The 72,089-nt window shown below is 46.5% G+C and overlaps 1 long non-coding RNA gene across 1 annotated transcript; it reads right to left on the bottom strand.

The window, feature by feature from the left end:
* Window positions 1-45,441: 45,441 nt before the first annotated feature.
* Window positions 45,442-47,351, bottom strand: LOC139275830 (uncharacterized). Its single transcript, XR_011595764.1, has 3 exons — window positions 47,247-47,351; window positions 46,561-46,703; window positions 45,442-45,929 (listed from the first exon to the last, which is right to left on the bottom strand). It is a non-coding gene; the product is annotated as an uncharacterized lncRNA (long non-coding RNA).
* Window positions 47,352-72,089: the final 24,738 nt, after the last annotated feature.

Genomic DNA, 72,089 nt, shown 5'->3' with positions numbered 1-72,089 from the left:
AGGGCTGGTCTGAGTGCCTTGTTGCACCACAGTCTCTCAAACATCTTTTTACTCATGACGGATTGGCTAGTGCCAGTGTCCAGTTCCACAACTGCGGGTAAGCCATTCAATTTTACGTTAAGCATTATAGGTGGACATTTCATCGTAAATGTGTGCTCCCCGTGTACTTCAGCATCTGCCTCCATTCTCTGAGGCTCGAAATTGCTTTTGTCTACCATGGACCGATCTTCCTCTGCCACGAGGTGGTTAGCAGATTTTGCAGAGCTTGCAGCTCGTCTGCAAGTTCGTTGGAGATGCCCCATTGTTCCACAACTCTTGCAAACATACCCTTTGAAGCAGCATGAATAGGCTGAATGGAAGCCTCCACAATGCCAACAAGGTGTGAATTGCCTTGCAGTCATCCTTTGTTGCAGATTCTGAGTCATTTGGGTCACCTGACGTATGCTGGCAGTTGCAGACTCGTGGTTTCTGCCCTGCACATTTCTGCTCGCAAACAGAGTTCCAGTTAATTTATCAACATTGTTAGCACTTGTGTGCTGAGAGATTTGTTTGGTGTTATCACTAGTGGACATAAACGCCTGTGCTATTGCAATGGCCTTACTGAGGGTCGGTGTCTCTACAGTCAAAAGTTTTCATAGGATGGTCTCGTGGCCAATGCCCAGTACAAAAAAGTCTCTGAGCATTTGCTCCAGGTAGCCATCAAACTCACATTGTCCTGCAAGTCGCCTTAGCTCGGTGACGTAGCTCACCACTTCCTGACCTTCAGATCGCTGGTACGTATAGAACCGATACCTCGCCATCAGCACGCTCTCCCTCGGGTTAAGATGCTCCCGAACCAGTGTACACAGCTCCTCATATGACTTATCTGTGGGTTTCACCGAAGCCAGAAGATTCTTCATGAGACTGTAGGTTGGTGCCCCGCAGACTGTGAGGAGGACCGCTCTCCTTTATGCAGCGCTTCCTTCTTCGTCCAGCTCGTTGGCTACTAAATACTGGTCTAACTGTTCGACATAGGCTTCCCAGTCCTCACCGTCTGAGAACTTCTCCAGGATGCCCAGAGTTTGCTTCATCTTTGCGTTGGATTCGTGTACTCATTGCCAGTTGTTGTGTTCCTAACACAGATGAGACTGCACACAGGGAGGTTAAAGTAACCTCAGTCTTTATTAAGACACTCTAGAGTGAATAAGAGGCCTTAGGGGCCGGCTTATGTGCAGTACTCCTAAGGGATGCTGGGATCCCTTGGGACTTCAGGGGATGCGCTCCCTGGTGGCGGAACATGGGAGTGCATGCTTACAGATACACAACAGAAATATCCTGGAAATTGTCTGAAGCAAAAAATAGAACTAGCTGAATGCTTATTCAAGTGGTATTTTTATATTATTATGTCTCTTGCAGTGAGTCACATGTTGCAAAGATGACCAATTTTCTGAATGCAAACTCCTAGCATGATGACCTGCCCACCACAAGCACATATCAGGAAATCATGGGCACCCTCTGCACAAATTTCCAACCATTAAAATTAATTATCAATGAAAAAATGTAGGGACTACACCCATGATTTTCCATTGGCCTATTTTCAGGCCCAGAATTTGGGCAGCAGAGAGAACAGGCATCCAGACCGAAGGCCTGAAGTTGGTGGGAAATTGGGCCTTGGCCATCATTTCAATAATTTAGGTGCGTTGCCCGCGTCCGTTTCAACCATCTCCAAAAAATAATCTTGGATCGCTTGTCTTGTCAACAGAAGCCCTCAGGTAGATGCTGGAAGGAGGCAGCAGGGGTGGGGGGGGGGGCATGGAAACAATGAGAGAAGGGCTGATAACAATCTGTAGGAGTTCTCTGGATCAAGGAGGAGCATTTTTGCTCCGCATGAATTGAAAAAAAATGTTTACTTACCTTATTGATGGCAGCTACTCGCTAGGGGGCATCCACATCTGGAAAGCCTGAGCAGAGCAGGCCATGCAGATCCTCATCATCATCATAGGCAGTATCTCAAAATCGAGGAAGACTTGCTTCCACTCTAAAAGTGAGTTCTTAGGTGATTGAACAGTCCAATACGGGAAGTACAGTCTCTGTCACAGGTGGGACAGACAGTCATTGAAGGAAAGGGTGGGTGGTTTGCCGTATGTTCCTTCTGCTGCCTGCGCTTGCTTTCTGCATGCTCTCGACGACGAGACTCGAGGTGCTCAGCACCCTCCCGGATGCTCTTCCTCCACTTAGGGTGGTCTTTGCCCAGGGACTCCCAGATGACAGTGGGGATGTTGTATTTTATCAAGGAGGCTTTGAGGATGTCCTTGAACCATTTCCTTTGCCCGCCTGGGGCTCGCTTGCTGTTTATGAGTTCGGAGTAGAGCGCTTGCTTTGGGAGTCTTGTGTCAGGCATGTGAACAATGTGGCCTTCCCAACGGTGCTGGTCGAGTGTGGTCAGTGCTTCAATGCTGGGGATATTGGCCTGATCGAGGACACTAACGTTGGTGCGTCTGTCTTCCCAGGGGATTTGCAGGATCTTGCGGAGACATCGTTGGTTCTAATGATCTTAATCAGCAGCTCTGCATCAGAAGAATGCACTTCACCAAAGTGGTGATAGCGGAGCTACTATATGAAGACTTGCAGCCAGGATTATCTGACCCGGCAGCTCTGCAGGTGGCTGTGAAAGTGACGACACGCAATGTTTAAGACACAAACTCAGTGAGATCTGTGCAATATCACGCAGGATGCTGTCCAGCTTTGCATTCGTCGGTGTAAATAATACATTTTTTCAGGAGATCTTGGGAATTCATCCAGTTTGGCATGACAGCAAAGCCCGCAACATGTTCGGACCATGGTGTTGCTGGGTTCAGGAGGAGCTTTGCAATATGTTCTAGAGCATGTAACCCTCATAGTTATAGCTTGCAGGAAAAATGCAGGGAACAGCGCCAGCCCTTATACGTGGCCTTTTTTGACCTTACAAAGGTCTTGACACAGTCAACCGCAAGGGTCTATGGAGCATCCTCCTCCATTTCGGATGCCCCCAAAAGTTCGTCACCATCCTCTGCCTGCTCCACAACAACATGCAAGCCGTGATCCTTACCAACGGATCCATCACAGACCCAATCCACGTCCAGATCAGGGTCAAACAGGGCTGCGTCATCGCCCCAACCCTCTTCTCAATCGTCCTCGCTGCCATGTTCCACCTCACAGTCAACAAGTTCCCCGCTGGAGTGGAACTAAACTACAGAACCAGTGGGAACCTGTTCAACCTTCGCTGCCTCCAGGCCAGGTCCAAGACCACCCCAACCTCTGTCGTCGAGCTACAGTATGCGGATGATGCCTGCAATTGCATAATACAGAGGCTGAACTCCAGGACATAGTCGACGTATTTACTGAGGTGTACGAAAGCATGGGCCTTACATAAGAACGTAAGAACATAATAGGAACAGGAATAGGCCTTACGGCCCCTCGAGCCCGCTCCACCTTTCAATAAGATCATGGCTGATCTGATCATGGAATCAGCTCTACTTGCCTGCCCACTTCCCATAACCCCTTATCCCCTTATCATTTAAAAAACTGTCGATATCTGTCTTAAATTTATTCAATGTCCCAGCTTCCACAGCTCTCTGAGACAGCGAATTCCACAGATTTACAATCCTCTGAGAGAAGAAATTTCTCCTCATCTCTGTTTTAAATGGGTGGCCCCTTATTCTAAGATCATGCCCTCGAGTTCTAGTCTCCCCCATCTGCATCCACCTTGTCAAGCCCCCTCATAATTTTATACGTTTCGATAAGATCATCTCTCATTCTTCTGAATTCCAATGAGAAGAGGCCCAACCTACTCAACCTTTCCTCATAAGTCAACCACCTCATCTCTGGAATCAACCTAGTGAACCTTCTCTGAACTGTCTCCAAAGCAAGTATATCCTTTCGTAAATATGGAAACCAAAACTGCACGTAGTATTCCAGGTGTGGCCTCACCAAAACCTTAGCAAGACTTCCCTGCTTTTATACTCCATCCCCTTTGCAATAAAGGCCAAGATACCATTGGCCTTCCTGATCACCCTAAACATCCATAAGACAAAGGTCCTCCACCAGCCTGTCCTCACCGCGTATGCCGTGAGATGCTCCGCACCAGCAAGGTCTGGCTCATTAGATCAGGACATCCTAATACCGTGACCAGCAAAAGAAAGCTTCAGGAAGATAGGTAAGTCAATTAAGCTTCATGAAAATTAAAAAGTTCCCCAACCACTTTGACCATGTTCATGTCTGGATATTGTTATTTTCCATTGCAAATAAGCACCTGGAGTTCAACCTTGCCAGCGAGAGTTTTCCAATTATCCCTTTGCTGAGTCCCTTTGGAGTCCTTAGTACCTGTGAACAAACAAATCAATAAACTTTCCATCATTATATGAGCTTCAATAACCTTTGAATTGTAGGATCCCAAGTGAATATACTGTGCAAAACCTCAACATACACACTGGATTAATTTGTTGTTTAAATTTATCCTTTATTTCCCCTGTTGCCAATATAAAAAAGCAAAGTGCTACAGATACAGATGACCATCAACAGGTCTGTGAAGGTGGATGCTGGGGGAATGGGGCGTTCTTCAGAATGCGGTGAACTGGTACATGGTGATGAACCATCTGTGTAACAGAATAAAGATGTGGCAAGGGTAGTTCTGTTTAGGAGTGAATTCCCTAAACTAGTTACCAAGCACAGTACTGAATTCCTATGAGAAATCTATTGAAAGCCACAAGGTAAGATGATGTGTCGTAATACTAATTTTTATAACATGGACTACAGCTTAAATAACATAGCCTGAAAGTATCAAAATCATTGGGTTGACTCATTCCTCTTTCTCTGCCAAAATCTGGTCAACTCCATGATCATGTGCTGAGTGCTCCCGATGGCCAAGTGGGTAATGATGTCTCCAGTGTTGCATTAAGTCATTTGGAGCATGTTGTGTTCACAATCTGGGCTGGGTTAGCTGATCCCATCTGGGGTCCTACTTGGGTTGCTATAATTGGCCATACCCTATTTGGGTTAGGGAGAGAAAGAAATATCAGCTAGAGTTTCCCTTTCTGATTGCTATATATTGATGCCACCTGGAAAGTGTGCATGTATCGACATCAGGCAAGGACAGGCTTGGCTGTGATGTCCCCAGTGAGTAAATACAAGGAAGATCACGAAGAGCTTTAATGCGATGATACAGACTTGCTTGACCATGGTTTGGACGTGGATTGAGTCTGTGATGGATCCGTTGGTCAGGATCACGGCTTGCATGTCATTGTGGAGCAGACGGAGGATGGTGGCAAACTTTTGAGGGCAGCCGAAACAGAGGAGGCTGCTCCATAATTCCTCACGATTGTCAAAGGCCTTTGTGAGGTCAAAGAAGGCTATGTACAAGGGTTGGTGCTGTTCCCTGCATTTCTCTTGTAGTTGTCGTGCGGTGAAGATCATGTCCATTGTACCCCTTAGTGGATGGAATCCACAATTGCGCAGAACTACTACTAACACCGCCTCTGCAAGATCCTGCAAATCCATTGGCAGGATAAATGCAGCAACGTCAGTGTTCTTGCTCAGGCCAACATCCCCAGCATCGAAGCATTGACCACGCTCAATCAGCTCCGTTGGGCGGGCCACATCGTCCGCATGCCTGGCACAAGACATCCAAAGCAAGCGCTGTACTCAGAGCTTCCAGAGCTTCGACACAGCAAGCGAGCCCCAGGTGGGCATAGGAAATGCTTCAAGGACACCCCAAAGCCTCCTTGATAAAGTGCAACATCGCCAGCGACACCTGGGAATCCCTGGCTCACAATCATCCAAAGTGGAAGAAGAGCATCCGGGAAGGCGCTGAACACCTCGAGTCTCGTCGCTGAGAGCAAGCAGAAACCAAGTGTAGGCAGCAGAAGGAGCGTACGATAAACCAGACTCCCCACCCACCCTTTCCTTCAACCATTGTCTGCCCCACCTGTGACAGAGACTGTAGGTCCAGCATTGGACTGTTCAGTCACCTGAGAGCTAACTTTTAGAGTGGAAGCAAGTCTTCCCCGACTCCGAGGGACTGCCTATGATGATGATGGTTAAATACCCTGCTGAGACTAACGGTCTGGGATCTCCTGTGAAGAATGGCCACTTGGGTGAGGTGCTGAAGGACTTCCTACATCCGTAGAAATGTATTCCAAAGATAGGTTTGTGGCTTTAGGAAATGAGGGGGAATCTTTTTTTTAAAAGCACATGTTTAATCCCAAATGTATTCCTATAGTTTAACCATGGAGCTATTGGCAGCTAAGCACACAAAAGTTAGGAGTGTGAATAATTTTGACACTTAAATGCATCATATAAGGAAGAGGCAAAGAACTTGCATTTATATGGTGCCTTTCATGACTTCAAGATGTACTAAAATGCTGCACAACCGATGACATAATTTCAATGTAGTCACTGTTATAATGTAGGAAAATATTTTATCAGGACTTAACATGGCGGTTTCTGTTTGCTGTACAACTTTTCTAACATTTCAGTGGACCACGTGTATGATTTCCAGGTTCTGAATATAGTCTGTAAATGATCTCTTTCTTATTCAAACTCCCTTAATTAGCATATGATTTCATGGCCTAAATGTTGATGCCAATGTCTGGAATAATGCCACTGGGAACAAGAGGTTACATCAGCTATTCTATTATTTGGCACTGAAATATGCCATATTATGAAAGCAATGTTAGTTGTCAGGCATGCTGGCACTAATTGGTTGGACTTTCTCCTCTGTCAGCTGATAATTTTAGTGAGAGCTTGTGCTGAAAATTCCCTTTTACTTGGTTAGCGGGAACCATATGTTAGCAATGGTCATTATGGAGAACAGCTCAAGGAGGGTAATCCCCTTCATCCTACTCTTTTTCAACAAGCATGAAGGTTGTGGTCCCATAACCCCTATGTTCTTGTAAATATGATTTGCCTCACTATTCTGACAATATTTGTGAGTAGGCCCGATAATTTTGTGCTGTAGACAGTTTTAAGGCTTTGTCACATTTCCAATTTGATGCATTGTTAGCCCATGTTTATACTATCCTTTACCTCCATTGTCCTGCAAGCGACAGAAAATCTTTATTTTCTAAATTAGCCTCCAACAGGCCTTTGGAAGAGCAGAGGCAAAGGGCAAGATAGACAATTGTTCTTCATCAGTTTTAAAATATTTTTTATTTTTTTTAATATCTCCCACTGGGTCTTGCAGATGGCTATGCATTTTATAGTCCTTTCAACTGCAGGAGACCCACGTGTTCGCAGTCTGCCATATTTGCAGCATAAAAGCACCTTTGACTCAATTAAACTAGTCAAAGAATATAAAGCAGACATGAATATCCATGCTCATATCTTGAATTACTCTAATGTAATGAATAGGTTTTTTTGAAATTGCTGCACTGAATGATAACTTCCTGCTTTCAATGGTGGCGCAGAGAGCATGAAAGGACCTTGTGATTTCAGGCTAGAAATCTGGGGCCCCGATTTCCTTCACCCACTATTGGTGGTCCAACGTTCAAAATATCAAATCTCCAGCAATAGATTGAAAGAAGACAATACACTAAACAGGGTATTTATTTTCAGCAACAATGCTCTTGAAGATACTTCTTGAATGGTTTCCACAGCTTGGTCTGGTTTTGCATCCAGTCCCATCACAATGCTATGCCGGTGTGGCCTCCGACCAAATCACTTCCTAGGTGGTTTGATGAAACACTCACCAGAATTTTGACACCCATCCCTAATGGAGAGATTTTGAGTTGGCAAAAAAGGTGGGGTGGGGTGTATAGATCACTTTATCCTCCTACACAGCATTCTTTTTTGTTTGTTTCTGTCTGAAAAATATCATAATTAAATCATAGGAATGCCAAAGAACATAATTTGGCCTTCTGGAAAGATTATAGCTAAAAAAAATTGTATTTATATAATCAACAAATCACATTATCAAAACGTCTCAAAGTACTTTGCACGGTGACGTGCAGTGTCCGTTATTGTGTAGTGAATAAGTTCCCTTTTCTTTACTGGGACGTGCACTAAGTATTGGTGCCAATATTTTCTTTGCTGCAGTCCACAGTCCTGGCTAGGTGTGTGCAAAGCTTTGCCATGAAACCCTTCTCGGTCTTTTGGCTAAGATCATGCGTAACTGACCTGACAGGGGAGTAACCATGACTCCAACGTGGTTCTCCCTGGATCAGGAAGGTGGTTCTCCTATGCTTTTTGGAAATAGGAGGTGGGTGGGGTGGTTTGACCCATCCACCTCCACGGAGGTGTGTGGGGGGCCTGACCCATCCACCTCCATGGCACGAACCTGGTATTGTAGTACTTCCAGGAACGGTGCAGTGGCTCTAGGCCTTTTGGCTAAGAGCATTGGCGCAGAGTGATCCTTGATGTGTGCAAGGTGACCTCTGGCGTTTGTGATTTGACAAAGAATTGGAAAGATTGGCAACGAATTAAAAAAAAATGAAACCCTTCGAGCTGGCTACACCTCTCCTCACATTCAAAAGCGTCTGCAGGATCTACCGCTTCAATCAGACCTTCAGCGACCTCCCTTAATTCCTCTCAGTGTCAATTACTCCCAAACTCGCCCCTCTCCCTTCATGAAGCACCTTGGGATGTTTTGCTCTATTAAATTAATTATACAAAAATAAGTGGCTGTTGCATTGTTTATGTTATGTCTCTATTTAGCAGTAAGAACCTTGCAATTCTAGTTGTCTAGCAACTCCCAAATAGGTGTTAATTCTTGTCGAGATAGGACACCACATTGTCAAGCTTGAGAAGTAATCATGGCCATTTTATGGATAGAAAATATTAATTAGTTATAATTTCTATGCAAGCAAAGTACAGGAATAAGAAATGTTTAAAGTATCATAAATCATTTAAAGTCTGCCATTCTTTCACGATTTTTTTTAGTAATTAAAATAGAGTAAGGAAAGACAGCAGTACTTAATCAACAGTTTGAAAATCATTCTGTCACACATTATTGTTTTTTTTCATTACCTACTTGTAAAAATATTGGTGTGATTACCACCAATCTATTCTGCCAGAAACTACAGTGCAGCCAAATAAGGAAGCAGTAGTGTTTTGTGGCCAGTTGCAAGACATTCTGAGCATTGCGTTAAATGCACCGAAGCAATCCTTTTCGAGACAGCTGACTTATTTGTGCAAGTAACTCAAATGACTGACAAACCGACAGGAGTTTCTTTGATGTCTGTATTGAAATTTTCTTTTTTGACTTTGGTTGCTAAGGAAGTGGGGTTGTTGAGGAAGTGGTATTTTATCACAAGGACATCACCGAACCAAAATAACTGAAATTTGCAAGCACCTTGTGATGAACATCCTCTCCTGCAATCATTTACGTTGTGTCATTTTACAGAATCTCAATGGCCAAAGATACGCTTCAGTATTAAGAAGATGCTCAGATTCTGACTTTAGCTTTGCCAGCCTGCAGCCAGAGCTGTACTTCATTGTGTATTTTTTTTCTGGTAGCTGCAAATGTGCTTAGAATTTTTCACCCCATCATTAAACTAATTCAATCACATGCTCTCTCTGGCTGGCTCAATGTGTGTATCCACTGTGATGTGTGGCACTTAACCACACAGGTCAGAAAGGCCCATGGTTCAATTCTTTCTCTGTCATGAGTTAGCTGCCCTCAACTGATGATGGTGAGGGGCATTATAATTGTCCTCTGTGTATCAGGGCTCTCACCCCTGTTTTTTTTTTCAAAGCATTAGAATTAAGGGACAGTCAGCATATTCAGCTTTCTGGTGCTTTGTAGATAATTAGCAATCTATCATGCTTTAAACACTGAATTCTGTAATACCAGTTACATTATTCTTCAACCTCATATCCAAGTGGATTTATTATGGTACATGGCCCTCCTGGAAATATTTACTTCCAAGGGCACCACCTTAGTGTCAAGCTACCCAAAGAGGTTATTGCTGCAGAATTTTCTAAAATAGAGTAAAAAAAACATCATGTCAGGCATCCATTGACCAGTCTGAAAGCCCACTTTCCATGTAAAAACACATAAGTCAGTTCTATTTCAAATGTTTATTTGCATATAAAAATAAAAACAATTCTTCTTAGGCAGTCCCTTGGAGTCGAGGATGACTTGCTTCCACAGGTGACTGAGGAGTCCAATGCAGGACCTACAGTCTCTGTCACAGGTGGGGCAGATGGTAGTTGAAGGGATGGGTGGGTGGGGAACTTGGGTTGTCGTGCGTCCTTCTGCTGTTTGCGCTTGGTTTCCGCTTGCACCCGGTGAAGAGACTCGAGGTGTTTGGCGCCTTCCCAGATGCTTCTCCTCTACTTTGGGCGGTCGTGGGCCAGGGATTCCCAGGTGTCGGTGGGGATGTTGCACTTTTTCAAGGAGGCTTTGAGGGTGTCCTTGTAGCATTTCCTCTGCCCACCTGGGGCTCGCTTGTTGTGTCAGAGCTCTGAGTATAGCGCTTGTTTTGGGAGTCTAGTATCGGGCATGTGGATGATGTGGCCTGTTCATCGGAGCTGATTGAGCGTGGTCAATGATTCGATGCTGGGGATGTTGGCCTGAGAGAGAACATTGATGTTGGTATGCCTATCCTGCCAATGGATCTGCAGGATCTTGTAGAGGCAGTGTTGGTGGTATTTCTCCAGTGCTTTGAGGTGCCTGCTGTACATAGTCCATGTCTCTGAAGCATATAGGTGGGTATCACTACTGCCCGGTAGACCATGAGCTTGGTGCCAGGTTTGAGGTCCTGGTCTTCAAACACTCTCTTCCTCATGTGACCGAAGGTTGCACTGGCACACTGACGCTGGTGTTGGACTTTGTCATCGACATCTGTCCTTGTTGCAGTAGGCTCCCGAGGTATGGAAAATAGTCCACGTTGTCCAAGGCCTCTTCATAGATTTTGATAATTGGGGGGCAGTGCTGTATGGCGGGGATAGGTTGGTACAGGACCTTTGTCTTACAGATGTTTAGTGTAAGGCCCATACTCTTGTACGCTTCGGTGAAGGTGTTGACCATGGTTTGGAGTTCGACCTCCGAGTGTGCGCAGATGCAAGCGCCATCTGCATACTGTAATTCAAAAACAGAGGATGGGACGACCTTGGATTTGGACTGAAGGCGACAGAGTTTGAACAATTTCCCGTTTGTTCTGTAGATTAGCTCCACTGCAGCGGGGAGCTTACTTAGGGTGAGATGGAGCATTGCAGCAAGGAAAATCGAGAAGAGTGTTGGTGCGGTGACACAGCTTTACTTGACCCCAGTCCGCATGTGAATTGGGTCTGTGGTGCATCCATTGGTCAGGATCACGGCTTGTATGTCGTCGTGGAGCAGGCGGAGTATGGTGCTAAAATTTTGAGGGCAGCCGAACTTGAGGAAGAGACTCCATAATCCCTCACGGTTGACAGTGTCGAAGGCTTTTGTGGAGGTCAAAGAAGGCCACGTACAGAGGTCGGTGCTGTTTCCTGCATTTCTCTTGAATTTGACATGCGGTGAAGGTCATGTCCATTGTGCCCCTTAGTGGGCGGAATCCGCATTGTGACTCTGGGAGGAGCTCTTCAGCCACTGGGAGGAGACAATTGAGGAGGATTCTTGCGATGACTTTCCCGGTGACAGACAGCAGGGAAACCCCTCTGTAATCGGCCTTGTCACCTTTCTTGAAGATGGTCACAATTACAGCATCTCTGAGACCCCCTGGCATGCTCTCCTCCTTCCAAATAAGAGAAATTAGTTGTTGGATTCGCGCCAATAGTGCTTCTCTGCCATGTTTTAGTGCTTTGATGGGGATTCCATCTACTCCCGATGCCTTGTTGATCTTGAGTTGTCGGATGACCTTTTCAACCTCATGCCGGGCAGGGCTTGTGCTGAGGTGGTGGCAGGTAACATGCAGTGGGATGGAGTGAAGGACATGCATTTCGAAGACAGAGTCTCGGTTAAGGAGATCTTTGAAGTGCTCCTTCCAGCGGGCACTGACTGCCGCTCTGTCCTTGATGAGTACCATTCCGTTTTTGACCCGCAGTGGGGGAGGACCTCAGGTGCTTGGGCCATACGTAGGTGGTCTTGCCTGTGCTAAAGAATCCACGCACGTCATGGTTGTCGGCTAGTTGCTGGATCTCCTGCGCTTACTCCAACCACCATCTGTTCTTTAGGTCGTGCTCCAAAAATAGTTCCCTGTGGTAAAAAAGCAATAAGAATTCATCGATACAGAGGGCAACGGCTGATTGCAGTATGGGCAGGTACAGCAGGAACGGCGAGGTCGGGGCGAAGGAGTGGCAAGAGTTCATCGACGGATGTGATCGGGGCCCAGGAGAGGCGAGAGTTCAGGGCGCAGGAGAGGCGAGAGTTCGGGGCCCAGAAGAGATGAGGGCCCAGGAGCAGCACGGGCCAGCCCACACTGCGATATGTGTGCGCATTAGGTCCATGCAGCAGAACAGGTCTCCAGTCGGCTTGGTTAATCCTTGTCACTGGACCAAGACCTAGCTCTGTCAAGCCAGTGTGGTGGCTGGGGTGCAACGGTCACCATACGTTTAAAAATAAAATCTACGCACAGGCATCTTCCACCCTTCAAGATGTAGTTCGGGACCTGGAATATCATTGAAACACCTGTGAACTCATCCCTTTTTGGCGTGGAAGCAAGTCATCCTCGTTTCGAGGGACTGCCTATGATGATCATGATGAGGTCGTGAGTTATGTTAGACCTTGGCCTTCAGATGTCTATAGAGTTGCTTTCTTACACTCGAGTTGTGTTGCTGTTTCCAGCTCAAGAATGCCTTACGCTTCTGGCTTATTAACTCCTGGATCTCCTGGTCGTTCTTGTCAAACCAGTCTTGATGTTTCCTGGTTGAGTTACCAAGTGTTTCTTCACAGGCGCTAATTGTGGAGGCCTTGAGGGCAAACCAGGCACTGTGGACACTCTGCTGCTTCGGTTCATTGGGAGTCAACAAATTGGTTGTGAGGCGTCACCAACGATGTCTCCGCAAGATCCTAAAAATCCCCTAGGAGGACAGACGCACAAACATTAGCGTCTTTGACCAGGCCAACATCCCCAGCATTGAAGCACTGACCACACTTGATCAGCTCCGCAAGGCAGGCCACATAGTCCGCATGCCAGACACGAGACTCTGAAAGCAAGCGCTCTACTCAAAACTCTTTCACGGCAAACGAGCCAAAGGTGGGCAGCAGAAACATTACAAGGACACCCTCAAAGCCTCCCTGATAAAGTGCAACATCCCCACTGACACCTGGTAGAGCCTGGCCAAAGACCGCCCTAAGTGGAGGAAGTGCATCCGAGAGGGAGTTGAGCACCTCGAGTCTCATCGCCGAAAGTGTGCAGAAATCAAGCGCTGGCAGTGGAAAGAGCGTGCGGAAAACCAGTCCTACCCACCCTTTCCCTCAACAACTATCTGTCCCACCTATGACAGAGAATGTGGTTCTCATATTGGACTGTACAGCCACCTAAGAACTCATGTTAAGAGCAGAAGCAAGTCTTCCTCGATACCAAGGGACTGCCTATGATGATGATGATGTGAGGTGCTTGCTGAATAGGACTTCCTTAGTTGGGTCGTTTGAGTGTTCTAACATTGATTTTCCTGCAACATTGTTTCTGTTGCCACCGCTGTTTTGGTGCTACATTGATGGAAATGGCAGAGCAGATTAGGTGGTGGTTCGTCCAGCAGTCATCAGCTCCTGTCATGGCGCCGGTGATGCGGACATCATTGCGCTCCCTTGCTCGGAAGATGACATAATCGAGCAAATGCCAGTGTTTGGAGCGAGGGTCTTGCCATGAGGCCATGGTGCTTTCTAGTTGATTAGAAATCTATCATGCTTTAAACACTGAACTCTGTAATACCAGTTATATTATTCTTCAACCTCATATCCTAGTGGATTTACAATGGTATATGGCCCTTCTGGAAATATTTACTTCTGAGGGCACCACATTGGCATAAAAATAAAACTGGGAAGGTGACTCAACTTTGGCTAACAAGGGAAATTAGGGATAGTGTTAAAACCAAGGAAGAGGCATATAAATTGGCCAGAAAAAGCAGCAAACCTGAGGACTGGGAGAAACTTAGAATTCGGCAGAGAAGGACAAAGGGTTTAATTAGGAGGGGGAAAATAGAGTATGAGAGTAAGCTTGCAGGGAACATAAAAACTGACTGCAAAAGCTTCTATAGATATGCGAAGAGAACAAGATTAGTGAAGCCAAATGTAGGTCCCTTGCAGTCAGAATCAGGTGAATTTATAATGGGGAACAAAAAATGGCAGACCAATTGAACAAATACTTTGGTTCTGTCATCACTAAGGAAATAACCTTCACAAATAACCTTCCAGAAATACTAGGGAACCGAGGGTCTAGCGAGAAGGAGGAACTGAAGGAAATCCTTATTAGTCAGGAAATTGTGTTAGGGAAATTGATGGGATTGAAGGCCAATAAATCCCCAGGGCCTGATAGTCTGCATCCCAGAGTAATTAAGGAAGTGGCCCTAGAAATAGTGGATGCATTGATGATCATTTTCCAACAATCTTATCGACTCTGGATCAGTTCCTATGGACTGGAGGGTAACACCACTTTTTAAAAAAGGAGGGAGAGAGAAAACAGGGAATTATAGACTGGTTAGCCTGACATCGATCATGGGGAAAATGTTGGAATCAATTATTAAAGATGGAATAGCAGCGCATTTGGAAAGCAGTGACAGGATCGGTCCAAGTCAGCATGGATTTATAAAAGGGAAATCATGCTTGACAAATCTTCTAGAATTTTATGAGGATGTAACTAGTAGAGTGGACAAGGGAGAACCAGTGGATGTGGTGTATTTGGACTTTCAAAAGGCTTTTGACAAGATCCCACACAAGAGATTAGTGTGCAAAATTAAAGCACATGGTATTGGGGGTAATGTATTGACGTGGATAGAGAACTGGTTGGCAGACAGGAAGCAAAGAGTAGGAATAAACGGGTCCTTTTCAGAATGGCAGGCAGTGACTAGTGGGGTACCGCAAGGTTCAGTGCTGGAACCCCAGCTATTTACAATATACATCAATGATTTAGATGAAGGAATTGAATGTAATATCTCCAAGTTTGCAGATGACACTAAGCTGGGTGGCAGTGTGAGCTGTGAGGAGGATGCTAAGAGGCTGCAGAATGACTTGGACAGGTTAGATGAGTGGGTAAATGCATGGCAGATGCAGTATAATGTAGATAAATGTGAGGTTATCACTTTGGTGGCAAAAACAGGAAGGCAGAATATTATCTGAATGGTGACAGATTAGGAAAAGGGGAGGTGCAATGAGACCTGGGTGTCATGGTACATCAGTCATTGAAGGTTGGCATGCAGGTACAGCAGGCGGTGAAGAAGGCAAATGGCGTGTTGGCATTCATAGCGAGAGGATTTGAGTATAGGAGCAGGGAGGTCTTACTGCAGTTGTACAGGCCCTTGTAGAGGCCACACCTTGAATATTGTGTACAGTTTTGGTCTTCTAATCTGAGGAAGGACATTCTTGCTATTAAGGAAGTGGAGCGAACGTTCACCAGACTGATTCCTGGGATGGCAGGCCTGACATATGAAGAAAGACTGAATCGACTAGGCTTATATTCACTGGAATTTAGAAGAATGAGAGGGGGTCTCATAGAAACATATAAAATTCTGGCGGGATTGGACAGGTTAGATCCTGGAAGAATGTTCCTGATGTTGGGGAAGTCCAGAATCAGAGGTCACAGTCTAAGGTTAAGGGGTAAGCCATTTAGGACCGAGATGACGAGAAACTTCTTCACTCAGAGAATTGTAAGTCTGTGGAATTCTCGACCACAGAAAGTTGCTGAGGCCAGTTTGCTAGATATATTCAAAAGGGAGTTAGATGTGGCACTTACGGCTAAAGAGATCAAGGGGTATGGAGAGAAAGCAGGAATGGGGTGCTGAAGTTGCATAATCAGCCATGGTCATTTTGAATGGTAGTGACCGGCCCGCTGCAACCCCGGGCCGCAGGGTCCTGCCCGTACCGATCGCGGGCCGAAAGGACTTCACACCTGCCCACACCTATCCCTGTGGTCGCACACCAGCTGTTCATTGTGCTGGCAGACTCGGGGCGGACGTCGAACCGGCCGATGGGACTCCTGGCTGGTGCTAAGCCGGCCGAAGAGACACCGAGGCCGGTGCTGAACCGGCAGCCGGCGTTCAACCCAACATTTTAAACCTCTAACCAACTTTTAATCAACTTTTAAAGTTTTAATCAACTTTTAAACTTTTTAAACAATTTGGGAGAACTTTTAAAACTTACATTTTGGACTTTTAATCAAAGTACTTTTAAGCACCTATTATTGATCGACATCTTTGTCTTTTTAACTTTTATTCGACTTTTAATTTTTCTTTTAAATAAAACCTTTTAATCAATCTTAACTTTTAAACAATTGGGGAAACTTTTATAACCTATTATTGATCTACATCTTAGACTTTTTAACAACTCTTAGCAACTTCTTAAACAAATTGGGAATTTTTCATCAACTTTTAACTTTTAAAATAACTTTGGAAGTGACCTTCCCAATGCCTGCCCTCCAGCCAAGCCTCGGGCCATTTACCATCAACGGTGCTACTCGGCGTCGAGCCTGCGGCCAACACTTTGCCATAGGCAATTAGGCTTATAGAGCTGTGCCTGGTCTCCAGTTGTCTTGGACCCCCTTGCCACTGGACCAAGATCTTGCTCAGCTAAGTCCGTGTGGTTGCCGGTGTGCAATGGCCATCCCATGTTAAAAGAACTCACGCACAGGCATCTTCTACTTCGTCAGTATGGAGTTCGGGACCTGGAACATCAGGACACTCATGGACAATCCCAACAGCAACAGGCCGGAACGCCGCACTGCCATAGTTGCCCGGGAACTCAGACGCTTTGACATTGACAATGCCGCCCTAAGCGAGACTCGGCGGGCAGGGGAAGGCCAGTTGAATGTTGGTGGAGGTTACACATGCTTCTGGAAAGGGAAACCAGAGACAGAACACCGCCTTCATGGAGTCGGCTTTGCTGTCAAGAATGAAATGGTCGACTGCCTCAGAGACTCCCCATGTGGGGTTAACGAATGCCTCATGACTCTTCGTCTTACCCTATCCCGGAACCAATGTGCCACAGTCATCAGTGCGTACATAAGAACATAAGAACATAAGAACATAAGAATTAGGCCCCTCGAGCCTGCTCCACCATTCAACATGATCATGGCTGATCTGGCCGTGGACTCAGCTCCACTTACCCACCCGCTCCCTGTAACCCTTAATTCCCTTATTGGTTAAAAATCTATCTATCTGTGACTTGAATACATTCAATGAGCTAGCCTCAACTGCTTCCTTAGGCAGAGAATTCCACAGATTCACAACCCTCTGGGAGAAGAAATTCCTTCTCAACTCGGTTTTAAATTGGCTCCCCCGTATTTTGAGGCTGTGCCCCCAAGTTCTAGTCTCCCCGACCAGTGGAAACAACCTCTCTGCCTCTATCTTGTCCATCCCTTTCATTATTTTAAATGTTTCTATAAGATCACCCCTCATCCTTCTGAACTCCAATGAATAAAGACCCAGTCTGCTCAATCTATTATTATAAGGTAACCCCCTCATCTCCGGAATCAGCCTAGTGAATCGTCTCTGTATCCCCTCCAAAGCTAGTATATCCTTCCTTAAGTAAGGTGACCAAAACTGCACGCAGTACTGCTGGTGCGACCTCACCAATACCCTGTACAGTTGCAGAAGGACCTCCCTGCTTTTGTACGCCATCCCTCTCGCAATGAAGGCCAACATTCCATTCGTCTTCCTGATTACCTGCTGCAGCTGCAAACTAACTTTTTAGGATTCATGCACAAGGAGGCCGGCGCCTCACAACTTGAGCCACCTCGGGGAAATCCCCTCCGTGCCTTTCAGTTCCGCGCGGAGGGGTTTCCTGTACGGGCTGCTCCTGCACACCCTCAACTTTGCCATCCTCGCCGGCCGTCCGGACACGCCATGGCGTACCATCTTGCCGTCCGGAGGAGGCAGGGGTCCCCGATGGAGGGCACTCTACGCAGGGGTCCTCCCACTATTCATCGGGGACTTGGCCTGGAGGGTGGTGCACGGAGCAGTGCCGTGCAACAAATTTTTAAGCCGGTTCACGGACTCCCAGGCCGCCTGCAATTTCTGCGGTCTGGAGGAGTCCGTGTTCCATGTTTTTATGGAGTGCACAAGGTTGCAGCCCCTGTTCCATTATTTGAAGGGGCTGCTCCTGAAATTCTGGCTGCACTTCAGTCCCACTCTCCTGATCTTTGGGCACCCTGTGCGGAGGGGAGCGGGTAGGTCCGAAGGCCTCCTCGTAGGACTGCTCCTGGGCACGGCCAAGGGTGCCATCAGCCGGTCCAGGCAGCGGGCGGTCGAGGGGGTCGTTCAACCTGACTGCCTGCCTCTCTTCCGCTCTTACATCCGGTCCAGGGTGTCCTTGGAGATGGAGCACGCGGTGTCCACCGGTACGCTCGCGGCCTTCCGCGAGAGGTGGGCACCGGAGGGACTGGAGTGCATCATCACGCCCGGCAACCAAATTTTAATTTGATTTTACGTTTTAAAGTTAATTTGTTTTAATTGCCGGTGCTTTTAGTGTCCCCTTCCCTTTTATAGGGGGCACTGGGGAAAAATTGTGATTTTAGTGCCCAAAAAAAAAAACAAAAAAAAAAAGAAAAAACAAAAAAAAAAACACAAAAAAGGGGGGAAAAAAATGGGCCTTGTAAATGTCTGGAGTGTCACCCAGGTCGGGTGGCACAGTTTAATGTTTATGTTTTCGCAGGTAGACTCTAAAAGAGTTTCATGCACAAGGAGGCCGGCGCCTCACAACTTGAGCCACCTCGGGGAAATCCCCTCCGTGCCTTTCAGTTCCGCGCGGAGGGGTTTCCTGTACGGGCTGCTCCTGCACACCCTCAACTTTGCCATCCTTGCCTGCCGTCCGGACACGCCATGGCGTACCATCTTGCCGTCCGGAGGAGGCGGGGGTCCCCGATGGAGGGCACTCTACGCAGGGGTCCTCCCACTATTCATCGGGGACTTGGCCTGGAGGGTGGTGCACGGAGCAGTGCCGTGCAATAAATTTTTAAGCCGGTTCACGGACTCCCAGGCCGCCTGCAATTTCTGCGGTCTGGAGGAGTCCGTGTTCCATGTTTTTATGGAGTGCACAAGGTTGCAGCCCCTGTTCCACTATTTGAAGGGGCTGCTCCTGAAATTCTGGCTGCACTTCAGTCCCACTCTCCTGATCTTTGGGCACCCTGTGCGGAGGGGAGCGGGTAGGTCCGAAGGCCTCCTCGTAGGACTGCTCCTGGGCACGGCCAAGGGTGCCATCAGCCGGTCCAGGCAGCGGGCGGTCGATGGGGTCGTTCAACCTGACTGCCTGCCTCTCTTCCGCTCTTACATCCGGTCCAGGGTGTCCTTGGAGATGGAGCACGCGGTGTCCACCGGTACGCTCGCGGCCTTCCGCGAGAGGTGGGCACCGGAGGGACTGGAGTGCATCATCACGCCCGGCAACCAAATTTTAATTTGATTTTACGTTTTTTAAGTTTAATTTGTTTTAATTGCCGGTGCTTTTAGTGTCCCCCTCTCCTTTTATAGGGGGCACTGGAAAAAGGAAAAATTTGATTTTAGTGCCCAAAAAAAAACCACAAAAAAAAAAAAAAAAAAAAAAAAAAAAGGGCCTTGTAAATGTCTTGTGAGTGTCATCCAGGTCGGGTGGCACGGATACATGTTTTATGTTTTGCAGGTTAACTCAAAAGAGTTTCATGCACAAGGAGGCCGGCGCCTCACAACTTGAGCCGCCTCGGGGAAATCCCCTCCGTGCCTTTCAGTTCCGCGCGGAGGGGTTTCCTGTACGGGCTGCTCCTGCACACCCTCAACTTTGCCATCCTCGCCGGCCGTCCGGACACGCCATGGCGTACCATCTTGCCGTCCGGAGGAGGCGGGAGTCCCCGATGGAGGGCACTCTACGCAGGGGTCCTCCCACTATTCATCGGGGACTTGGCCTGGAGGGTGGTGCACGGAGCAGTGCCGTGCAATAAATTTTTAAGCCGGTTCACGGACTCCCAGGCCGCCTGCAATTTCTGCGGTCTGGAGGAGTCCGTGTTCCATGTTTTTATTGAGTGCACGAAGTTGCAGCCCCTGTTCCATTATTTGAAGGTGCTGCTCCTGAAATTCTGGCTGCACTTCAGTCCCACACTCCTGATCTTTGGGCACCCTGTGCGGAGGGGAGCGGGTAGGTCCGAAGGCCTCCTCGTAGGACTGCTCCTGGGCACGGCCAAGGGTGCCATCAGCCGGTCCAGGCAGCGGGCGGTCGAGGGGGTCGTTCAACCTGACTGCCTGCCTCTCTTCCGCTCTTACATCCGGTCCAGGGTGTCCTTGGAGATGGAGCACGCGGTGTCCACCGGTACGCTCGCGGCCTTCCGCGAGAGGTGGGCACCGGAGGGACTGGAGTGCATCATCACGCCCGGCAACCAAATTTTAATTTGATTTTACGTTTTAAAGTTTAATTTGTTTTAATTGCCGGTGCTTTTAGTGTCCCCCTTCCCTTTTATAGGGGGCACTGGGGAAAATTGTGATTTTAGTGCCCCCAAAAAAAAACGAAAAAAAGAAAAACACAAAAAAAAACAAAAAAAAAAGGGGGGAAAAAAAAAAAAGGGCCTTGTAAATGTCTGGAGTGTCACCCAGGTCGGGTGGCACCGTTTAATGTTTTATGTTTTCGCAGGTAAACTCAAAAGAGTTTCATGCACAAGGAGGCCGGCGCCTCACAACTTGAGCCGCCTCGGGGAAATCCCCTCCGTGCCTTTCAGTTCCGCGCGGAGGGGTTTCCTGTACGGGCTGCTCCTGCACACTCTCAACTTTGCCATCCTTGCCGGCCGTCCGGACACGCCATGGCGTACCATCTTGCCGTCCGGAGGAGGCGGGGGTCCCCGATGGAGGGCACTCTACGCGGGGGTCCTCCCACTATTCATCGGGGACTTGGCCTGGAGGGTGGTGCACGGAGCAGTGCCGTGCAATAAATTTTTAAGCCGGTTCACGGACTCCCAGGCCGCCTGCAATTTCTGCGGTCTGGAGGAGTCCGTGTTCCATGTTTTTATTGAGTGCACGAGGTTGCAGCCCCTGTTCCATTATTTGAAGGGGCTGCTCCTGAAATTCTGGCTGCACTTCAGTCCCACTCTCCTGATCTTTGGGCACCCTGTGCGAAGGGGAGCGGGTAGGTCCGAAGGCCTCCTCGTAGGACTGCTCCTGGGCACGGCCAAGGGTGCCATCAGCCGGTCCAGGCAGCGGGCGGTCGAGGGGGTCGTTCAACCTGACTGCCTGCCTCTCTTCCGCTCTTACATCCGGTCCAGGGTGTCCTTGGAGATGGAGCACGCGGTGTCCACCGGTACGCTCGCGGCCTTCCGCGAGAGGTGGGCACCGGAGGGACTGGAGTGCATCATCACGCCCGGCAACCAAATTTTAATTTGATTTTATGTTTTAAAGTTTAATTTGTTTTCATTGCCGGTGCTTTTAGTGTCCCCCTCCCCTTTTATAGGGGGCACTGGAAAAATTTGATTTTAGCGCCCCAAAAAAAAACAGAAAAAAAAAGAAAAAAAAAAAAGGGGCCTTGAAAATGTCTGCTGTGTCACCCAGGCGGGTGGCATGGTTTTAATGTTTATGTTTATTTTCAGGTAAACTCAAAAGAGTTTCATGCACAAGGACCCCCAGGTCCCTCTGCACGGCAGCATGTTGTAATTTCTCCCCATTCAAACAATATTCCCTTTTACTGTTTTTTTCCCAAGGTGGATGACCTCACACTTATTCCATTGTATTCCATCTGCCAAACCTTAGCCCATTCGCTTCACCTTTCTAAATCTCTTTGCAACCACTACACTTGATGCAATGGATGAGGCTAAAGAGGGTTTTTATTCCAACCTCGAGACATCATTGTACCGTATCCCCACGATCGACAAATTGATCCTTCTGGGTGACTTTAATGCCAGGGTCGGCAAAGACACAGCCCTCTGGGGAGGCGTGATTGGCAGAGAGGGAGTAGGGAAAGCCAACTCCAGGGGTACCCTACTCCTGAGAAAATGTCTCGAACATGAACTCCTCATCACCAACACCCTGTTCCGCCAGAAGGACAAATACAAGGCATCGTGGCAACACCCTCGCTCGAAACACTGGCACCAGCTTGACTATGTCATCGTCCGAGCCAGGAATCACAAGGATGTGCGCATTACCCGCACCATAACAGGAACTGATGACTGTTGGATGGACCACCGGCTAATCTGATCCATTATCAACATTAACATTGCCCCAAAGCAGAAGGAACAGCAGAAGCAGTTCCACAAAAAAGTTAATGCCGGGGCACTTAATGACCCAGCTAAGAGAGCCCTATAAGCCAGCACCTCATAGCCAATCTGACCCTGAGATGGCCCTGAGATGCTGAATGCCCACAGCGCTTGGTCTGCCCTCCAGGCCTCTATAACTAGTGCCAGTGAAGAGACACTTGGTCACTCAACCAGAAAACATCAGGACTGGTTTGATGAAAATGATCAGGAGATCGAAGAACTAATAGATCGCAAACGCAAAGCATTTCTGAGCCTCAAGCAACAACCCAACTCGGGAGCTGCAAAACAACATTACAGACGGCTCAAGGCTCAGGTTCAACAAAAAACCCAGGACCTAAAGAACAGGTGGTGGATGGAGAAAGCACAAGAGATACAACAACTGGCCGACAGCCACGATATGCGAGGATACTTCACTGCAGTCAAAGCCACCTACGGCCCAAACTCCCAAGGCCCCACCCCACTCCTGGCCAAGAACGGGGAAACACTCATCAAGGACACCGAGGCTGTCAGGGCCCGATGGAAGGAGCACTTTGAAGATCTCCTCAATCGAGACTCTGCCTTTGACTCAAGTGATCTCGATTCCATCCCGCAGGATGCGACCCGCCACCAACTCAGTGAAACTCCAACGTTGCACGAGGTAGGCAAAGCCATAAAACAGGTCAAGAATAACAAGGTTACGGGTGCGGATGGAATCTCTACTGAGGCACAAAAGTATGGCGGAGAGGCGGTGTTGGCACGGATACATGACCTCATCTCTCTCATCTGGAGGGAGGAGAGCATGCTGGGAGATCTCAGAGAGGCAGTGATTGTGACCATGTTTTAAAAAGGGGACAAGTCCGACTGTGGCAACTACAGGGGAATCTCCCTGTTATCAGCCACTGGGAAAGTTGTCGCTAGAGTTCTCCTCAATCGTCTTCTTCCTGTGGCCAAGGAGCTCCTCCCGGAATCACAATGCAGATTTCGTCCCCTACGAAACACAACAGACATGATCTTTGCAGCGCGCCAGTTGCAGGAAAAATGCAGGGAGCAGCGTCACCCCTTATACATGGCCTTTTTTGATCTTACAAAGTCCTTTGACACTGTGAGGGTCGATGGAGCATTCTCCTCCATTTCGGATGTCCCCAAAAGTTTGTCAACATCCTTCGCCTGCTTCATGATGACATGCAGGCCATGATCCTTACCAACAGATCCATTACAGACCCAATTCACGTCCAGACCGGGGTCAAACAGGGCTGCGTCATCGCTCCAACCCTCTTCTCAATCTTCCTCGCCGCCATGCTCCACCTCACAATCAACAAGCTCCCCGCTGGAGTGGAATTAAACTACAGAACCAGTGGGAAGCTGTTTAACCTACACCGCCTCCAGGTCAGGTCCAAGATCACCCCAACTCCTGTCGTTGAGCTGTAGTATGCGGACGATGCCTGCGTCTGCGCACATTCAGAGGCTGAACTTCAGGATATAGTCAATGTATTCACTGAGGCATATGAAAGCATGGGCCTTACGCTTCACATCCGTAAGACAAAGGTCCTTCACCACCATCCTGTCATCGCCGCACAGCACTGCCCTCCAATCATCAAGATTCACGGCGCGGCCCTCAACAATGTGGACCATTTCCCACATCTCGGGAGCCTCTTACTAACAAAGGCAGACATTGATGCGGAGATTCAACATCGCCTCCAGTGTGCCAGTGCAGCCTTCGGCCGCCTGAGGAAAACAGTGTTTGAAGACCAGGCCCTCAATCTACCACCAAGCTCATGGTTTACAGGGCTGTAGTAATTCCCGCCATCCTGTATGGATCTGAGGCATGGATGATGTATAGAAGGCACCTCAAGTTGCTAGAGGTATATCACCAACGATGTCTCCGCAAGATCCTGCAAATCCCCTGGGAGGACAGGCACACCAACATCAATGTCCTCATCCAGGCTAACATCCCCAGTATTGAAGCACTGACCACACTCGATCAGCTTTGCTGGGCAGGCCACATAGTTCGCATGCCAGATACGAAACTCCCTAAGCAAATGCTTTATGCGAGCTCCTTCATGATAAATGAGCCAAAGGTGGGCAGCGGAAACGTTATAAGGACACCCTCAAAGCCTCCCTGGTAAAGTGCGACATCACCACTGACACCTGTGAGACCCTGGCCGAAGACCGCCCGAGGTGGAGAAAGTGCACCCTGGAGGACGTTGAGCTCTTCGAGTCTCAACGCAAAGAGCATGAAAAGATCATGCACAGGCAGCGGATGGAGCCCGCGGCAAACCAGCCCCACCTGCCCCTTCCCTCGACGAATGTCTGTCCCACTTGTAACAGGGTCTGTGGCTCACATTCAGCCATCAAAGAACTCACTTTGGGAGTGGAAGCAAGTTTTAAAAAAAATATTTTTTATTTCAAAATATACTTTATTCATATAAAAAATTTGCACAATACATTGGAAGACAGTTCAGTACATTTGGATGCGATCAGCAATTCCATGCAATACATTTGGATGCTGACGGTAGTTCCATTCAATTCATTTGCTTGCTTTACATTTCGAGGTACATTTCAGTACAATCCAGATGCATTGTAATACAGTCATCATATTACTTTACTAGTGGCACTATACAGTACACGAAATGGGTGAGGGTACAGTTACATTTCTTTGCAACATACATCACTAAACAGAACTTGCATTATACGTGGCACTGCATAGGTTTTTTCAGATCATGGTGCTCTATGTACACAAAAATTTTACAAGTCCAGCCCGAGGGGAGTTTTATACTGATTCCAGCCCCTGGGTTTACCGTGACGGAAGGGCTTTAAACTGTGGCTCTTCCCCACTGTGCCTTTGCGACGAATGCACCAATTTTTAGTGCGTCCCTCAGCACGTACTCCTGGATCTTGGATTGCGCCAGTCTGCAACACGCAGACGTGGACATCCCCTTGCTCTGGAAGACCAGCAAGTTTCGGCAAGACCAAAGTGCGTCTTTCACCGAGTTGATGGCCCTCCAGCAGCAGATGACGTCTGTCTCGGTGTGTGGCCCTGGGAACAGCCCGTAGAGCGCAGAGTCCTATGTTATGGAACTGCTTGGGATGAACCTCGACAGCAACCTCTGCATCGCCATCCAGACCTGCCTTGCAAAGGGGCAATCCCAAATGAGATGGATGACTGTCTCGCCCGCACCACAGCCAACTCGGGGGCAGAGTGCCGTGTCTCTGAAACCCCGGCTGTGCATGAAGGATCTGACGGGTAGGGCCCTCCTCACCATCAACCAAGCTACGTCTTGGTGCTTGTGTGAAAGCTCTGACAATGAGATGTTCTGTCAGACAAGTTCGACAGTCTGCTCGGGGAACCACCCGACAGGGTCCACCCTCTCCTTCTTTCGTAGGGTATCCAGGACCTTACATGCTGACCACTGCTTTATGGCCTTGTGGTCAAAGGGGTTTTGGAGTGGAAGCAAGTCTTCCTCGATTCCGAGGGACTGCCAATGATGATGAATGGTGGTGCAGGCTCGAAGGGCCGAATGGCCTACTCCTGCACCTGTTTTCTATGTTATATGTTTCTTAGTGTCAAGCTACCCAAGGAGGTTATTTCTGCAGAATATTCAAAAAAATAGAGTAAAAAAATGTCAGACGCGGAACACCAGGCACCAGTCTGAAAGTCCACTTTCCATGTAATTAACTTATGTCAGTTCGATTTCAAATGTTTATTTGCATATCAAAACAAAAACAGTTACTGTGCATACCAAGAGACCTCAACAAAATGGCACTCTACATACAGTTGATTTAATTGAACACAGGTCCTTGGTATCTTCCGATTCATTCACAGGCATTTGGTTATTAAGATTCCTGCTCCTCTTGGACATGCAAGCTCTTTAGTGCCACCAGACGTACAAAGCCAGCCAGATGGTCAGTAGTTCTTTTTTTTTTAAAGGGAGGGAGGGGGAGGGGAATGGAAGACAGAAAGGGGGGGAGGGGGGAAAGAAAATAAATGGAATGGGGTAGGAGCCAGCCAGTTCACTCAATCTGATCACACGGCATCCAGGTTTTTTTTTCTTACAAAGATATACAGCTAGAAGGCAATGCTTGTGGAATGTACAGTGCAAATCAGAAACCCAGTCTCATTGTGCTGCTGCTTCTGCCTCTTCTTTTGCCCCCTTTTTTTCTGCTTCAATTGCTAGAAACAAAAGAAGAGTTCCATGTGTTGCTAGAAACAAAAGAAGAATTCCGTGTTTTGGCAGATCTCCAGGCAGTGTAAGAAAAATTACGAATCTATTCTATAGTTGATACAATAAATGGTTGAACTTTCGCTGACAAATGCATATGATGTGATAGTTTAACATACATATGCCCTCCCTCTGTAGTCAGCTCGTGGGGGGGGGGGGTGGGGGGGGGTTCAAACAAGTGTCCAAATTGCAACTTATGAGCCACATCCCGCCAGCCCCCAAAAATGTGGCAATCCAGCCCAGGAAACTCTCCCCTCCCAATTTAAAATAAAATGGCTCATCCCATTAGGAGGGTTTTGTGAATTTAGAAAGTGCTGTGCTGCCACCTCATTCATGGGTTGAAAAAATAAGATCCACGATATGTTAAAACAAGATACATGCAGATTAGGAACATTACTTCAGATAGAAGTCCCACCCCCCAAAATAAAATGCACGCTGTTGCACGCATGTACAACACATGAAAATAAAATGCATAGACCGCCCCCCCTCCCCCCCCCCACGAGCTGACTACAGAGGGAGGGCATATGCATTTTAAACTATCACATCATATGCAATTGTCAGCAAAAGTTAAACCATTTATTGTATCGACTATAGAATAGATTCGTCATTTTTCTTACACTGACTGGAAATCTGCCAAAACACGGATCTATCCAGTATTCAATTGCTGCTTACTATTTACCATTAAACACCCGCACCCCAAACCCACCACTAGAGAGCATAGAAACATAGAAAATAGGTGCAGGAGTAGGCCATTCGGCCCTTCGAACCTGCACCGCCATTCAATAAGATCATGGCTGATCATTCACCTCAGTACCCCTTTGCTGCTTTCTCTCCATACCCCTTGATCCCCTTAGCCATAAGGGCCATATCTAATCCCCTCTTGAATATATCCAATGAACTGGCATCAACAACTCTCTGTGGCAGGGAATTTCATAGGTTAACAACTCTCTGAGTGAAGAAGTTTCTCCTCATCTCAGTCCTAAATGGCCTACCCTTTATCCTAAGCCCATGTCCCCTGGTTCTGGACCTCCCCAACATCGGGAACATTCTTCCCGCATCTAACCTGTCCAGTCCCATCAGAATCTTATACGTTTCTATGAGATTCCCTCTCATCCTTCTAAACTCCAGTGAATAAAGGCCCAGTTGATCCAGTCTCTCCTCATATGACAGTCCAGCCATCCCGGGAATCAGTCTGGTGAACCTTTGCTGCACTCCCTCAATAGCAAGAATGTCCTTCCTCAAATTAGGAGACCAAAATTGAACACAATATTCCAAGTGAGACCTCACTATGACCCTGTACAACTGCAGTAAGACCTCCCTGCTCTTATACTCAAATCCCCTAGCTATGAAGGCCAACATACATTTTGCCTTCTTCACTACCTGCTGTACCTGCATGCCCACTTTCAGTGACTGATGAACTATGACACCCAGGTCTCGTTGCACTTCCACTTTTCCTAATCTGCCGCCATTCAGATAATATTCTGCCTTCGTGTTTTTGCCCCCAAAATGCATAACCTCACATTTATCCACGTTATACTGCATTTGCCATGCATTTGCCCACTCACCTAACCTATCCAAGTCATCCTGCAGCCCCTTAGCGTCCTCCTCACAGCTCACACCGCCACCCAGTTTAGTGTCATCCGCAAACCTGGAGATATTACATTCAATTCCTTCATCTAAATCGTTAATGTATATTGTAAAGAGCTGAGGTCCCAGCACTGAGCCCTGCGGCACTCCACTAGTCACTGCCTACCATTCTGAAAAGGACCCGTTTTTCGCGACTCTCTGCTTCCTGTCTGCCAACCAGTTCTCTATCCACATCAGTACATTACCCCCAATACCATGTGCTTTGATTTTGCACACCAATCACTTGTGCGGGACCTTGTCAAAAGCCTTTTGAAAGTCCAAATACACCACATCCACTGGTTCTCCCTTGTCCACTCTGCTAGTTACATCCTCAAAAAATTCCAGAAGATTCGTCAAGCATGATTTCCCTTTCATAAATCCATGCTGACCTGGTCTGATCCTGTCACTGCTTTCCAAATGTGCTGCTACTTCATCCTTAATGATTGATTCCAACATTTTCCCCGCTACTGATGTCAGGCTAACCGGTTTATAATTACCCGTTTTCTCTCTCCCTCCTTTTTTAAAAAGTGATGTTACATTAGCTACCCTCCAGTCCATAGGAACTGATCTAGGGTCGATAGACTGTTGAAAAATGATTAACAATAGATCCACTATTTCTTGGGCCACTTCCTTAAGTACTCTGGGATGCAGACTATCAGGCCCTGGGGATTTATCGACCTTCAATCCCATCAATTTCCCTAACACAATTTCCCACCTAATAAGGATATCCTTCAATTCCTCCTTCTCACTAGACCCACTGTCCCCTAGTACATTCGGAAGGTTATTCATGTCTTCCTTCGTGAAGACTGAACCAAATTATTTGTTCAATTGGTCTGCCATTTCTTTGTTCCACATTATAAATTCACCTGAATCTGACTGCAAGGGACCTACATTTGTCTTCACTAATCTTTTTCTCTTCACATATTTATAGAAGCTTTTACAGTCAGTTTTTATGTTCCCTGCAAGCTTCCTCTCATACTCTATTTTCCCCCCTCTTAATTAAACCCTTTGTCCTCCTCTGTTGAATTCTAAATTTCTCCCAGTCCTCAGGTTTGTTGCTTTATCTAGCCAATTTATATGTCTCTTCCTTGGCTTTAACACTATCCTTAATTTCCCTTGTTAGCCATGGTTGAGCCACCTTCCTCGTTTTATTTTTACTCCAGACAGGGATGTACAATTGCTGAAGTTCATCCATGTGATCTTTAAATGTTTGCCATTGCTTATCCACCGTCAACCCCTTAAGTATCCTTTGCCAGTCTATTCTAGCCAATTCACGTCTCACACCATCGAAGTTACCTTTCCTTAAGTTCAGGACCCTAGTTTCCGATTTAACTATGTCTCTCTCCATCTTAATAACGAATTCTACTATATTATGGTCACTCTTCCCCAAGGGGTCTCGCACAACAAGATCGCTAATTAGTCCCTTCTCATTACACATCACCCAGTCTAGGATGGCCAGCTCTCCATATTGGACATATTGGTCTGGAAAACCATCCCTAATACACTCCAGGAAATCCTCCTCCACCGCATTGCTACCAGTTTGGTTCGCCCAATCAATATGTAGATTAAAGTCGCCCATGATAACTGCTGTACCTTTATTGCACACATCCCTTATTTCTTGTTTGATGCTGTCCCCAACCTCACTATGACAGTTTGGTGGTCTGTACACAACTCCCATTAATGTTTTCTGCCCTTTGGAATTCCGCAGCTCCACGCATACCGATTCCACATCATCCAGGCTAATGTCCCTCCTTACTATTGCATTAATTTCCTCTTTAACCAGCAACTCCACCCCGCCTCCTTTTCCTCTCTGCCTATCATTCCTAAATGTTGAATACACCTGGATGTTGAGTTCCCAGCCTTGGTCACCCTGGAGCCATATCTCCGTGATGCCAATTACATCATATCCATTAACTGCTGGCTGCGCAGTTAATTCGTCCACCTTATTCCGAATACTCCTCGTATTGAGGCACAGAGCCTTCAGGCTTGTCTTTTTAACACACTTTGCCCCTTTAGAATTTTTCTGTAATGTGGCCCTTTTTGTTTTTTGCCTTGGGTTTCTCTGCCCTCCATTTTTACTATTCTCCTTTCTATCTTTTGCTTCTGCTTCCATTTTATTTCCCTCCGTCTCCCTGCATAGGTTCCCATCCCCTTGCCATGTTAGTTTAACTCCTCCCCAACTGCACTAGCAAACACTCCCCCTAGGACATTGGTTCCGGTCCTGCCCAGGTGCAGACAGTCCGGTTTGTACTGGTCCCACCTCCCCTAGATCCGGTTCCAATGTCCCAGGAATTTGAATCCCTCCCTCTTGCACCATTCCTCAAGCCACATATTCATCTGAGCTATCCTGCGATTCCTACTCCTACTAGCACATGGCACTGGTAGAAATCCTGAGATTACTACCTTTGAGGTCCTACTTTTTAATTTATCTCCTAGCTCCCTAAATTCATCTCGTACGACCTCATCCCATTTTTTACCTATATCGTTGGTACGTAAATGCACCACGACAACTGGCTGTTCACCCTCCCTTTTCAGAATATCCTGCACCCGCTCCGAGACATCCTTGACCCTTGCAGCAGGGAGGCAACATACCATTCTGGAGTCTCGGTTGCGGCCGCAGAAATGCCTATCTATTCCCCTTACAATCGAATCCCCTATCACTATAGCTCTCCCACTCTTTTTCTTGCCCTCCTGTGCAGCAGAGCCACCCACGGTGCCATGAACTTGGCTGCTGCTGCTCCCCCCTGATGATTCATCCCCTCAACAGTACCCAAAGCGGTGTATCTGTTTTGCAGGGGGATGACTGCAGGGGACCCATGCACTATCTTCCTTGCACTGCTCTTCCTGAGGGTCACCCATTTACTATCTGGCTGTGTACCCTTTACCTGTGGTGAGACCAACTCGCTAAACATGCTATTCACGTCATTCTCAGCATCGTGGATGCTCCAGAGTGAATCCACCCGCAGCTCCAGTGCCGCAATGCCGTCTGTCAGGAGCGTCCTGCATACGTAGTCGTCAGGGACACCGGAAGCGTCTCTGACTTCTCACATAGTACAGGAGGAGCATAACACGTGTCTGAGTAAAATGAGCGAAATCAACATCGTACAATTACACCTACTTTCTGCATTGGGCAATTGGATCTTCTCCTCGGTCAATGTTTTTGTCAGACCTGACTTATCGAATTTAGTGATCGGCTCCTGGAGCTCTCCCTGCAGTGTTAGCTTGAATTCCTTGTCAGCCATCTTCAGCTCCAGCTTTCTACACCGGAGCACAAGCCATACTTCCTGTGGACACTCGGTCAATTCAAGCATCAACTAGCCAGTAGCTGCCCCCACACTCTTGTCACTACAACTGTGCTCAAAATTTTTCACCCCATCATTAAACTAATTTAATCACATGCATTCTCTGGCTGGCTCACTGCATGTTTCCACTGAGATACCACACAGGCCACAAAGGTCCAAGGTTCAATTCTTGCCCTGTGATTAGTTAGCTGCCCTCAACTGGTGATGGTGAGGGGCATTACAATTGTCCTCCATGTATCTGGGCTCTCACTTCTGGTCATTATCCAGGGTCTCCTGCAATAAAGTGTGTGTGTGTGCTTGTAGATGATGAGTGGAAAGGGGTATTGGGCTCAGCTATCCCAGGTTGAAACAGTCTGCTTAGTCCGAGCTCAAGCATAAAGAAGTCACTTGAGTGGAACTCCATACTAAGTCCTGTTCCTTGGAGAAGATAATGGCTACTGTAGTGCAGGAAGACGTCAGTCCAAAGCAAATGTCCAATCACAGTTCACCTAACTCTTAATTGACATTTAATTCCAAAATAATAAAACCAGAATGCCAATTGTGTTAGTATGGGGTTGGAAGACAAGATGCCAAATAAAGATTCCGTTCACATTTTTCCCAAGGATACAAGAAAGGGTGTAAAACCTAAACTATAAATGAAATTTTCATGCATTCAAAAGCTACCACGATTTAACAATGTAAAAGTAGACTATTGATTGTGTATTTTGTTGGTATGCAGTGCAGTTTACACAGTGAGCATGGGTTTCTGAGGAGTCATGAGCCAAGTATGCAGACATTGCCCTTGTTTCCAAGCTGCCAGCCTCTCATTTGATGTGTAAGTATAAAGTCCTGTCCCCTCATTACAGATTCACATGAGGCATGTAGTGAAGTCAAGGTCACTCTGGATCTGCACCTTTATTTCACAGCTCTGGAATGCTGCACTTGCCCGAGACCTGTGCTTATATACCGGTCTCTTGCAAGTGCACCCCCGGTGGTAAGGTATGCTGGTGGTTACAGGTCATATCTTATTACAGTCATGTATAGCATGTTGGGATACAGTTATATATAATAATGTAAGATACATGACATCACCCTCCCCCAGGGTCTTATTGTCTTTATAGGTTCAGTCTCTCAGGTGGTCTACGCTCTCGCGTGGAGCGTCTCAGTTGTGGTTCAGTTGTTTGCCTTGGTGTCTGTTTTTCTTTGGGTGTGGTTGCTGGTATCTCACCTGGGCTGTCTGTTTCGATTGGTGTGATTGTTGTTGACTCGCCTGGGCTGTCTGTTGGGATTGCCCTTTCCTCAGGTTGTTCCCTCTGTCTGTCCACCAGGTGTGGTGCGAGTTCCACATTGTAGTCTGCCTCTGGTTCCACAGTGCTATATCTGTTTTTGACTTGGTCTACATGCCTCCGACAGGTTTTGCCATTGTCTATTTGTACCACCAGTAGCCTGTTTCCTTCCTTGCCCGTTACTGTCCCTGAAAGACATTTGGGACCCCTGCCGTAGTTTAGTAAAAACACTTTGTCCCCTATCTTATTCCATCTCCCCCTCAAATTTCTGTCATGGTACTCCGTCAGCTTACGGCGCTTTGCCTCAACAATTTCGTGCATGTCTGGGAGGATTAACGAGAGCCTTGTTTTTAAAGTCCTTTTCATCAACAGTTGCGCGGGAGGGATCCCAGTCAGTGAGTGCGGACGAGATCTGTATGCCAACAGCAGTCGCGACAGGTGACCCTGCAGCGTGGGACCTTGGATTTTAAGCAGCCTTGTTTAGTGATTTGCACTGCTCTCTCCACCTGGCCGTTGGAGGCTGGCTTGAACGGTGTCGGCTTGACGTGATTTATGTCGTGGTCAATTATAAAGTCTTGGAATTCTGCGCTGGTGAAGCACGGACCATTGTCACTGACCAATATGTCAGGGATTCCGTGTGTTGCAAACATGGTTGCGAAGCTCTCCACAGTGGTGGAGGTTGTGCTCGAGTTTAAAATGGTACATTCGATCCACTTTGAAAATGCATCTACAACTACGAGGAACATTTTGCCCATGAATGGGCCCGCATAGTTTACATGCGGTTTGGTAGGCCAGGGCCAGGGGCTCAGTGGAGCCTCCCTGGGGGCATTGCTGAGTTGGGCACAAATGGTGCACCTTCGGACACAGAGCTCCAAGTCCGCGTCATTACCAGGCCACCAGACGTGGGATCTGACTATGGCCTTAGTGAGAACGATCCCCGGGTGCTCGCGGTGGAGCGCCCAGACAAATGCCTCTCTGCCTCGCAGAGGCATGACTATTCGGCTGCCCCACATCAGGCAGTCTGCTTGTAGTGATAGCTCATGCATGCGCCTGTGAAAGGGTTTTAATTCCTCGGGGCAGGCATCGCGAGCCTCTGCCCAGTCACCGGTTAGGACACATCTTTTTACTAAGGATAATGTGGGGTCGCTGGCCGTCCAGGCTCTGATTTGGCGAGCCATCATGGGCGAACCTATGGACTCAAAGGCAATGACTGCCATGACTATCTCACAGTCCTGTTCATCAGACCCTTCCGTGGTCGCCAGGGGTAGCCTGCTGAGCGCGTCGGCACAGTTGTCTGTGCCTGGTCTGTGCCTTATGGTATAGTCGTAGGACGCCAGCATGAGTGCCCACTGTTGAATTCGCACTGAGGCGTTGCCGTTTATTGCCTTGCTCTCGGATAGGAGGGAGGTGAGGGGCTTGTGGTCAGTTTCTAATGCGAACTTGGCCCTGAAAAGGTATTGGTGCATCTTTTTGACACCGTACACGCACGCGAGCGTCTCTTTCTCTACCATTCCATACCCGCGCTCCGCCCGCGATAGTGACCTGGAGGCATAAGCTATGGGTTGTAATTTGCCCGCACTATTGACATGTTGCAAAACGCACCCGACCCCATACGTTGACGCATCGCATGTGAGAACTAGCTTTCTACCTGTGTCAAAGAAAGTCAAAACACTGTTGAAACACAGAAGGTTGTGTGTCTTATTGAAGACGCGTTCCTGGGCGTCCCCCCCAAAACCAATCGCACCCCTTCCTGAGTTGCACATGGAGAGGCTCCAGCAGCGTGCTTAAGTTCTGCATAAAGTTCCCAAAGTAATTGAGTAGCCTGAGAAAGGCGCGCAGTTCTGAGACATTCCGGGGCCTGGGTGCCAGGCGAATTGCTTCTGTTTTGGATTCTGTTGGGCGGATTCCATCAGCGGCAATCCTTCTGCCCAAAAATTCAACCTCGGGTGCGAGAAACAGGCACTTGGATTTCTTGACTCGTTGGCCTACCCATTCCAACCGCTTTAGTACTTCCTCCAAATTACGGAGATGAGAGTCGGTGTCCCTGCCCGTGATAAGTATGTCGTCTTGAAATACAACCGTCCCCGGGATGGACTTGAGCAGACTCTCCATGTTGCGCTGGAATATGGCAGCTGCCAACCTGATGCCGAATGGGCATCGATTGTACATGAAAAAGCCTCGATGTGTGTTGATGGTGGTGAATAGCTTGGATTCCTCGGTCAATTCTTGCGCTATATACGCAGATGTGAGGTCTAATTTTGAGAAATGTTTACCTCCAGCCAATGTGGCAAATAAGTCCGCCACTCTGGGCAGCAGGTACTGGTCCTGTAGGGAGACTCTGTTTATGGTAGATTTGTAGTCTCCACAGATTCGCACGGATCCATCAGGCTTCATGACTGGGGCGATGGGACTTGCCCAGTCGCTAAATTCCACAGGTGATATAATGCCTTCCTGCAGGAGCCTGCCTAGTTCTTGTTCAATCTTTTCCCTCATCACATAGGGTGCAGTTCTGGCCTTGTGATGGACCAGTCTAGCATCCTGTGCGATGTAGATTTTGACTTTGGCCTCTTTGAAAGTGCCCACACCTGGCTGAAAGAGATGTTCAAATCGCTTTATAACTGTTGAGCAGGAGGTCCATTCCTCTAATGACATGGCATGGACATCATCCCATTTCCAGTTTAGTTTTGCCAGCCAGCTTCTCCCCAGCAGTGCTGGGGGGTCCCCGGGGACAATCTACAGGGGAAGTAGGTTCACTGTCCCTTTGTGTGTGACAGAGAGCATGGCGCTGCCGAGGACTGGTACGATTTCTTTGGTATAGATCCTTAGTTTGGTGTCGACCCTTGTGAGTTTTGGTCTGTCTCTTTTATGCGGCCACAGTTGTTCAAATTGTTGAGCGCCCATGAGAGATTGACTCGCTCCCATATCCAGCTCCATGTTGACAGATATCCCGTTGAGTGGGACCCTCATCATTATTGGGGGCGTCCTGTTATAGGAGCAGCGGCCATTGATCGTGTTGACTCGTTGTACATCGGTGTCCTGGGTACTGTCCCCACCATTTTCTGGTCCGCTTTCCGACCCATCCGATTCGTATACCAGCCGAGGTGCCATTTTTTTGCACATGCGGGCCAAATGCCCTGTATTTTCACAATTTCTGCAGCCTGTTGAAATCGACATCCCCTTGACGAGTGCCCACCCCCACACCTCCAGCACAGACCTGTTCCATTGTTCAAAGTGTTCCCAACGAATGAGCTGCGTCTGGCTGATCTCTCTTGAGCTTCTCTCAGTTTGTAGTTGATTGCTCGCATTGTGGGTTGATGAGGTGTGAACAGCTGTTCCTGTGGCCCTTGATGGCTTCTGTTGCCACTACTTGCTGTCGAAAGCCTGTTCTGCCGGTTTTGTCTGTGTGTGGGGGTAGCAGCTTTTCTAATGCTGTGAACTCCTTGTTCCATTATTTCGTTAGTTGTCGTACTTGCATTGTAAATCAACCTCGTTTCTTCTTCCCCTACCAAGAATGTCTGTGCAACCAGTGCTGCTGCCTCTAAGGTCAGGTTCTTGGTCTCTATGAGCTTTCGGAATATGCCTGCGTGGCCTATTCCTTCAATGAAAAAGTCTCTCAGCATTTCTCTCCTCAGTTCATCGGAGAACTCACATAAACTAGCCAACTTCCGAAGTTCCGCCACGAAGTCGGGTATGCTCTGGCCCACACAGCGTCTGTAGTTGTAGAACCTGTGTCTGGCCATGTGTAGGCTGCTCGCTGGCTTCAGGTGGTTTCTTACCAGTGTCTTTAATTCTTCAAACGACTTGCTTGCTGGTTTCTCAGGTGCCAACAGATCCTTCATTAAAGTGTATGTTTTCGAGCCACAGCTGGTCAAGAGATGGGCTCTTCTCTTGTCTGCCGTATCGTCACCTAATCAGTCTTTGGTTACAAAGCTTTGCTGGAGCCTTTCTATAAAGTCCTCCCAATTGTCTCCCGCATTGTACTTTTTATCTGATCCGTTGTTCGCCACTCTGTGGATTCTGTAATCCCGTAGCCCGTTGCCACTGTAAAGTCCTGTCCCCTCAGTACAGATTCACATGAGGCATGTAGTGAAGTCAAGGTCACTCTGGACCTGCACCTTTTATTTCACAGCTCTGGAATGCTGCACTTGCCTGAGACCTGTCCTTATATACCTGTCTCTTGCAAGTGCACCCCCAGTGGTAAGTTATGCTGGTGGTTACAGGTCATATCTTATTACAGTCATGTATAGCATGTTGGGATACAGTTATATATAATAATGTAAGATACATGACAGTAAGGGCAAAGACAGGGGAGATGGAGGATTGGCACCAGATGAAAGTGTCATGCAGCTGATAGGACAGCAGCCATAGATCTGAATTACGTGCTGCTGGTAATCACACTACTAGTTGCCCGTTAATGAAGTGGAAACCCTTGCAATTCATGAAGGCAGTCTGCTCGTGTCGGCAACCAATGCCTCCCTGGACTTGGGGAACAGACTGGTGGAGGACCCTTGTCATACAGTTGTTTAGTGTAAGGCCTATGCTTTCATATGCCTCAGTAAATAAGTTGACTATGGCTTGGAGTTCAGTCTCTGTATGTGCGCAGACGCAGGCATCTTCTGGGTACTGTAGCTCGACGACAGATGTTGGGGTGGTCTTGGACCTGGCCTGGAGGCGACAAAGGTTGAACAGCTACCCACTGGTTCTGTAGTTTAGTTCCACTCCAGCGGGGAGCTTGTTGACTGTGAGGTGGAGCATGGCAGCGAGGAAGATTGAGAAGAGGGTTGGGGCGATGACGCCACCCTGTTTGACACTGATCTGGAAGTGGATTGGGTCTGTAGTGGATCCGTTGGTAAGGATCACGGCCTGCATGTTGTCGTGGAGCAGGCGGAGGATGGTGAACAACTTTTGGGGGCATCCGAAACGGAAGAGGATGCTCCATAGACCCTCGTGGTTGACAGTGTCAAAGGCCTTTGTAAGGTCGAAGAAGGCCATGTATAAGGGCTGGTATTGTACCCTGCATTTTTCCTGTAGCTGTCGCGCTGTAAAAGTCATGTCCGTTGTGCCCCGTAGGGGATGAAATCTGCAGTGTGACTCTGGGAGGTACTCCTCAGCCACAGGGAGGAGATGGTTGAGGAGGACTCTAGCAACTCGGGAGCCTCTTATCAACAAGAGCAGACATTGACCACGAGATTCAACTCCGTCTCCAATGCGCCAGTGCAGCCTTCGGCCGCCTGAAGAAGAGTGTCTGAAGACCAGGCCCTCAAATCTGCCACCAAGCTCATGGTCTACAGGGCTGTAGTAATACCCGCCCTCCGGTATGGCTCAAAGACATGGACCATGTACAGTAGACACCTCAAGTCGCTTGAGAAATATCCCAACGATGTCTCCGCAAGATCCTACAAATCCCCTGGGAGGACAGATGCACCAACGTTAGCGTCCTCGACCAGGCCAACAGTCCCAGCATTGAAGCACTGACCACACTTGATCAGCTCTGCTGGGTAGGCCACATTGTTCGCATGCCAGACACAAGACTCCCAAAGCAAGCGCTCTACTCGGAACTCCTTCACGGCAAACGAGCCAAAGGTGGGCAGAGGAAACGTTAAAAGACACCCTCAAAGCCTCCCTGATAAAGTGCAACATCTCCACTAACACCTGGGAGTCCCTGGCCAAAGGCCGCCCTAAGTGGAGGAAGTGCATCCGGGAGGGCGCTGAGCACCTCGAGTCTCATCGGCGAGAGCATGCAGAAATCAAGCGCAGGTAGCGGAAGAGCGTGTGGCAAACCAGTCCCACCTACCCTTTCCCTCAACAACTATCTGTCCCACCTGTGACAGGGACTATGGTTCTTGTATTGGACTGTTCAATCACCTAAGGACTCATTTTTAGAGTGGAAGCAAGTCTCCCTCGATTCCGAGGGACTGCCTATGATGCTGGGGACTTGGGGGAAGCTTGCAATCTGCGTGAACTTCAGAACCCTATCCTGGTGTTTTTGGTTGGCCGTGGGATTGGGATGAAAGTTCTTGTTCTGACATCAATCACCTGCTTAATGCAAGCATGAACTGCAGACTGGCTGATGATGTTGCTATCCTGTTACAGGCCAGACAAGCTGAAGAAAAGATGTTTAGAGCCATAGTCACCTTAACTGCAAATGATGCAGTGCCCGCAGATTTCAGCTTTGTTGCAGGAAGTTACACAGGTCTTCCTATAGGGAAGCACAGCCTTCTTATGCGCCATCTCACATCAAGTCCCGCTCACCCATCACCCCTGTGCTCGCTGGCCTACATTGGCTCCCAATTAAGATCTGCCTCAATTTCACAATTCTCTTCCTTGTTTACAAATCCCTCCATGGCCTTGCCCCTCCCTATCCCTGTAATCTTCTTCAATCTCACCCCCCGAGATATCTGCACTCCTCAAATTCTGTTCTCTTCAGCATCCCTGATTATAACTCAACCATTGGTGGCCGTACCTTCAGCTGCCTGGGCTCTAAGCTCTGGAACTCCTGTCCTGCACCTCCTCGAATCAGAATTGAAAACCAAAAGGCTTCCTATTTTCAGACCCTCACAGCTAGGAAGGCAATACATTTGATGCCAACTTGTGCTGAGTTAGATAACCTCAGCCAGGGAGGCATTAAAATTGGCCTGTGCCCTTGAGTTTTTGCCATTGAGCAACTGCTCCAAGATATGCATTTGTATAGTTTTGTAGTCAGGCTCAGTTGTGATCCTTCCTTCAGTCAAATAGACAATATTCATTTAAGCAATGTACTTAGAAATGAATGCCACTACAGAAGCATAGTTAACTGCTTCGGGACACCACAAAATTACAATTTAAAAATATGTTGCACTAAGTCAGGTAACAATCAGCTTGGAATTCTGACATGGTAAATGGTAGGTAGAAATGAGTTAATTATATTGAATTCTGTTGCAGTATCCATGACAATTTTAACTCATCTATATTTAAATAATGGGCTATATTTTAATTAAAATGTTCAGTAGCCGGTATCTCTTGGCCCATAATAGTACAAGGAGTCAGATAGGAATTTCAATGGACCCTTGGAATGCATTCAGCATCAAGTCTTGGGTTCAAATTGACATTTAAATATCTGAAGGTGGAAAGATTTATCTATAACTAGGCTTCTTCCCCCAACACTGACCAAGGGCAGTGAGGCTCTTTTGTCGGCCACCGCAGACCCGCTGAGCTGTTTCTATGCTTCTAACACCCCTTTTCCGAAATGAGAAAGTAGGTGTTCCTACTTAAAAGCCCTTGCTTCAGTAAGGTGTAAAATGATCATGTTACTTACAGGCATAGCCTGGATTTGGGTTATTTACATTAACCTAGCTGTTTCCAAGTGTTGAGATAGCATCAGCTTAGGCTTGCACATCTCAAAATCCAACCTGGAACAATAGTAACCATTTCATTTGTCAGGTTAATGAGCAACCCCTCCCAGAGGGAACCCTTGATGCATTATAATGAAAGTGTTTTTTTTTTTGGGGGGGGGCAGAAAGAGAAAGAGGAAATTTAACTAGTGCTTTATTATAAGTTATCTTCAGATTTATAAAAATACCACTGGAACTTACAAGAGAAAAAAAAAGTTGTTTAAAAAAAGCATTATAATTAAGGGGTAGTTAGCATATTCAGCTTTCTGGTGCTTTGGAGTTGATGAGCAATCTAGGCTTTAAACACTGAATTGTGCAATACCTGTTACATTAGTCTTCCTCATCCTAGTGGATTTATTATGGCACATGGCCCTCCTGGAAATATTTACTTCCAAAGTGTCAAGCTACCCAAGGTTATTGCTGCAGACTTTTCACAAAAAAAAGTTAAAGCAAGCATCAGGTGCAGATCATCAGGCACCCAGTGACCACTCTTTTTGGGGGAGACAAAATAAACATTAGATCAAGTGCCCCGCGATCTGGGGGACACTCCAGACATTTTTAACTGCCCTCTTTTTTTTTGTGGGTTTTTTGTTTGTGATTTTTTTTGGGTATTAAAATCATACAATTTACAAGTGCCCCCTATAAAAGGGAAGGGGGACACTAAAACCCAGCAATTAAAACAAATTAGACTTTAAAACATAAAATCAAATTAAAATTTGGTTGCCGTGGGTGATGATGCACTCCAGTCCCTCCGGCGCCCACTTCTCGCGGAAGGCCACGAGCGTACCGGTGGACACCGCGTGCTCCATCTCTAGGGACACCCTGGCACGGATGTAGGCGCGGAAGAGAGGCAGGCGGTCAGGCTGAACGACCCCCTCGACCGCCCGCTGCCTGGACCAGTTGATGGCACCCATGGCCGTGCCCAGCAGCAGTCCTACAAGGAGGCTCTCGGACCTACCTGCTCCCCTCCGCACAGGGTGCCCAAAGATCAGGAGTGTGGGACTGAAGTGCAGCCAGAATTTCAGGAGCAGCCCCTTTAAATAGTTGAACAGGGGCTGCAACCTCGTGCATTCAATAAAAACATGGAACACGGGCACCCAGTGACCAGTCTGAAAGCCCACTTTCCATGTAAAAACACTTAAGTCAATCAGTTCGATTTCAAATGTTTATTTACATATCAAAAACAAAATTATTGTGCATACCAAGAGATCCCAACAAAATGGCACTCTACATATAGTTGATTTAATTGAACACAGGTCCTTGGCATCTTCCGATCCATTCAGAGGCATTTGGTTATTAAGATTCCTGCAGTCTTTTCCAGGCTCCTCTTGGACATGCAAGTTCTTTAGTGCCACCAGACGTACAAAGCCAGCCAGATGGTCAGTAGTTTTTTTTAAAGGGGGAAGAGGGCGGAGAGAAAAGAAAAGGGGCGGAAAAAAAATAAATGGAATGGGGCAGGAGCCAGCCAGTTCACTCAATCTGATCACACCGCATCCAGGGTTTTTTTTTCTTACAAAGATATACAGCTAGAAGGCAATGCTTGTGAAATGTACAGTGCAAATCAGAAACCCAGTCTCATTGTGCTGCTGCTTCTGCCTCTTTTGCCGTCTTCTTTTCTGCTTCAATTGCTGGGGGCGGGGAAAGAGAGGAGGAGGAGAAGAGAAAGAGAAAAGGGTTGGAATGTAGCTCGGTTCAAACAAGTGTCCAAATTGCAGCTTATGAGCCACCTTGCTGCTTCGCCCCACACCCTCAAAAATATGGCAATCCAGCCCAGGAAACTTCCGTCCCAATTTAAAATAAAGTGTTTCTTCCCATTTTGGGCTGGGGCGGGTGAACTTAGAAAGCGCTGTGCTGCCACCTCATTCACGGGTTGAAGAAAAAGACCCAAGATGTTAAAACCAGATTATACCATTTCTTCAAATTAAAAGTCCCGTCCCCCCAAAACGCGGTTGCACGCATGTACAGCGCAGGGAATAAAAGGCATAGACCGCTCCCCCCGGAGAGAGAGGGCAGAAGTATGTTAAACTGTCGCATCATATACAATGGTCAACGATAGTTCAACCACTTATTGTATCGACTATAGAATAAATTCGTCATTTTTGTCTTGCACGGCCTGGAGATCTGTTAAAACACGGATCTTCCAGTGCTGCTTACCGTTTACCATCTGACCCCGCCCCAAAAGAAAGCCAAGTGAGCGAAATCGACATCGTCCAATTACACATACTTTCCGCATTGGGCAATTGGATCTTCTCCTTGGTCAATGTTTTTGTCAGACGTGACTTATCGAATTTAGTGACCTGCTCCTGGAGCTCTCCCTGCAGTGTTGGCTTGAATTCCTTGTCAGCCATCTTCAGCTCCAGCTCTCTACACCGGAACACTCGGTAATTTCAAGCATCAACCAGCCAGTAGCTGCCGCCACACTCTGTCACTGCAACTGTGCTCAAAATTTTTCACCCCATCATTAAACTTATTCAATCGCATGCACTCTCTGACTAGCTCACTGCGTGTTTCCACTGAGATACCACACAGACCACAAAGGTCCAAGGTTCAATTCTTGCCCTGTGATTAGTTAGCTGCCCTTAAATGGTGATGGTGAGGGGCATTACAATTGCCCTCCATGGATCTGGGCTCTCACTTCAGGTCATTATCCAGGATCTCCTGCAATAAAGTATGTGTGTGTGCTTGTAGATGATGGGTGGAAAGGGGTATTGGGCTCAGCTATCCCAGGTTGAAACAGTCTGCTTAGTCCGAGCTCAAGCATAAAGAAGTCACTTGAGTGGAACTCCATACTAAGTCCTGTTCCTTGGAGAAGATAATGGCTACTGTAGTGCAGGAAGACGTCAGTCCAAAGCAAATGTCCAATCACAGGTCACCTAACTCTTAATTCATTTAATTGCAAAAATAATAAAACCAGAATGCCAATTGTGTTAGTATGGGGTTGGAAAACAAGATGCCAAATAAAGATTCCGTTCATATTTTTCCCAAGGATACAAGAAAGGGTGTAAAACCTAAACTATAAATGAAATGTTAATTCTTTTAAAAGCTACCACGATTTAACAATGTAAAAGTAGACTATTGATTGTGTATTTTGCTGGTGTGTAGTGCTGTTTACACAGTGAGCATTGGTTTCTGAGGAGTCATGAGCCAAGTATGCAGACATTGCCCTTGTTTCCAAGCTGCCAGCCTCTCATTTGATGTGTAAGGGCAAAGACAGGGGAGATGGAGGATTGGCACCAGATGAAAGTGTCATGCAGCTGATAGGACAGCAGCCATAGATCTGAATTACGTGCTGCTGGTAATCACACTACTAGTTGCCCGTTAATGAAGTGGAAACCCTTGCAATTCATGAAGGCGAAACCCTTGCAATTCATGAAGGCAGACTGCTCATGTCGGCAGCCAATGCCTCCCTGGACTTGGGGAACAGGCTGGTGGAGGACCTTTGTCATACGGATGTTTAGTGTAAGGCCTATGCTTTCATACGCCTCAGTAAATAAGTTGACTATCGCTTGGAGTTCAGTCTCTGTATGTGCGCAGACGCAGGCATCTTCTGGGTACTGTAGCTTGACGACAGAGGTTGAGGTGGTCTTGGACCTGGCCTGGAGGTGACGAAGATTAAACAGGTACCCACTGGTTCTGTAGTTTAGTTCCACTCAAGCGGGGAGCTTGTTGACTGTGAGGTGGAGCATGGCAGCGAGAAGAGGGTTGGGGCAATGACGCAGCCCTGTTTGACACTGGTCTGGACGTGGATTGGGTCTGTAGTGGATCCGTTGGTAAGGATCACGGCCTGCATGTTGTCGTGGAGCAGGCGGAGGATGGTGAAGAACTTATGGGGGCATCCGAAACGGAGGAGGACGCTCCATAGACCCTCGCAGTTGACAGTGTCAAAGGCCTTTGTAAGGTCAAATGCTGCTCTCGAGCATCCCCGATTATAACTGCTCAACCATTGGTGGCCGTACCTTCAGCTGCCTGGGCTCTAAGCTCTGGAACTCCCATCCTGCACCTCCTCGAACCAGAATTGAAAACCAAAAGGCTTCCTATTTTCAGACCCTCACAGCTAGGAAGGCAATACATTTGATGCCAACTTGTGCTGAGTTAGATAACCTCAGCCAGGGAGGCATTAAAATTGGCCTGTGCCCTTGAGTTTTTGCCATTGAGCAACTGCTCCAAGATATGCATTTGTATAGTTTTGTAGTCAGGCTCTGTTGTGATCCTTCCTTCAAATAGACAATATTCATTTAAGCAATGTACTTAGAAATGAATGCCACGACAGAAGCATAGTTAACTGCTTCAGGAGACCACAAAATTACAATTTAAAAATATGTTGTAGTAAGTCAGGTAACAATCAGCTTGGAATTCTGACATGGTAAATGGTAGGTAGAAATGAGTTAATTATATTGAATTCTGTTGCAGTATCTGTTGACAATTTTAACTCATCTATATTTAAATAATGGGCTCTATTTTATTTAAAATGTTCAGTAGCCAATATCTCTTGGCCCATAATAGTACAAGGAGTCAGATAGGAATTTCAATGGACCCTTGGAATGCATTCAGCACCAAGTCTTGGGTTCAAAGTTGACAATTAAATATCTGAAGGTGGAAAAGATTTATTTATAACTAGGCTTCTTCCCCCAACACTGACCAAGGGCAGTGTGGCTCTTTGTCAGCCGCCACAGACCCGCTGAGCTGTTTCGATGCTTCTAACACCCCTTTTCCAAAATAAGAAAGTAGGTGTTCCTACTTAAAAGCCCTTGATTCAGTAAGGTGTAAAGTGATCATGTTACTACAGGCATAGCCTGGATTTGGGTTATTTACATTAACCTAGCTGTTTCCAAGTGTTGCAATAGCATCAGCTTAGGCTTGCACATCTCAAAATCCAACCTGGAACAATAGTAACCATTTCAGTTGTCAGGTTAATGAGCAACCCCTCCCAGAGGGAACCCTTGATGCATTACAATGAAAGTTTTTTTTTTTAAGGGGGGGGGGGGGGTAAGCAAGAGAAAAAGAGGAAATTTAACTAGTGCGTTATTATAAGTTATTTTCAGATTTAAAAAAAAACCCACTGGAACTTACGAGAAAAAAAAAGTTGTTTTAAAAAAAAAAGCATTAGAATTAAGGAGTAGTTAGCATATTCAGCTTTGGAGTTGATGAGCAATCTATGCTTTAAACACTGAATTGTGCAATACCGGTTAGATTATTCTTCCTCATCCTAATGGATTGATTATGGCACATGGCCCTCCTGGAAATATTTACTTCCAAAAGTGTCAAGCTACCCAAGGTTATTGCTGTAGATTTTTCACAAAAAAAAGTTGAAGCATCAGGTGCAGATCATCAGGCACCCAGTGACCAGTCTGAAAGCCCACTTTCCATGTAAAAACACATCAGTCAATCAGTTCGATTTCAAATGTTTATTTGCATATAAAAACAAAAATTATTGTGCATACCAAGAGACCCCAACAAAATGGCACTCTACATATAGTTGATTTAATTGAACACAGGTCCTTGGCATCTTCCGATCCATTCACAGGCATTTGGTTAAGATTCCTGCAGTCTTTTCCGGGCTCCCCTCTTGGACATGCAAGCTCTTTAGTGCCACCAGACGTACAAAGCCAGCCAGATGGTCAGTAGTTCTTTTTTTTTAAAAAAAAGGGGGAAGAGGGTGGAGAAAAAAGAAAAAAGGGACGTGGAAAAAAATTAATGGAATGGGGCAGGAGCCAGCCAGTTCACTCAATCTGATCACACCGCATCCAGGGTTTTTTTTCTTAAAGATATACAGCTAGAAGGCAATGCTTGTGGAATGTACAGTGCAAATCAGAAACCCAGTCTCATTTTCCTGCTGCTTCTGCCTCTTCTTTTGCCGCCTTCTTTTCTGCTTCAATTGCTGGGGGCGGGGGGGAAAGAGGAGGAGGAGAGAAAGAGAAAAAGGGTTAGAATGTAGCTCGGTTCAAACAAATGTCCAAATTGCAGCTTATGAGCCACCTTGCTGCTTCGCCGCACACCCTCAAAAATATGGCAATCCAGCCCAGGAAACTTCCGTCCCAATTTGAAATAGTGTTTCCTCCCATTTGGAGGGGGAGGGGGGGAGGGGGGGGGGGGAAGAAGGGGTGAACTTAGAAAGCGCTGTGCTGCCACCTCATTCACGGGTTGAAGAAAAAGACCCAAGATGTTACCATTATACCATTTCTTCAAATTAAAAGTCCCGTCCCCCCCAAAACGCGGTTGCATGCATGTACAGCGCAGGGAATAAAAGGCATAGACCGCGCCGCTCCCCCGGGAGAGAGAGGGCAGAAGTATCTTAAACTGTCGCATCATATGCAGTAGTCAACAATAGTTCAACCACTTATTGAATCGACTATAGAATAAATTCGTCATTTTTGTCTTGCACAGCCTGGAGATCTGTTAAAACACGGATCTTCCAGTGCTGCTTACCGCTTACCATCTGACACCACCCCAAAAACCCGCCACAAAAGAAAGCCAATTGAGCGAAATCGACATCGTCCAATTACACCTACTTTCTGCGTCGGGCAACAGGCTCTTCTCATCGGTCTTAACAGCCGTCAGGCTCCCCTTTGAGAATCCAGTAATCTGCTCTTGGAGCTTCCCCTGCAGCGCTGGCTTGTTGGTTTCCTGGTCAGCCATCTTCAGCCCCGGTTATCTGCACCAGAACACAAGCGTTACTTGCTGCGAACACCCGGCCAATTCAAGCATTAAGCAGCCAGCCAGCGGCCGCCACCACCACACTCCGTCCCACGAGTTAAGCCGGTTCCTTGTTTGCTGAAGAAGCCAAGTCTTTTACATTTACAGAAGCAGTCACTGCATTGTTCAGGCTCAGCAGAAACTCGGGCTCAAGTCAATGAAAAGTACTAGTGCACTAGTTAAAACCCGCGCCCATTATTTCCCCATACACACCAAGAGATTCCTTATTTTTATGCTCTTCCTCTCCGTTAATTCTCTACACTTCACGAAATAATAATCTCGCCACCCATCCCAAGTAATATAGTTTCCCGAATAACCTCAAACCATCGCCAAGAACTCTATACATTGCTGGCAAAACATTCCTATTCAAGTTGGACTTAATAAAAGCAAATGAGGGTTGAGCCCGTTACACAAAGCAAAACGAAAACTAATCGCATCTTACTTCTACAACCGTATAATTGAGACAATGCACAAACTACTTCAACTGCCAACAACCTCTTACCACTCGTCTACACTTTCCAAAGCGATATCTTAACTCAAACGATGCTGACTCTAGACTGGGGAATGCTGCTGTGGGGCTGGCCCATTATATTGGGGTGTATGCAAATGTGAGGCACGTCACACGCTGCCCCTGAAGCCACCCTTTGTCCAACGAGCGCTTGCTGGCTTCATTATCCACTCAACAGAAACCAGTGCATTGGGCGTGTTGTATTGGGTTAGTGGGAGGGGATTCTCAGATACCGCTCGCAGCAGGTTTGGTGTTCGAATCATTTCACCACACAGTATTCCAACTGCAGGCTCCGAGAACTTTTACGAATAGCGACATCAAGCGAGATTAGTCTGATATTGTCATCACTGTGCAGGCTCCTTGTGGATGCTGCAGGGCCGAGTAACTTTTTCACATTGCGTTGAAATAATTATTTTGTTCCTCGAAGTCTAACTCTTTTAATTGCGCCCTGAAGGAGACGCTGGCTTGCCCCAGGGAGTGTCATCAACCCAAAAAGATGAAATCTATCAAAAGTGCCCCCTTTTTTAAGAGGGGCGCAAACCGTACACACCCAAATCATACTAAAGTAAAAGGAAACTAACCAAATTAAATACTAATATTGTTTCCACTGTTGACTAAGCACTCCAGTCTCTCCAGTGTCCATCGGTCACGGAAAGTCTCAAGCTTTCCACTGGACACCGCGTGTACCTTCTCCAGGGCCACCTGGGCGCGGACATAGACACGGAAGAGAGGCAAGCTGCCAGAGTGACCATCCACACAGGCCATGCCGCGTCCAACCTTACTAGGCATTGTTTTAGTTATGCATTTGTTGTTCAAAATTTTCTGCTGATACCAGATTTGGAGGTGGCAAACAGTGAGGACGATACCAATCAACTGCAACAGGACATAGATAGGCGGGCAGAATAGGCAGACAAGTAGCAGATGGAATTCAATACAGAGAAGTGTGAGTTAATGCATTTTGGCAGAAGGGTTAGGGAGAGGCAATATAGACTTAATGGCACAGTTCTAAAGAGTGCGCAGGGACATAGGGACCGGGGGTTCATGTGCATAGATCTTTGAAGGTGGCAGGACATAGTGAGAGAGTAGTTAGCAAAGTATATGGGATCCTGGACTTCATAAATAGAGGTATTGAGTACAAAAGCAGGGAAGTTATGCAGAACCTTTATAAAGCTCTAGTGAGGCCACAACTGGCATATTGTGTCCAGTCCTGGTCACCACACTTTAGGAAGGATGTGAAGGTCCTTGAGAGGCTGCAGAGGAGGCTTACCACAATGGTTCCAGGGATGAGGGATTTTAGCTTAGGTTGGAGAAGCTGAGGTAGTTTTCCTTGAAGCAAAGGAGGTTGAGGGGAGATTTGGTAGAGGCGTACAATATTATGGTCCTTACATTAAACATCAGCAAGACAATGGTTCTCTGCCAACCTGCCCCCATCACACAGTACTACTCCCCGATTATCAAGATCCATGATGAGACCTTGGACAATGTGGATCAATTCCCGTACTTTGGAAGCCTACTATCAGCAAGGCCAGACATCGATGACGAAGTCCAATACCGCCTTTAGTGTGCCAGTGCAGCCTTCGGCCGTCTGAGGAAAAGAGTGTTCGAAGACCAGGATCTCAAACCTGGCACCAAGCTTATGGTCTACAGAGCAGTAGTGATACCCGCCCTCCTATAAGATTTAGAGATATGGACTATGTACAGTAGGCACCTCAAAGCACTAGAGAAGTACCACCAACATTGCCTTCGCAAAATTATGAAAATAGATTGGCAGGATAGGCGCACCAACGTTAATGTTGTCGCTCAGGCCAACATCCCCAGCATCGAGGCATTGACCACGCTCAATCAGCTCCAATGGATGGGCCACATTGTTCGCATGCCTGATACTAGACTCCCGAAACAAGCACTCGACACTGAACAACGTCATGGCAGGTGAGTCTTAGGAGAGAAGAGAAAACGCTTCAAGGACTTCAGAGCCTCCTTGAAAAAAATGCAACATCTCCACTGACACCTGGGAATTCCTGGCCCAAGTCCGCTCAAAGTGGAGGAGAAACATCCGAGAAGGCGCCGAACACGTCAAGTCTCTTCGCCGGGAGCACGTGGAAGTCAAGTACAAACAGCGGAAGGAGCATAAGACAAATCAAGCATCCCACTCACCCGTCCCTCTAACCACCATCTGCCCCACCTGTGACAGAGACCCGTATTGGTCTCATCAGTCACCTTAGAACTCATTAGAACGTAGAAACAAGTCATCCTGGACTCCGGGGGACTGCCTAAGAAGAAGACAAAAATATGATGGGTTTGGTTAAGGTAGACAAAGAAAAGCTGTTTCCATTAGCTGATGGTACAAGGACTAGAGGACACTGATTTAAGATTTTGGGCAAGAGATACAGGGGGATGTAAGGAAGAACTTTGTTATGCAGTGAGTGGTAATGACCTGGAACCCACTGCCTACGAGGGTGGTGGAAGTGGAGATGATCATGAAGTGGAAATGATTTTGAAAGGAAATTGGATAGGCACTTGAGGGAAATAAACTTGCAGGGCTACGGGGATAGAGCGGGGGAAAGGGACTGACTGGATTGCTCTACAGAGAGCCGCATGGACTCGATGGGCCGAATGGCCACCTTCTGTGCTGTAAAGACTCTTTTGGTTATTGGAGGAAACTTCAAGGATAAGATGTAGCATTTCATTCCAAGAAGACAATAGGCCTTTCGTTAGGCCTTGTGCTCTCGGCTTTAGTTAAACTCTCCCTCCCCAAAAAAACCTGGTAGTAACCTCTCAGTAGAGACTACTTAAGCTACATAGCATAGGCATGTCCAATCTGTGCCTGTGCCCTGCAAACCAGGTTACCCTCCCCTCTGTTCTGGAAATCCAGCCCTTGAAGCCCGGGCAATTAGGCACTATTTGTGCTTGTATTTCTTATTCATTGGTTTATCCTCTTTGGATTTGGTGGTCTGAGAGATTGAAGAAGTTTGATTTAAGCACTGTTGCCTCATCATTGGATAAATCCTAAATTAAAACATCAAGATTTATAGTATCAGCAACTTGAAATATATGCAGATTCATAGGACCATGGAGTTTAACATTTAACCTGATATGCGGCCTCTGCAACTCTATATTATGCACCGGATCCACAAAGACGCAAAAGGATTAGGCAACAGCATTCAGAGATTCAGAAGACTTTTGTGTGTTATATACAGCAGTACTCTCAACAATGACAATTCCTAGATATGAGATTTTCAGTTGCAAAGTCAGCTGTATATACCCAGGAATCATCTCACACTCACAACATATATGTGGTTAAGAGCACCAAGTTGGATCCATCACATGGGTCACAAAAGTCTGTCAGTGCTTTAATCTGAGTTTACTGTCTTTATTATTGCCACGGTATCTATTCTGAGCCACAGAAATTCTTCAATTATATGGCGTTTGAGGTCAATTTCCTCTTAATTATTCATTTGATAGTTAAGTTGTATCTTCGGTAGGGTTAACAACTTTTTCCAACTCCCAAACCAGGCAGGGGTTGGGTTGGATCATGGTTTGAGTTCAGATGTTTGCTCATGCTGATTATGTAGATTCAATGAAAACCAATTACTAATGCGGGAGTGGGTGAAAACAATGGATGGCTGTACTAAAAAGCAGACATCAGGGCCCGATACTGTGCTCAGTTCATTATCATATTTTGAAGGTATTCCCAGTACACAACATGCTAGGAGTGCTGGAAGGGCGACATGGGGGCTGGAATTCCAGGTTCCAGCAGGCAACGAAGGGCTGCTGGTGCCCATCAAGGGGCAGCAGCATTGTTCAAAGTGGAGCTAGGATCCAGCCCAACCCGTCAGGCTTTGGAGCATTTCACTGATTCAGTGGTAATATTGGCAGAGGGCAAGGGATATTGAAATCGCATTTATTATAGCCTTCCCTGGAGCACCCAATCCAAACAGGTGCTGTGCAGCTGGAGCCCTGTCTGGCATTCCAGTCGTATTTGAGGAAACCTCTTGACTTTACAGAAAATCTGAGACCTTAATGAGCCTCGTGAACAGTTTGTGCTCAGGTTACCAGCACCTGCCATTCTGGCTGGTTGCATTACATGTCTGATGTAGATTTTAGGCCACAGACCATTGTACCAGATAATGTAGGGAGCAGGCATCCATAGCATTGTATAATCAGCCCCTTGGTGTCTTTTAAATATTTCTGTTCAGCTCAAAACCAGCCCAATCTGCTGGCAATCGCAAGGGGAAACAATTTTGGAAATCACCTGGAAGGCATGGGCTTAAACCAGGAAGGATGGATATCGGTTATAGTATAGAACCATAGAAATTTATGGCACAGTCGGAGGCAATTCGGCCCATCGTGTTTGTGCTGGCCAAAAAAGAGCTATCCAGCCTAATCTCACTTTCCAGCCCTTGGTCCATAGCCTTATAGGTTATGGCACTTCAAATGCATAGAATCATAGAAATTTACAGCGCAGAAGGAAATAATTTTGGCCCATCGTGCCCGCTCCGGCCAATATCCAAGTATAAAAGTGTGAAGCTCTGCCAGAAAAGACGGTTAACTTTTAAAGGTCATCTGTTATACCACTATTCACATATAATGAATTAAAAAGTTCAGCAGCTGTTTTCAAATATTACTCCACAAGTGGGAGACTGGTGAGAAACCCCCTACATTCACAACTTACATTAAAATAACACCTTTAACACGCAGATAGGGGCTTTACAAAGGAAAAATACATGACATACAAACAGGCTGTGAAAACGAGGCTGTAACTTGCATGGCTGTGAAAATAGAGCCACTATTTCTCTTTCTCCTGTATCTTATACATTTTTTCTCTATTTTCCCCATTCTACTCTTTTCCCTTCCCTTCCCTTTTTCTCCCCTTTTCCTCTTTTTATCTCTTTCTTCACAATTCACCTGGCCACACATGCAAATGTTTATATGTGTTTTGCTCTCCAGCGACACAAAGCAAGAGAGTATGGTGGACATGAAATTATTTCAGCATTGTTCTCACTTCCCCATTAAAATTACAAGCTCAGGATCCCATGATAGCACAGTCAATACATCCAGTGAGGAACTGAGCCAGAGAGACGAGAAAGGTCCAAAGTTCAATCCCCAGTCTATCCGATGCCTCCCGCTGGTACATGTGTGGGCATCAGGAGAGGAGAGGGAGAAATTGGTAGAGGAATTAACAAGAAAATAATCATTACAGGCTTTATTATTTTAATAGCAAGCTTTTACCAATAGGTTGGTTCGATAATCATGATTCTCAGAGTCCAAAGATGATATTACAGAAATATAATCACTCCAAAATATTTCTTTCCCCCTCCTGCTTTACCTGTAATGTAATGATGGCCAGTAAATTGTTTGTGTAACCTGTGCAATAAATGAGTTAACAGTAAATGAATGAATGACCAGATAATTTGTGTTTAGTGATGTTATTCAAGGGAGGAATGCTGGCTGGGACACCAGGAGAACGTTCTGTTCTTCTTCGAATAATGCCATGGATCTTCTGTGTCCCTCTGCACAGACAGATGGTGCATTGGTTTAACGTTTCATCAGAAAGATGGCACCGCTGATAATGCAGTACTCCATCAATACTGCTTTGAAGTGTCAGCCTACATTATATGCTCAAGCCTATAGTGGGGATTAAATCCACAGGGTTCTGACTCTGAGACAAGTGTGGTATGAAGTAAGTCAACCTGACATGCTGAAACTAATTGTAGTGCACAAACCACCACCCCAGCAGAGATCGGCTGAGTCAGCAGAGACTAAAACTTCTTGATCAATAATGCTCAGTTCCACAAAAGGCAATGAATTTACCATCCAAACCACCTGAGGAGTTTGAACATAGACAGGAGATGCAACACCTGCCCTTTTACCACCTCCCTTCCCACCGTTCAGGGCCCCAAGCAGTCCTTCCGGGTGAAACTGTGACTTACTTATATTTCTTTCAGTTTAGTATACTATATACTCACAATATGGTCTCCACTACATTGGGGAGACCAAACACAGATTGGGTGTCCACTTTGTGGAAACCTCTGTTCAGTCCACAAGCATGACCCCTGAGCTTCCGGTTGCCTGTCACTATAGTTCTCAGTTCCAGTCCCACTCTGACCACTCTGTCAACGGCCTCTTACACTGTTCCAATGAAGCTCAACCTAAGCTCGAGGAACAGCACCTCATCTTTTGATTAGGCACTTTCCAGCCTTCCGGACTCAACATCGAGTTCAACAATTTCAGACAATAACCTCTGCCCCCATTTTCTTGGACAACAGGTGCTGATTGTGCGATTCCCATTTACACCTTTTCGAGACCCATCTTTTGTTTCTTTACTTGCCCCATTACCACTCCCTTTTGTCTTGCATCATCATACCTTTTGTCATTTGATCTCTCCTGCCTTCCACCCTATCACAGACCTTCCCTTATGTTCTTTCCCCCGCTCCCCGCTTTCCCTGCCTCTGTACTTGCTTAAAACCAGTTACATCTGTAACATTTTTCATTCATGATGAAAGGTCATCGGCCTGAAACGTTAACTCTGTTTCCCTCTCCACAGATGCTGCCTGACCTGCTGAGTATTTCCAGCATTTGCTATTTTAATTTCAGATTTACAGCATCAGCAGTATTTTGTATTTGAAAGTAATTTGTTGTGTACACGGACTCTGGGACGATTTGTGGCAGGGTCGTCCAGAATCCGTAAAAGGTTCCGGAATCCGGATCGGGCGACCCTGCCCGACCCCGGGGCCTCGCCACTGCCCAACCTCGGGGCCTTGCTGCCGCTTGCCTCGCCGCCCTTACCTCGGGGCCTCCTTGCCGGCCCATGCAAACACCTCCTCGGTGGGGCCGGCCCGCATGAACTCCTCCTAAGCGAGGCCCCGCCCGATGACAACATCCTTGGCAGGGCCCGCTGGCCTGACAACCTCCTTGATAGGACCCCGCCCGAACACCTCCTTGGCGTGGCCTGCCCGTGCGAACATATCCTCAGCGTGACCTGCTTGCACGAACTCCTCCTCAGCGGGACCTGCCCGTGCGAACTCCTCCTCGGCGGGGCCCAGCCTGACGACGACATCCTTAGCGGGGTCCACTGGCCCGACAACCTCCTAGGCAGGGCCCCACCCTAACACCATCTCTGCGGGGCCGGCCCACCTGACAGCCTTCTCAGCGGGGTCCCGCCCGACGCAAACACCTCCTCAACGGGCCCCGGATGGCCCGAACAGCTCCTCGGCAGGTACCCCTCACACCCCCCCCCCCCCAGCCCCCTTTCTGATATTCCGAAATCTGGAAATATCCGAACAGGGGCTCGGGTGTTTCCAGGTTCGTGATGTCAGAAAATGTTGTAAAATCTAGAAAAGCACGAAAACCGGTTCGGCCTCGGTCCCGAGGTTGTGTTTGTTATAAATGCAAGTATTATTTACATATTCACTTTGTCACAGTAACATCACTACACAGGCAAATGCTGCCAAACCCTCTTTAAAATAGTTCACCGGCTGAATGGTTTTGTGAGATTGCAGCAGAACCAATCGAAATTAGCATGACGATCCCTCCCTCACAAACTGCTACTGGTCATTAAATTAGCTGTACTTCACTTAAAAGAGAAAATAATACACTAGTTTACATATTGGCGGCGTTGTATTTTTTCCCCCCACCAGTTCCAGGAACATATCCATATATTTTGAAATAAAAACAAAAAATGCTGGAAAACCCAGCCTCAATAGAGAGATAAACAGAGTTAATGACGAAAGGTCATCGATCTGAAACGTTAACTCTGTTTCTCTCTCCACAGATGCTGCTTGACCTGCTGAGTATTTCCATCCAGCATTTTCTGTTTTGAGACAGAGTTAATGTTTCAGGTCGATAAACTTTCATCAGAACTGACACAATGGCCGGGTTTTCCAGGTCCTATGACCGCGTATGCGGTGTGTACGCGGCCGAAAGTGTTTCGCAAATTCCGGGTTTACGCATCCGCTGTTCATGCGCTGAAACCCGGAATTTGAGATCTGTCAGGAATCTTATTGATGGATCCTCCGCAACCCTGGGAAATGATCATTTGCTGGCAGAGAGCTGGGCTATTAGCCCAACTACTGCCCAGCGAATGCCCATGAAACTCTTACACCTGCTAAAAGCATGTGTAAGATCTACTTTTACCATAGGATTACATGGGATATACGGCACAGAAACAGGCGATTTGGCTCAATCAGTCCATGCCGGCGTTTATGCTCCACTTGAGCCTCCTCCTGTCTTTCCTTATCTAAATCTGTCAGCATAACCCTCTATTCCCTTCTCATAGAAACATAGAAACATAGAAAATAGGTGCAGGAGTAGGCCATTCGGCCCTTCGAGCCTGCACCACCATTCAATATGATCATGGCTGATCATTCACCTCACCCCGCTTTCTCTCCATACCCCTTGATCCCTTTAGCCGTAAGGGCCATATCCAACTCCCTCTTGAATATATCCAACGAACTGGCATCAACGACTCTCTGCGGCAGGAAATTCCACAGGTTAACAACTCTCTGAGTGAAGAAGTTTCTCCTCATCTCAGTCCTAAATGGCCTACCCCTTATCCTAAGACTGTGTCCCCTGGTTCTGGACTTCTCCAACATCGGGAACATTCTTCCCGTATCTAACCTGTCCAGTCCCGTCAGAATCTTATACGTTTCTATGAGATCCCCTTTCATCCTTCTAATCTCCAGTGTATAAAGGCCCAGTTGATCCAGTCTCTCCTCATATGTCAGTCCAGCCATCCCTGGAATCAGTCTGGTGAACCTTCGCTGCACTCCCTCAATAGCATGAACGTCCATTCTCAGATTAGGAAACCAAAACTGAACACAATATTCCAGGTGTGACCTCACCAAGGCCCTGTACAATTGCAGTAAGACCTCCCTGCTCCTATACTCAAATCCCCTAGCTATGAAGGCCAACATGCCATTTGCCTTCTTCACCGCCCGCTGTACCTGTATGCCAACTTTCAGTGACTGATGAACCATGACACCCAGGTCTCGTTGCACCTCCCCTTTTCCTAATCTGCCACCATTCAGATAATATTCTGCCTTTGTGTTTTTGCCACCAAAGAGGCAAAGTGGCATATTAGTCTAGCCTCCCCTTAAATGAATCTATACTATTCGCTTGAATAACTCCTTGTAGTAGTGAGTTCCACATTCTCATCACTCTTTGGGTAAAGAAGTTTCTTCTCAATTCCCTATTGGATTTCTTGTTGACTATCTTGTATTGATGACCTCTAGTTATGCTCTTCCCCACAAGTGGAAGCATTCTCTCTGTATCCACTCTATCAACATTTTTCATAATTTTAAAGACCTCGATGAAGTTACCCCTCAGCCTTCTGTTTTTAAGAGAAAAGGGACCCAGCCTGTTCATCCTTTCCTGATATGTATACCCTCGCATTTCTGGTATCATCCTTGTAAATCTTCTCTGCACCCTCTCCAGTGCCTCTATGGGCTAGACTTTCCAATATTGTGCAGATCGCCCAAAAATGGGCGTTATTTCCAGTGTTGGCGTTTATTATGGGTTTTGAGACCGCCGAATTATCGCACATTCTCAAACCCTCTAGTTTCCACTTTATAAAATGGGTGTTAGCGTGAGGGGAGCGATGTGAAATGGGCGTTAGCGTTTTTTTTTCTTCTGTCGTAAAATGTCGGTGTCCATAGCAACGCCATAGCAACGGTCTTCCTGCATTTTGGGAGATCAGGGGTCATCAATACATGCGCAGAAGAGGAGAGAGAGAGCGAGAGAGAGAGAGAGAGCAGAGAGAGCAGAGAGGAAGGGAAAGCTTGTGTGGGTTTGTTGTGTAGGTGTTTGTGGTTTGTTTGGCTGTTGTGGTAGTTTGGAACAATTTTTATGAGGAGTACTCATAAAAAATAGCACTATTTAGTTTTGTGAGACAGAAATATCTGTCACAAAAAAATACATAAAATGGAAGGCATGGAGGAGGTGAGAGACCATGGTGTGGAGGTGGAGGAGGCTGGTGAGTGAGGGCAGTGAGGTTGGAGAGGAATTGGAGATGTGAGGACGAAAAAGAGCGAGGAGATTCTCGGACGAGGCAAATGCTGCCCTCCTGCAGGATGCGGAGTCACGTTGGGGTCAATTGACCCGGGATGAGCATGGGAAGCCCACCCCAAAGGTTTATCAGAAGATTTGGGTGGAAATCGCTGAGTTGGTCTCATCGGTGACGCATGAGGTGCGTGAGAGCAACCAGTGCCGCAAGCGCTGGAACGATCGTGTCGGCTCCGGCAGAGTAAGTATTACATTTATTTACATTTACTTATATATTTATATAATTGGAATTGTAAGTGTAATGAGTAAATAAATTCAGACCTGATGTATTGCAGTTAGACCAGGAATGTTTTACTCAAATCCTACATTTACGGTGTATGTGTTTAGGTTAATAATGATAATTATAATAATTATAACATCTGTCACTTATGTGATGTATCAGTATCTGTGACAGTACCTAGCAATGATCTCAGCAATGAACTTATGCCATGTCGTGCTGTTGTTATCTTTTGCAGAAGAAGCTATCGAAGAATAGGGCCGAGCAGCGGCGCATGGGTGGCGGCCCACCAGTGATGTGTGAGCTGACCGACCTTGAGGAGCGGGCGCTGGCACTAGTGGGGATCCGCCATCGCTTGTCTACCCGTGCAGCAGCAGAACCAGATGTTATGCCACGTGAGTAAAGTATACACCATTGCATGATGTAAAGTCAATAGATGCCACACCCACTCATATCCGTACAATATATGATCGATGATTGATGAAAGTGTTATCTAATTAATGATGGGTTCATGAAAATCATTGTAATGCAGAATTTGGTTATGTTCATTAAATGTGATGTCTGTGATTATTTTGATAGCGGTAGTGCTGTTCTCGTGCATGTGCTGTGTGTTGCATTTGAATCACCCTGTGACCCTCGCACCCTCTTCTCTAATTACCTCATTTATGTTTTGTAGCTCAGCCAAGAGTGCAGTCACTGGCAACAGCACCGAGTCACGGTGATGATCCTGCGGCGGCGTCTGCGGTAGATTGTGCTTCTGGTGGTGAGGAGCCCCGAATATTGTCCGTTGAGCTGCAGGTTGTCCTCTCCACTGAGGACAGTGAGGAGTTTGAGGAGCCTGCAGCAACAAGCTCCATGTCAAGCACACCGATTACATTTAGTGCTCCCGCGGCCATGTCCTCCTCCACCGTGGAGGTAGCAGGCCCAAGCACTTTGCCGCAGGGCACCCCAAGTGTCTCCATGCTGGCGCCGACCCCGCGGAGGTTGGTTCGCGCAGCAGGACTGCTCCCCATGATCGGCAGATCTCAACGGAGACATGGTACACTTGTCCAGGAGGAGTGTTGACATATGTCAGCAGATCCTCCAGACAATGGGGGGCACATCCCAACAGATGGCCACAAGATCTGCGACCATGACGGAAAACATGCCGCGGATGGCGGTGGCCCTGGGGGTAATAGCCAGGAACACTGGCGCCAGGGGGCTACCAGTGTTCCCGGAATGCAGCATTGCACCCCAAGGTGCCGCACCCCTATTGCCAATGACACATGTGAGCCAGGAGGAAGCTCTTGCTTCTAGCTCGGAGGACGTTTCCTCCTCTACAAATGTCCTCTCCAGCATCCGGCCAAACAGCGGATCTGCCGTCATCCCCTCTAATGAAGCAGCACCTGAGGAGCACTGCGGCAAGGCGGCTTGGAGTCGGGAGGGGAAGGGGAAGGGGTAAAGGTGGGGAGAAGATGCGCGGGTGGGGGAAGGAAAGGGAAAATGAGATTCATGGCCGCAAGAGTTGGAGTTGTGACAGTATTGTTCTTGATTTTGTTGCTAGTTAATAAATGTTGGGAGGTTTGGAGGAAGGGGGAGGGGGAGGGGGCTTCCTTGTTGTATTTGCATTTGTGTTATTTGTGTTATTAGTGTTATTGGAAATGTTAAAAATTTAATAAATGTTATAAATTTGGGGTGGGGTGGGGTGGGATGTTTTTTTTGAGTTATAGAGTTTGTTGGATACGACAGACTACCAATATGAATTATGAATTAATACAAAGGTTATCGTTAAAAAATGTTTATTTAACCTAACATTGTTGCGCATTTTCTCAGATAGCTGTAACGTTAAACACTGGTGATTCCTTAGCATGAAAGGGGATAATTAAACATAACTTGAATCAACTTTAACTTTAACTATCACCAAGATAATGTGCACCATTCATGGATGAGCTGCAGACAGAGGAGTCTTGCAGTTATGTAGCCATCACGGGCCCTTTCCTGCAGTCTACAGTGGGGCGGGGGCATGGTTTCATCGTCAGCCTGATTGTCTGCCCCGATGTCATCGACCAGCTCCTCGTCCTCCTCTTCCTCTCTCTCCTAAGGTGGACTGGCAGTCCTTTCTGGCAATTAGTGTCCCCTCCTGATAGCCAAGTTGTGTAGCATGCAGCACACCACCATGAATTGAGTTACCTGCTCAGGGTGGTATTATAACACACCTCCTGACTGCTCCAGGCATCTAAAGTGCTGCTTAAGCACTCCAATGATCTTTTTGACGATATTGCGTGTGGCTCTGTGGCTCTCGTATCGTTTCTCGGCTTCTGTCTGGGTCTTACGTAAGGGGGGTCATCAGCCAGGTGGCGAGGCCATATCCTTTGTCACCAAGCATCCAGCATTGACCTTGTGGCTGACAGGCAAACATGTCAGATACAGCACTGTCACGCTGGATGAGAGCATCATGGATGCTGCCTGGAAATTTGGCATTTACTGCCATTATATCTTGCTTGTGATTGACAACTAGTTGCACATTCAGGGAGTGGAATCCCTTTCGGTTCCGAAAAACCTCTGTATCCTGAAAAGGTGTCGACATGGCAATGTGCATACGCAGGATGTACAGGGCTTCAGTCACCTGTCGAATGCTGCAATGTGTGGCATGCTGAGATATAGCGCAAATGTCGCCAGCTGAGGCCTGAAAGGAACCTGATGCATAGAAGGAAAGTGCCGCAGTTACCTTGACCTCAATGGACAGTGCGGTCCTGATGGTGCTGGTAGGCTGCACATTTCCCCTGATGAGCTGGCATATCTTACTAATCACCTCTTTCCGGAAGCACAGTCTCCTAAAGCACATGTTATCATTCAAGTTCAGGTAAGACCGCTTCTCCCTGTAAGTGCGTCGGGTGTAAGTTCTCGTCCTCTTCCTCCTCAGTCTGCCACCTCTTTGACTGGGCACATAATGCTCTTCAATATACCTTCTGCCATCTCGAGCCTGCAGCATGTGCGTAGTCATCAAGACAGGCTGAGGAATTACAGGCCCCATTACAATAACTATCAGTATTATACCTATTGTTCACAAACAAACCTATTGTTCACAAACAGTACATTTACTTACTAAAACAAATAAAATAAATTCAATTCGTCCACAGTATGATAAGATGTTTGTTCAGATTTTCAAATCACCTTAAAATAACTGCAGATTATATCAAAACTCCCTCGAAGTTGAAGCAGCGTTTTATTTGAAAAGTCTTCCGATTTACAAAATTGTGTCCATAAGATCAGCCATGATCTTATTGAATGGTGGTGCAGGCTTGAAGGGCCGAATAGCCTACTCCTGCACCTATTTTCTATGTTTCTCTATGTTTCTATGTTTCATACCGCAGGGTTAAGTTCAGGTGAGGGCAGCTATCTTTCAGCGTTTATTTTGGTGAGTGATATTTTTGGCGATAAGTGGGCGAGATGCCGAAAGTAACGCTCGCCGACATTGTGGGTGTTAGTTTCCATTTTTCTGATGTTTACGGCAAAAAAAATATGGGCGGGCGGTATTATTAATTCTCGGCGTTAACTATATATAACGCTGGGCGATAAGTGAGCGATAAATGAGCGTAAGTTTCCATTTTTTTGCTAAATGGGCAATATTTGGGCATTATACCTCATCTCAGCGTTAAAATGGCATTAAGTGGGCGGTAGCGATGCAAAACTAATGGAAAGTCTAGCCCCAAATCCTTTTTATAATATGGTGCCCAGAACTGTGAGCAGTATTCTAAGTGTGGTCTAACTAAGTTTCGATACAGGTTTAGCATAACTTCCCTACTTTTCAATTCTATACCTCTAGAAATAAACCCTAGTGCTTGGTTTGCCTTTTTTATGGCCTTGCTAACCTGTGTCGCAACTTTGAGTGATTTGTGTATTTGTATTCCGAGATCCCTTTGTTCTTCTACCACACCTAGACTCGCATCCTACAAGTAATAAGTGACCTCCCTATTTTCCTACCAAAATGTAATGCCTCACATTTATCTGTGTTGAACTTCATTTGCCAATTAAATGCCTATTTTGCAAGTTTATTAATGTCCTCCTGTAATTTGTTGCAGTCCTCCTCAGTATTGAGTGTAAGGGTTTAAATAAATATTAGAATAACATTCTAAAAACCATTTTAACATTACAAACCTGTAAAATAAGTTTGTATTATTTTTGGCCCCTTGAAAAATGTTTAAATTTATTCTTCAAAAATTAAATATTTGTTTTAAATGTTTAATTAAATTGTATTTTAATTAATTTTAAACATGTAATGACTTTTTTTATATCAGTGTTGTGAAAATGTATTTTTTGGGTGTTTCCTAATAAGTTTATGGGGACTCGTACATAAATGGAATCCCCATAAGCATAATGATTGTTTGAGCCTGCCCACATGATTCCAGGGATGCACCCCTGAGATACGTGGGCCTCAATGCAGACGTATGCCTGCAGGCCCAGAAGTGCGAGTCTCCGTGGATCCATGACTATCTGGTAGGTTTGTAGTTTTATTGTGATTTGGAGGCCCGCGGGAAGCTTCCGACCCCAAATTCAGGCCCATTTTGTACCTATTGCCAGAGGGATTTTACACACTTCAGGTTCAGGACTGTTAGTTGGGATTAGGTGCACGGAGGGTATCTTACGTTTTGTGGTGGTGTAGTTGAGTTGAGTCATTACCCTTATGGACACTGCAGCACTGGTGGTGCTACGTTCTCAGCTTACCTCTCGCAACAGCCTATCCCTTACTTTCCAAGGTGCGTTGATCTCTTCAGGATGGGGTTCCAGAATAGCCTGGTACTTCTCCAGTTTCATCCGGCATTCTGACCAGAGCATTTTCCCAGATGCTAAATCCATATGTGGGAGTTGAGGGGAGAGGTGGTGGGTTCCTCATCGCAAAGCAGGATCACACTGCCTGTGGCATCCACCTTCCCCCTCGTGAAAAGCCTACCAATACTCATTGCCCAAGTTCACACCTAAAGAATGGGCATTCAGCTGAGGCACTGAAAGGCACTGTATCCCAGCGTGACTCAGTGCCTCCATGAGAGGGGAGAAAATTGGGTGGGAAAATCTAAAGAAAAATAGATTAAATATTTTTTTTGCTGGGTTTTACCCAGAGTATGTACTTATAAATTCCTATTTAGAAATAACCCAAAGCAACTAACCTTTTTAGTGAAACAGTATTTTAGTCATTTAAAATGCATTTAAATAAGTTCCATTTAGCAGTAAAATATACTTATTTTAATTAGATAGTCATTATTTTGTCACACTGCCGAAAATTACGGGCGGAGGCTTCCTGCGGGCGGACGCCGCCGAGCAAATTTTTTCCCCCAAAAGTACCTAGTGGTCCCGGAGGAACGTATACTTACACTCCAAGATCTAGATGCACAGCACAGCACATGGGCTCACCATCCTAGGAACGTAAGCGCAACCTGGCATCATGTGGGCCTGGGCCACCAATCACCATGTAATATTCTCATTGATAATAATGGGAGCTCTGGTTGTACAAGCTCCCATTAGTATCAATGAGAATATTCCCAAAAACACAGAAACACAATACAATAAATAAAAAAACACCTCACATATTTAAAATTAATTGAAATTAAATGTTTTAGAAAAAAAATATTCTTTTTGAAAGTTTTTAAAATATGTTTTAATAAGGTTAAAAATAAAATTATCTTAGCGGATAGGGGTTTTAATGTAAAAATCAGTGATAAAATTTAAATTTTCAATGTCCTAAAATTCTAATGCTGGTAAAAGTAAGCTCTATGACTGCTTTTACCAGGCATAAGAGTTTAAAGGATATTCGCTGGGCAAGAGTTGGGTAAGTAGTCCCGCGAATGTCCTGCTCCCAGGGAAGCGTGCGATCTGTCAAAACACATTGACAGATCGTAAATGCCTGTCCTCGGTGCATGTGCATTGCGTGCCGAGAACCGGCATTTGCGAGGCCTCATCGTACGCACCCGGAGAGGCCGCAATTTACGGGCCATTATCATTGCAAATCTGATGTTTCAAATCAGCTTTAACATTAATTGCCCATTAAACCATTCACAGAAAGTTAAGTCTAGTAATTAATAGCGTAAATACCCTTTTAACGACGACAGACATTTTATTTCTCTTAGCTGAGGTCCGTTAGAGGTCAGCAGAACAACTCATGCACTTCGTTAATAAAATCTTCACCACTAGTTTGCACTCACTTGCGAAAAGCAGATTTTTGAAACTAATGGACTGGAATTTGCTGAAAAAATAACACTGCATGTACATAGAAATATAGAAACATAGAAAATAGGCCTGCACCACCATTCAATAAGATCATGGCTAATCATCACCTCAGTCCCCTTTCCTGCTATCTCTCCATACCTCTTGATTCCTTTAGCCATAAGGGCCATACCTAACTCCCTCTTGAATATATTCAACGAACTGGCCTCAACAACTCTCTGCAGTAGAGAATTCCACAGGTTAACAACTCTCTGAGTGAAGAAGTTTCTCCTCATCTCAGTCCTAAATGGCTTACCCCTTATCCTTAGACTGTGAGCCCTGGTTCTGGACTTCCCCAACATTGGGAACATTCTTCCTGCATCTAACCTGTCCAGTCCCGTCAAAATGTTATATGTTTCTATGAGATCCCCTCTCATGCTTCTAAACTCCAGTGAATATAGGCCCAGTCGACGCATGTCATTATTAATGTGCAAATCGCCCAGCAACTAGTGACAAGGGAGAGATACCCCGTGAATTGCGAATCACCATAAGTTGCTGGACGATTTGCACCACTCCGCCATTAGCTTTGCGAAATGGCATCATGCCCTTAACCTCCCCGTGATTTTCATGAAGTTACTTCATTTGCACATTAATTGCCCATTAACCTCGCCACAGAAAATTAAGTCTAGTAATTAATAGCTTAAGTACCCTTTTAATGACATCATAATTGTTAATGGCTGCCAATCAACCTTTCTGTCCCAGAAAGTAAACTATTGAAAGTGTGAAGTCTTATTTCTTCAGGTTGTGAATTATTTGAGGAGAATTTAAAAATATCAAATTTTACATTTTGTTTCCTTATTTTTTTCTTTCTGTCTTTTTTTTCTCTCTTAATCCAATCTTTCTTTCCCTCTCTTTAATTTCTCTTTCTGTAGCTGATTTGACATTGAATTTATCCACTCTAATTCACCCGCCTTCTCGGTCCTTTCTTTCTTTATTTCTCAATCCTTAAATCTCATTGGTAATAGAGATACACTGTTGGTCCCATCGTTCACTAAGGCCCCAGATGCCCCATTATCCTTGTCACACCATTATCAGCTCACACTTCCAGCAACTTACAGGGCAAAACATTTTTGAGATGAAGGGTGCAGGAAAAAGTCTAATTAGTTGGGCACCGATGCTCCACTCCAGCAAATTCTGGCTCAGTATTTTTCTTGGTGACTTTATTTACATCTACTCCATCAGTAACAGATTTTAAATGGCCAGACATTCCAGCTAGGACTGCTTCATAAAGTGGAGTACTTTATGGACAGTGTTCCCTTTTTCATCAATAAGAACATAAGAACATAAGAAATAGGAGCAGGAGTAGGCCATAAGGCCCCTTGAGCCTGTTCTGCCATGTAATACTAATGTTAGTATAAAAACATTCTAAATCGTCAGAAGCAGCCTTTCAGGATTTTCATGTAGGGTGGCTTTGCTGCCACGTTTCCTGGTTGCTTGCAAGCTGAACATCTCAAGGTCAGTCATGTGATTTTAAATTTACTGGCCTGTGTGCATTTCCTCAGCTGTTGAGGAAAATATAGTAACTAGCAACAGAACACTGAATCATGATTTTGAATCAGCAACATGTATCTTTCTGTGGTTCTGGTGCTATAACATCCATAAGAACATAAGAACATAAGAAATAGGAGCAGGACTAGGCCATTTGGCCCCTCGAGCCTGCTCCGCCATTCAATAAGATCATGGCTGGTCTGATCCTGAACTCAACTCCACTTCCCGCCCACTTCCCATAACCTTTGACTCCCTTATCATTCAAAAATCTGTCTATCTCCACCTTAAATATATTCAATGACCTAGCCTCCACAGCTCTCTGGGGTAGAGAATTCCAAAGATTCACGACCCTCTGAGAGAAGAAATTCCTCATCATTTCCGTTTTAAATGGGCGACCCCTTATTCTAAAACTATGCCCTCAGTTCTAGATTCCCCACGAGGGAAAACATTCTCTCTGCATCTACCCTCTCTGCCCCCTCAGAATCTTATATGTTTCAATAAGATCACCTCTCAGTCTTGTAAACTCCAATGAGTATCGGCCCAACCCGCTCAATCTTTCTTCATCTCAAGAGGCTGCAGGGTGACTTGGACAGGTTAGGTGAATGGGCAAATGCATGGCAGATGCAGTATAATGTAGATAAATGTGAGGTTATCCACTTCCGTGGCAAAAACATGAAGGCAGAATATTATCTGAATGGCGGCAGATTAGGAAAGGGGAGGTGCAACGAGACCTGGGGGTCATGATACATCAGTCATTGAAGGTTGGTACAGCAGGCGGTGAAGAAGGCAAATTGCATGTTGGCCTTTATAGCTAGGGGTTTTGAGTATAGGAGCAGGGAGATCTTATTGCAGTTATACAGGGCCTTAGTGAGGCCTCACCTAGAATATTGTGCTCTGGTTTGGTCTCCTAATCTGAGGAAGAACATTCTTGCTTTTGAGGGAGTGCAGCAAAGGTTCACTAGACTGATTCCAGGGATGGCAGGACTGACATATGAGGAGAGACTGGGGATCGACTGGGCCTGTATTCACTGGAGTTTAGAAGAATGAGAGTGGATCTAATAGGGACATATAAAATTCTGACGGGAATGGACAGGTTAGATGCAGGAAGAATGTTCTCGATGTTGGTGGAGTCCAGAACCAGGGCTCACAGTCTAAGGATAAGGGGTAAGCCATTTCGGACCGAGATGAGGAGAAACTTCTTCACTCAGAGAGTTGTTAACCTATGGAGAAATTAAAGAGAGGGAAAGAAAGATTGGATTAAGAGAGAAAAAAAGACAGAAAGAAAAAAATAAGGAAACAAAATGTAAAATTTGATATTTTTAAATTCTCCTCAAATAATTCACAACCTGAAGAAATAAGACTTCACACTTTCAATAGTTTACTTTCTGGGACAGAAAGGTTGATTGGCAGCCATTCACAATTATGATGTCATTAAAAGGGTACTTAAGCTATTAATTACTAGACTTAATTTTCTTTGGCGAGGTTAATGGGCAATTAATGTGCAAATGAAGCAACTTCATGAAAATCACGGGGAGGTTAAGGGCATGATGCCGTTTCGCAAAGCTAATGGCGGAGTGGTGCAAATCGTCCAGCAACTTATGGTGATTCGCAATTCGCGGGGTATCTCTCCCTTGTCACTAGTTGCTGGGTGATTTGCACATTAATAATGACATGCGTCGACTGGGCCTGTATTCACTGGAGTTTAAAAGCATGAAAGGGGATCTCATAGAAATATATAACATTTTGACGGGACTGGACAGGTTAGATGCAGGAAGAATGTTCCCGATGTTGGGGGAGTCCAGAACCAGGGCTCACAGTCTAAGGATAAGGGGTAAGCCATTTAGGACCGAGATGAGGAGAAACTTCTTCACTCAGAGAGTTGTTAACCTATGGAATTCTCTACCGCAGAGAGTTGTTGATGCCAGTTCATTAGATATATTCAAGATGGAGTTGGATATGGCCCTTACGGCTAAAGGGATCAAGGGGTATGGAGAGAAAGCAGTAAAGGGGTACTGAGGTGAATGATCAGCCATGATCATATTGAATAGTGGTGCAGGCTCGAAGGGCCGAATGGCCTACTCCTGCACCTATTTTCTATGTTTTTATGTTTCTATGAATCAACCTTGTGAACCTTCTCTGAACTACCTCCAATGCAAGTATATTCTTCCTTAAATAAGGAGACCAAAACTGTGCGCAGTACTCTAGGTGTGGGTTCACCTATACCCTATACAGTTGGAGCAGGACTTCTCTGCTTTTATACTCTATCCCCTTGCTATAAAGGCCAACATTCCATTTGCCTTCCTAATTACTTGCTGTACCTGCATACTAACTTTTTGTGTTTCATGTAGAAGGACCCCCAGGTCCCTCTGTACTACAGCATTTTGACGAATATAATCAATATGCAGAATAACATTTGCATTATTTTATATTACGTAGCAAAGTATCCAAGGTACAACTCTTTTGCTGAAACAAAATAAACATTAACTCAAGTGCCCCTTTATTAAAGGGGGGAAACACTCCAAACACTTTTCAAGTGCCCTTTTTCTGTCTTTTTGGGTTTTTTTTGAGGGGGTTTTTGTGGTTTTTTTTAGGGCACCGAGAGGCAAATTATACAAGTGTCCCCTGACTGGGGGGACACTAAAACCCGGCATTAAAATAAATTAAATTTTAAAACATATAAAATCAAATTAAAATTTGGTTGCCGGGGGTGATGATGCACTCCAGTCCCTCCAGCGCCCACTTCTCGTGGAAGGCCGCGAGCATACCAGTGGACACCGCGTGTTCTATCTCCAGGGACACCCTGGCTCGGGTGTAAGCGCGGAAGAGAGGCAGGAGTCGGGCTGAACGATCCCCTCGACCGCCCGCTGCCTAGACCGGCTGATGGCCCCCTTGGCCGTGCGCAGGAGCAGTCCTCCTCCGAGGCCCTCGGATCTACCCGCTCCCCTCCACACAGGGTGCCCAAAGATCAGGAGTGTGGGACTGAAGTGCAACCAGAATTTGAGGAGCAGCCCCTTTAAATAGTGGAATAGGGGCTGCAACCTCGCACATTCCATAAAAATATGGAACACGGACTCCTCTAGACCGCAGAAATTGCAGGCGGCCTGGGAGCCCGTGCACCGGCTTAAAAATTTATTGCACAGGACTGCTCCGTGCACCACCCTCCAGGCTAAGTCCCCGATAAATAGTGGGAGGATTCCCGCGTAGATTGCACTCCATCGGGAACCCCCGCCTCCCACCGACGTCAAGATGGTGTGCCATGGCATGTCCGGATGGCAGACAAGGATGGCAAGGTGGAGAGTGTGCAGGAGCAGCCCATACAGGAAACCCCTCCCCACAGAAGTGAAAGGCACAGAGGGGATTTCCCCGAGGCGGCTCAAGTTGTGAGGCGCTGGCTCCCGAGGGTGGTTTCAGGGCTTGGCACTGATGAGGAATTCTGTCCGGATGGGGATCAGTTCGGACGGGATCTCCCCATGTGCTTGAGCCTCCTCGACGCACCTAACGGAGTCAGGGCCCAGCGCTGTTTTTACCGACTCGATGGCATCGGCCGTACGGCGGAGTATACAAGGTACATGCTGGATAATCTAACTGAGGATCAATGCAGATATAAATCAGAGTTTCTGAGTACAATAAGTGCAGCCATTGCCAGAACTTTATTTTCCAAGCCTTCAGGAAATAAATAGTTTTATTCTTGTAAACCTGTTCTCCGAATGCCTTTTAGTAAATCAAGTACGGGAGATATTGGGTTGCCCCAATGTCATCATCATGAAAATAAATCTGTACGTGCCCCATTGCAAGGAGACACAACTATTAGACCAATTTAAACACCAAAACACGCAAAAGTATCACCGGGCACCACCCAATTCCAGCGGACTCGAACTTCCGGTTTAGCGTGTCAAGAGGGAAGTGGTGTGCTAAGTCAAGCGCTATCATTTCTCTTGGAGCACTAAACAAGGCAAGAGAGGCAGTAGCAGCAGAGCACTGCACAGGGCTGCCGAAATCACAGGTTCACTCCCTCCCTTAAAGGGAAGGGCTATTGCTGAGGGCGCTGCAAGGAAACACATCGACTGCTCGGTGACGGCACCTGTGATCCGCGAAGATCAGCCCCAACCACTGTAACAGAGTGCAGGGCTGATCAATCACCGCAGTAGAAAAATTCAGAAGTGAGAGGGGTGAGAGTAATTTTTTGACCTGCCTGGCCACCAATCCCTTTAACTACCACTCCCCAACCAGCCGGCCAACCACTCAACGTCCCCTGCAGCTGCCATTGTTGACACCCGGTGATGCTGCAGGGGACGGAAACATATTTAGGATCTGGGGCAGAAACAGGGCGCTGCGCACCGATGATGTCACGATCTCCGGGGCGCAGGAGGTCATGGCGTTAAGGTTTACCGACAGCGCTAACCTGCAAGGGAAGTTCGTGGCCATCGGTACTTTTGCTGAGCACGATCGGAATGCCCTTAGCGCCCCCTTATCGCTCCTCGGAGGTGCTAACAGGAGGCACAAAGGAGGCCAATTTCTCCCCCCAATGTCTAATTTGAATGAAACCAAAAGGAAACTTATAAAGTAAATCATAAAATGATTATCTGTGTCTATCAGATGCTCTATTCTCTACGGTGCCAACCGGCTACGGAAGGCCACAAGTGCACAGCACCACTTGCTGCCTCTCCAGGGCCACCCAGGCATGGACAAGAGGCAGCCAGCCTGACCTCCTTATGTGCCTTGTTTCAGGTAGAATTTGTTTGTCAGTTTTTATATTCTCCCCTCTTCGGAAGATGGAACACATCCTCAAGGACAGTTCCACAGCAACAGTTGAATTCCAGTGGTTCCCTCTTTTAGGTGTCTGTGTAGACAATGAGCACTGGCAGGCTATTAGTGAGTGCTGCCAGACTCGTCTCCTGCCGTTATGGTGGGGGACGCCACAGTCAAGCCCAGTGTCCACACATGGATGGTGTTCCAGACGGAGCCCCTAGATAGTCGGGGAACCCAGGATGTTGTTTCCCCTCCTCGACCTTCTTAGCTGCCTCCAGCTGCGATGAGCTGATTCTGTATTGACCAGGGATGAGGCAGGGCCCTCGTGGGTTGTATGGTGAGAAGATCTGTTCTTAAACAGACATCACATTAAACTGTTTTGTGGCACAGCTCTGTCTATTTAATATGAATCAGTGTGTGTTTCACTCCGGCTTCCCATTACAGGGCTGACTTTCTGATTGCCAGCCAATGGCAGAGAGTCGTCAGTTGAATGACGCTATGAGACAGATGACAAGTGGCATAAAATTGTACCCAACGCAACTGAAATGATTCCAACAATTGAAGGATGCATGGTAGTTGTTATTAGGCAGTATTCATAATTTGGGGGTTAGATTATGGCAAGTAACTGCCTCAGCCTTGCTCCTGAGTTAGCTGATGTCAGCCCAGGTTGGAGTTGAGGCACTGCAATATGCTTTAGTGCACCTAGACTAGGGAGGGGAAACTCAGCCATGGATCCTGCTTCTTATCACTGTCCAGTGTTTCTTGCTGGGAAGTACATGTGCATGAACCTCAGGTGAGGAGTGAATCAGGTTCAAGCTCAGGCCCAAAGCCAACCCTCACCGCCTCACACATGGAGAATGACCACATGGGTGAGGTACGGAATGACCTGTAGAGTTGAATCTCCAAGATTCAGAAGAGGAAGATAGAAAATCAAAGAATTAAAAAAAAATGTCCCAAAAACGCCTCAGAATATTTTGTTACAAATAAGGGATATGTAGGAGTGGTATCAGGGCAAAGTTCATGTTAACAACATTACTGAGCTCCATAACAAGATTATTGCCTTGTAAGCACTCCCATACAGGCATTGTCCTTTACACAATAACCAAGTGGATTATCACTTGATGAGGTTACATCATGATGATGAATGCATCAGGGTAAATGTCATGCATCATTGATATGTACCAGCTATTATTACAACCCCATCCAAAAGTGAGCCATGTTCACCACCATGAACATAATACAGATCCTAAAATATATATGTGTATTTCATGTGCTATGAAGGCTGTGACTTCAGCACGGGTGTCCGGTGACTGGTGCAAACTGCTTGAATATGTTTTTCCTGATTATGGCACCACAAGGACTCCTTGATGAGAGTGCTACTTTGTAATCTTCTTGTATCTGATTGCTGGCAGGCTTTGAATTGAAATGTATGATATTTTAGTCACTAAGTAATGCATTCACTGTTGGCTAAAATCTCATTTGGAATAGTTGATAAAGAAACAATGAGGCCAGTATGTGTGGTTGAGAATGTGTGTTCCAGTGGATTGATAACCCCCTATTTTAGCATTCTCTATCCAAAGTCAGATAAGGTGACAAAATATTTTTGTGTGAGTTAGGAGATGTTCTCCTTGTTGATTGATGGACCGGATGACCCACCCTGTTTCAAATCTTAAGGATCTCTATGAATTTTAGCTATAGCCAGTATTGCAAGACTTTTAAAATAGCATCTGCTTGCTGAAAGGGATTTAGTCTGCCTATGTGTTGGTGCAGGTTAGACAAAATACAGCCTATATATCGTCGCTGAGAGCATGCAGAAATCAAGGACAGGCAACTGAAAGAGTGTGCATTAAACCAGTCCAACCCACCCATTCCCTCAATGACTGTCTGTCCCACCTGTGACAGAGACTGTGGTTCTCATATTGGACTGTACAGCCACCTAAGAACTCATGTTAAGAGTGGAAGCAAGTCTTCCTCGATTCCGAGGGACTGCCTATGATGATGATGATATCTGGAAACCCTGTACATTAATGACTAATTTAGAATTAGTTCTGCTAACTGCAACTTTAAAAATAGATAATGGGGGCAGG

Source organism: Pristiophorus japonicus, chromosome 11 (assembly GCF_044704955.1).
Source record: "Pristiophorus japonicus isolate sPriJap1 chromosome 11, sPriJap1.hap1, whole genome shotgun sequence".
NCBI classification, from domain to species: Eukaryota; Metazoa; Chordata; class Chondrichthyes; family Pristiophoridae; genus Pristiophorus; species Pristiophorus japonicus.
The sequence above is the reverse complement of the archived record's forward strand: the minus strand, read 5'-3'. Positions and strand labels throughout refer to the sequence as shown.